This window comes from Bos javanicus, chromosome 13 (genome assembly GCF_032452875.1).
Source record: "Bos javanicus breed banteng chromosome 13, ARS-OSU_banteng_1.0, whole genome shotgun sequence".
Classification (NCBI taxonomy): domain Eukaryota; kingdom Metazoa; phylum Chordata; class Mammalia; order Artiodactyla; family Bovidae; genus Bos; species Bos javanicus.
The window spans coordinates 41,270,782-41,342,870 of NC_083880.1; the positions used below are offsets into that span (position 1 = coordinate 41,270,782).

General features: G+C 44.8%; 1 long non-coding RNA gene across 2 annotated transcripts; it reads left to right on the forward strand.

The window, feature by feature from the left end:
* Window positions 1-26,927: 26,927 nt before the first annotated feature.
* Window positions 26,928-48,305, forward strand: LOC133259198 (uncharacterized). 2 transcript variants are annotated; one of them, XR_009740306.1, is made up of 3 exons: window positions 26,928-27,205; window positions 29,341-42,143; window positions 44,514-48,305. It is a non-coding gene; the product is annotated as an uncharacterized LOC133259198 (long non-coding RNA). The 2 variants fall into 2 exon arrangements; XR_009740307.1 differs by having other exon boundaries at window positions 42,061-42,143.
* Window positions 48,306-72,089: the final 23,784 nt, after the last annotated feature.

Here is a 72,089-nt window from a genome sequence, read left to right on the forward strand (position 1 = left end):
AGTTAAGTAAAAAGAGGCAAAGAGAAGAAACATTTGTGGCTAATACAATCATCCCAGCTTTTGGTCAGGATCTGGAATATTAGTATGTGGCAATAATATGACCAAAAATCCTCTGCTAATTCATCATGGTTTATACTTAAGATTCCCTAAAATCACTGGGTCCAAAGTCAGGCCACGTTTTCCCAGAATTTCCAGTACTGAAGACCTTTATAAGATTTCACCATTCTGAATTTCCCAGACCACAGAAGCATTTCAATTCTTCCTCTCAACCCTCAACTGCAAGTTGAACCTCAGGGCAGGCTCCCAGCTCAGCCATGTGGACATGCAACATCTGTCCTTTGTTGAGAGAGGGAAAAAGTGAAGAGTTTTGGAAAGATAAAAACTGGCTCCAGAAATAAGGGCCTCCCCTGAGAGACCTAGCTGTAAAAAAGACAGGGAAGAGGAGAAGGAAATGGCAACCCATTCCAGTATTCATGCCTGGAAAATCTCATGGACTGAGGAGCCTGGTAGGCTACAATCCATGGGGTCGCAAAGAGTCGGACACGACTGAGCGAGTTCTGTGTTTTTGAAGCTCAAAGGGATATGGGCCACTCAAAACAATATAAACCAGGGCAGAATTTCTTAAAGAAGTAACAGATTAGTTAGTTACAACATCAAGATAAATGGAATTGAACGAGAGATGCTACCAAGAGAGTTGGGCAGTACTGCTTAAATAATGCTCAAGAGTTTCTATTCTTAAATTGTTTCCTCTTGAGAGAAGATGAGCAGCACTGGGCCCATTCACCTCTGCCTTTTTTTGTTCCCCACTTTGGTTATGTGTTGTTACTTTCAGAATTTCACTTTTTTCACCTTGTCATAATAGCTGCCACAGTGTGTTTTTATAAACATGGGGTTCTAGAGCACTGGCTTCCTGGTGCAGAGGAAAGAAAGAAATGCGTGTTATACAAAATAAGTATGTTCATATGTTTAATAAAATAGTTCTATTATTTAAAAAAAAAAAAAAAAGACAGGGAGGAGTCTAGGTGGAAAGAAAAGGTCCAGTGGGTATAGGTGGGAAGGAAGGAGAGCAGGTGTAGACGGATGGGGCAATGAATTGCAGGATGACTAATCAGCCACTGGACAAAGACTTACCTCCAAGGCAAGTGCTACTAATATTTACCTTCAGTTCAGTTCAGTCACTCAGTCGTGTCCAACTCTTTGCAACCCCATGAATTGTAGCATGCCAGGCCTCCTCGTCCATCACCAACTCCTGGAATTCACTCAAACTCATGTCCATCAAGTCGGTGATGCCGTCCAGCCATCTCATCCTCTGTCATCCCCTTCTCCTCCTGCCCCCAATCCCTCCCAGCATCAGAGTCTTTTCCAATGAGTCAACTCTTTGCATGAGGTGGCCAAAGTACTGGAGTTTCAGCTTTAGCATCATTCCTTCCAAAGAACACCCAGGGCTGATCTCCTTCAGAATGGATTGGTTGGATCTCCTTGCAGTCCAAGGGACTCTCAAGAGTCTTCTCCAACACCACAGTTCAAAAGCATCAATTCTTCAGCACTCAGCTTTCTTCACAGTCCAACTCTCACATCCATACATGACCACTGGAAAAACCATAGTCTTGACTAGACAGACATTTGTTGACAAAGTAATGCCTCTGCTTTTGAATATGCTATCTAGGTTGGTCATAATGAAAAAACTGTCACAGGGTATCAGGGACACACGATCATTTGGCAGGTGGCAGGGACAGAGGTAAAGAAAGGGCTCTTGTGACACCTTATATCCAGAACGACTATCCACACTACTGTTTTCAGTGCCATTCTGAGTATATTAGCTGATTCTCTCAGATGATAACAGAGAGGAGGGGCTTAGACTACAGACAGGGAAGCACACAGATATTATTTATTTGAAGATGACATCCGAATTTTTTGTTATTGACCATCTGGTGATGTCCATGTGTAGAGTCTTCTCTTGTGTTTTTGGAAAGGGGTGTTTCCTATGACCAGTGTGTTCTCTTGGCAAAACTGTGTGAGCCTTTGCTCTGCTTTGGTTTGTACTCCAAGGCCAAATTTGCCTGTTACTCCAGGTATCTCCTGACTTCCTGCTTTTGCATTCCAGTCCCCCATGATGGATGTCTATTTTGAGTGTTAGTTCTAGAAGGTCTTGTAGGTCTTCATAGAACCATTCAACGTCAGCTTCTTCAGCATTACTGGTCATGGCATAGAGTTGGATTATTGTGATATTGAATTGTTTGTCTTGGAAATGAACAGAGATCATTCTGTTATTTTTGAGACTGCACCCAAGTACTGCATTTTGAACTCTTTTGTTGACTATGAGGGCTACTCCATTTCTTCTAAGGGATTCTTGCCCACAGTAGTAGATATAATAGTCATCTGAATTAAATTCACCCATTCTGGTCCATTTTAGTTCACTGATTCCTAAAATGTCGACGTTCACTCTTGCCATCTCCTGCTTGACCACTTTCAATTTACCTTGATTCATGGACCTAACATTCCAGGTTTCTATGCAATATTGCTCTTTACAGCATCAGACTTTACTTCTGTCACCAGTTACATCCACATCTGGGTGTTGTTTTCTCTTTGACATCATCTCTTCATTCTTTCTGGACTTATTTCTCCACCGATCACCAGTAGCATATTGAGCATCTACCAACCTGGGGAGTTCATCTTTTAGTGTCATATCTTTTTGCCTTTTTATACTGTTCATGGGGTTCTCAAGGCAAGAATACTGAAGTGGTTTGCCGTTCCCTTCTCCACTGGACCACGTTTTGTCAGAACTCTCCACCATGACCTGTCCATCTTGGGTGGCCCTACACGGTATGACTCAGTTTCACTGAGTGGTCCATGTGATCAGTTTGATTAGTTTTCTGTGACTGTGGTTTTTACTGTGTCTGATAAGGATAAGAGGCTTATGGAAGCTCCCTGATGGGAGAGACTGACTGTGGGGGAAATTGGTCTTGTTTTGATGGGTGGGGCCATGCTCAGTAAATCTTTAATCCAACCTTCTATTGATGGGCTGGGCTCTGTTCCCTCCCTGTTGTTTGGCCTGAAACCAAACAATGGTGGAGGTAATGAAGATAATGGCAACCTCCTTCAAAAAGTCCCACGCATACACTGCTGCACTCAGTGTCCCCAACCCTGCAGCAGGCCACTGCCAACCCACACCTCTGCTGCAGACTCCTGGACACTCACAGGCAAGTCTGGATCAGTCTCTTGTGGGGTCACTTCTCCTTTCTACTGTGATCTGGTGCACACAAGGTTTTGCTTGTGCCCTTCAAGAGTCTGTTTCCCCATGCTTGTGTAAGTTCTGTAATCAAATCCCACTTGCCTCCAAAGTAAAGTTGCCTGGGGGTTCTCAGTCCCTTTGCCAGATCCCCAGGTTGGGAAATCTCTTGTGGGTCCTAGAACTTTCTTAACAGTGTGAGAATTTCTTTGGTATAATTGCTCGGCAGTTTGTGGGTCATCTGCTTGGCAGCTCTATGATGGGGTTAATAGCAACCTCATAATGGCCATCACCAGATTTCCAGTACTCTTGCCTGGCAAACCCCATGGATGGAGGAGCCTGGTAGGTTGCAGTCCATGGGATTGCAAAGAGTCAGACACGACTGAGTGACTTCCCTTTAACTTTTCACTTTCATGCATTGGAGAAGGAAATGTCAACCCACTCCAGTGTTCTTGCCTGGAGAATCCCAGGGACAGGGGAGCCTGGTAGGCTGCCATCTATGGGGTCACACAGAGTCGGACACGACTGAAGTGGCTTAGCATCAGCAGATATTCACTGAAATCAGATGGATTATATTCTTTGTAGCCAAAGATGGAGAAGCTCTATACAGTCAGCAAAAACAAGACCAGGAGCTGACTGTGGCTCAGATCATGAACACCTAATTGCCAAATTCAGATTTAAATTGAAGAAAGTAGGGAAAGCCACTAGACCATTCAATTATGACCTAAATCAAATCCCTTACAATTATACAGTGCAAGTGACAAATAGATTCAAGGGATTAGATCTGATAGAGTGACTGAAGAACTATGGACAGAAGTTTGTGACATTGCACAGGAGGCAGTGATCAAAACTACCCCCAAGAAAAAGAAATGCAAAAAGGCAAAATGATTTTCTGAGGAGGCCTTACAAATAGCTGAGGAAAGAAGGGAAGGGAAAGGCAAAGGAGAAAAGGAAAGATATACCCATTTGAATGCAAAGCTCCAAAGAATAGCAAGGAGAGATAAGAAAGCCTTCCTTAGTGATTAATGCAAAGAAATAGAGGGAAACAATAGAATGGGAAAGACTAGAGATCTCTTCAAGAAAATTACAGATACCAAGAGAATGTTTCATGCAAAGATGGGCACAAAAAAGGGCAGAAATGATATGGACCTAACAGAAGCAGAAGATATTAAGAAGAGGTGACAAGAATACACAGAACTATACAAAAAAGATCTCCATGACCCAGATAACCATGATGGTGTGATTACTCACCTAGAGTCAGACATCCTGGAATGTGAAGTCAAGTGGTCCTTAAGAAGTATCAAATGAACAAAGCTAGTGGAGGTGATGGAATTCCAGTTGAGCTATTTCAAATCCTGAAAAATGATGCTGTGAAAGTGCTGCACTCAATATGTCAGCAAATTTGGAAAACTTAGCAATGGCCACAAGACTGGAAAAGGTCAGTTTCATTCCAATCCCAAAGAAAGGCAGTGCCAAAGAATGTTTAAACTACCACACAACTGCACTCATCTCACACGGTAGCAAAGTAACACTCAAAATTCTCCAAGCCAGGCTTCAACAATATGTGAACCATGAACTTTCAGATGTTCAAGCTGGTTTTAGAAAAGGCAGAGGAACCAGAGATCAAATTGCCAACATCCATGGGATCATCAAAAAAGCAAGAGAATTCCAGAAAAAATCTACATCTGCTTTATTGATTATGCCAAAGCCTTTGACTGTGTGGATCACCACAAACTGTGTCAGACCACCTGACCTGCCTCTTAAGAAATCTGTATGCAGGTCAGGAAGCAACAGTTAGAACTGGACATGGAACAATGGACTGGTTCCAAATTGGGAAAGGAGTAGGTCAAGGCTGTATATTGTCACCCTGCTTATAAACTTATATGCAGAGTACATTATGTGAAATGCCAGGCTGGATGAAACACAAGCTGGAATCAAGATTCCCAGGAGAAATATCAATAACCTCAGATACGCAGATGATACCACCCCTATGGCAGAAAGTGAAGAGGACCTAAAGAGCTTCTTGCTGAAAGTGAAAGAGGAGAGTGAGAAAGTTGGATTAAAACTCAACATTCAAAAAACTAAGATCATGGCATCCAGTCTCATCACTTCATGCCAAATAAATGGGGAAGCAATGGAAATAGTGAGAGACTTTATTTTCTTGGGCTCCAAAATCACTGCAGGTGGTAACTGCAGCCATGAAATTAAAAGGCGCTTACTCCTTCGAAGAAAAGCTATGACCAATCTAGACAGCATATTAAAAAGCAGAGATATGACTTTGCTGACAAAGGTCCATCTAGTCAAAACTATGGTTTTTCCAGTAGTCATGTATGCGTGTGAGATTTGGACTATAAAGAAAGCTGAGTGTGGAAGAATTGATGCTTTTGAACTGTGATGTTGGAGAAGACTCTTGAGTCCCTTGGACTGCAAGGAGATCCAGCCAGTCAGTCCTAAGGGATATCAGTCCTGAATATTCATTGGAAGGATTGATGCTGAAGCTGAAACTCCAATACTTTGGCCACCTTGCCGGGAGCCGGCATATTGCATATTGAGTGCATATTGCATATTGAGTGCAGCACTTTCCACAGCATCATGTTTCAGGATCTGGAATAGCTCAACTGGAATTCTATCATTGCCGGGAGCCAGCGTGAGGAACTCCACCCGTGGCAAAGGTCATGAAGAAGGAGGCTCGACATATGCAAAGGCAGGATCGAGCCTCAGGAGTCCCCCTGGAAATTCTCGAGCATCTACCCCCAAAACCAGAGTCTGCCTACTTTCTGCTTTGTGCTCTCACCTACACCTCTGACTTTACAGGGCGCTGTCCCCCACTACCTCTCTCTGAAAAACAGAGTTAACTTACAGCTCCAGTTAATAAAGTTCCTGGGTGTGATAGTGTTTCAACCTACAAACTCCTTTGGAAATCCTCTAGCCTGCCTGAATAGGTTTTTCCGGCCACGTGTGATTGCTCAGAGCCTCCCAACTGTGAGAGGTATGAGATATTCTAAACTGTCTAAATACAGATTCCTTTGAGCAGTTAAAAGATTGATTAAAAATTGTATTGGTGAAGGGTTTTTCACTTGTTGGGCCAATGTTTGCAGCTAAGTCTCCATATCCCTTACCTGCTGTGTCCCTGGCAGTGTATTGATTAATATAATTGGTGTAAGTAGTAGTTTAATGTTTGTAACCTTGGACCCTGAGTTAATTCTTTTTCTTGTTACAGCCCACCACACCTTTGCCCTATAGGAATGCAACTTTAATGCTTTTGGAGGGTGGCGCCTGACTAATCACCTTTAGAGAAAAATAAGTTTTCTGAAGAAAGGGTCTTAAAATGTTAACAGGCCTCCGGGCCAGAAGATGATGAAAATCACCTAAACTTTTGCATATGAAAAGTTTGCAGGAAGAAAGCCTGGCTTACTGCATGACTCTACCCCTTCCCCCATTATCCTCTATGCATAACTTAAGGTATAAAAACTACTTTGGAAAATAAAGTGCGGGCCTTGTTCACCGAAACTTGGTCTCCCCATGTCGTTCTTTTTCTCACCTTCTGGCTGAATTATTCAGCCTCTTTTCTACACTGAATTTCCTCACTGAGCTATCCTTATTCTATTACTCTTTACATCCTTAATTAACATTTAATTAAGCAGTTGTTTCCTGGTCCTCCCCGACGCCGTCCCCACTTCGAATTCCCTGGATCCACCGGGGCTGGACCCTGGCACCACCTCATGCAAAGAACTGACTCACTGGAAAATACTCTGATGCTGGGAAAGATTGAAGGCAGGAAGATAAGGGAATGACAGAGGATGAGATGGTTGCATGGCATCACTGACATGGTGGATATGAGTTTGAGCAAGCTCTGGGAGTTGGTAATGGACAGGGGAGGCTGGTGTGCTGCAGGTCACGGGGTTGCAAAGAGTGGGACATGACTGAGTGACTGAACTGATCTGAATTTTTAGAAAGCCTGAAAAAGCAGTCAAAATTTTAGTACTAATACCCAAATCATGCAATGCTGTTCAAATATAAAAACAAATACACCACAATTATATCTTTCTGACTATAAGCCATGTTATTTGAAAACATGAGAAAAATGAGTCATGTGAGCAAAAATAAAAAGAAAAGCCAATTCCCCACTTGCCCCAAAAAACCCATAGAAATGACATTAGGAATAAATGTTCAAAAACATCTCATATGCACCTTTAGAATTGCTTGAATATAAATATTATAACATTTATTTATTTATAAATATTATAAATAAAATCTTAGGCTGGAAAAATATACCATGTGGTACAGAAAGTGATGGGTCATGGCACAAAGTCAGTTTTCCCCAAATGATTGCGTCAGCTTCATACTCTTCATCAAAATTTTGATGGAATTTTCTTGGAAGATCAGAGAGATTTTTCTGGAAAGATAACCATGCAAAAATAGCCAAGATTTTTACAAAAGCAGAAGACGAGAACCACTAAGCATTGCGCCTGCTACCAGCTAGAGTGGAGACTATTATAGTAGCAATGACTTGTAACTAGCCCTTGTAACTAACTCTTTTAACCAGTCCTTGGGCTTCCCTGGTAGCTCAGTGGTAAAGAATCTGCCTGCAATGTAGGAGACTTTGGTTTGATCCCTGGGTCGAGAAGATCCCCTGGAGAAGGAAATGGCAATCCACTCCAGTATTCTTGCCTGGGAAATCCCATGGACAGAGGAGCCTAAAGGGTTACAGTCCATGGGGTTGCAAAGAGTTGGAGACGACTTAGCAACTAAACATGCACACACAACTAGCCCTTGAAATGAACCCCTATAAACACCCTATGTTATCTTTCTTGAGCTGTCTTAGTTCCCTGCTTCAAAAACTTCATGTAAAAAGAACCATGATATCCCCTTGCAGTAGAAGTTAGACGGCTTTTAGTGCCTATTCACAAAGTCACACAATCAACAGCAGGTATTTGCATAGCACCATGCAGTGTTTTTTGTTTTTTTTTTTTTTAGCATCCACCTGCTTACCTGCTGTGCTCTGAGCTACAAAAAGTCAGAGGTAGCAATGGTGTGAAGTCAACAATGGGCCAATGGAACAGAAATGTGTGCCTTGGATTGACTATGTGATGGAAGAAACATCACTTATCATGGAATACAATATTCTTCAAAAATTGGTGCTGAACACTTACTTATCTGCTTTGGAAACAGAAAAAAAAAAATCTCACATTACAGGACTTACTAAAGTAAATTCTACTTGGAGTAAGGAACTGAATGGAAAAAGTAAAAATTATTATTTTTTTACAATATGGAAAAATACGTGTAAGTCCAGATGTCCTAATGTTGGAGAAGGGCTTTCTATTAATATATATGAAAGAAAACAAAAGGGAAATGAAATAGAAAGATTTAACTACCTAAAATGTCAAAAATATCAGAACTAAATCAGAACATCTTAAATTGGTTAAAATTGCTATGAAATGTCTATACTAGTATAGAAAGAGCTCATAATATTTTGTGAAGGGAGCTTAGAATATATCTTGAGCTGATAAAAAGATCCTGTTCTATAGTTTCCTAATTCTAGTTCAAAGACTTTATGCTAAGGAAAACCATCAATAATGGAGCCAAAGCTGAAAGGATCCTCCCAGAAACAAACTTTGTTCTAGCAAAAGCTACAATATAATCTAAAGAAAGGAACACATTCAATAGGAGAAGGAGTTAACTAATTCTTGTCCATCTCTATGAATAACACAGTGAAATGGGAAGATCTGAGGACAAAACTTTGAAACTATGTCTATACCTAGAAAAGAGAAAAATAATCGTCAGATTATGCATTAAACATCCAAAGGTGGTGATGAGAGACAGTGGGCTAGAGATCCTTACTTTGTTTTTTATTTTACTTGTTTTTAAATTTCTGCAATATTTTATTTTGTATAGTGAAAACAAACCATGTTTAGCATGAGAAGAGGTGAAAATACTAAACGGAAAAGCCTGGTTTAAGATTACATATCAAGCATGATTACATGATCATAATTTTCACTTATCTATCCATCAGATCAGATCAGATCAGTCGCTCAGTCATGTCCGACTCTTTGCGACCCCATGAATCACAGCACACCAGGCCTCCCTGTCCATCACCAACTCCCAGAGTTCACTCGGATTCACGTCTATCGAGTCAGTGATGCCATCCAGCCATCTCATCCTCTGTCGTTCCCTTCTCCTCTTGCCCCAAATCCCTCCCAGCATCAGAGTCTTTTCCAATGAATCAACTCTTCCCATGAGGTGGCCAAAGTACTGGAGTTTCAGCTTTAGCATCGTTCCTTCCAAAGAAATCCCAGGGCTGATCTCCTTCAGAATAGACTGGTTGGGTCTCCTTGCAGTCCAAGGGACTCTCAAGAGTCTTCTCCAACACCACAGTTCAAAAGCATCAATTCTTCAGCACTCAGCCTTCTTCATAGGCCATCTCTCACATCCATACATGACCACAGGAAAAACCATAGCTTTGACCAGACGGACCTTTGTTGGCAAAGTAATGTCTCTGCTTTTGAATATGCTATCTAGGTTGGTCATAACTTTCCTTCCAAGGAGTAAGCATCTTTTAATTTCATGGCTGCAGTCACCATCTGCAGTGATTTTGGAGCCCCCAAAAATAAAGTCTGACACTGTTTCCACTGTTTCCCCATCTATTTGCCATGAAGTGATGGGACCAGATGCCATGATCTTCATTTTCTGAATGTTGAGCTTTAAGCCAACTTTTTCACTCTCCACTTTCACTTTTATCAAGAGGCTTTTTAGCCATAAGGATGGTGTCATCTGCATATCTGAGGTTATTGATATTTCTCCCCGCAATCTTGATTCCAGCTTGTGTTTCTTCCAGTCCAGCGTACATAGAAGTAAATACATCCAAAAAAAAAAAAAAAATCATCGTAATGATCTGAGGGAATGTGTTACAGGAACTTTTCCATTTCCTTTTTACTGATTTTTATACTTTTCAAAATATAAACTATTTTATCTCCTTTTTCTAATAAGAAAAAAATAAACCATTTTTTATTTTTATATAAAGATAGATCTCAAGGAATCTGCTTTCTGCTCCCTGCAGGCAAAATTCTAAGTGTTTTTACTGCATGTGGTTGCTGTTGTTCAGTTGCTAAGCGGTGTCCGACTCTTTGTAGCCCCACAGACTGCAGCAAACCGGGCCCCTCTGTTCACCACTATCTCCTGGAGTTTGTTCAAACTGCATGTGGGGACAAACCATTTCATCAACTTGCATCTCCGGCTTAAATTCCACAGGCACCATCCCACTCCTGTTTGTGTCTTGTCTAAATTTCCAGGAGGAGGTGGGTGCAGCCTTAGGAGGAGGGGCTCCTTGTCTATGCGTCTATGTTTTGTGATGGATGTCTCCACCACATCCCGCAGGTGTGGTTGAAGGTTGATTGCTCAAGGGAAACAGAGACAGGCCGTGGCCGGCAGAGCTGTAGGAATGCTCTGGCTCAGATGGACGTCACCAGAAGAATGTTTAGAGCCAAACTCTGGAAACCGTGACCCCAGGAGAAGCTCCCGGATGGAGAATGGTACCATGTTTCCATGTCCTACAACTAGGATTTCTGTTACGTGTTGCTGGCAGCATCCAGGTCTAAAGGTGAGATGGACTTGACCATCACTGTGATGGGATTTGCTAAAAAATTTAACCCTGATGTTTGTATTTGAACACTTGCTGCTTCTAACAGCTGCAAGTTCCCTTTCTCTCAGCTGAAGCCTGCCAGCGGGAACTGACTGCCTGTGGGCTTCTGTAAACGGCAGAGTCCAGGAAAAAATGGGGGTGTCAATCTGCCCAGCACCCGTCTATCAGCAGGTCACACTCCTTCCCTACAGGATGCGTCTCCCTGCCTCCTCACTCCCTGGACTTTTCCTGACTTTGCTTTTCATACCACATTAATTCATGCCTTACGTGACTTTTTCTATCCTGCTGTGTGGCTGTCAAACCTCAGGTTCAGTAGGTGGCCATGGAATTGTGCCTCCAACACTGTAAGGAGAGTGGAGGTGGTGTCGACACCACTCAAGACAGGATCTTTCAGCGCCAGTTATAGGGGCTAATGATGCAGAGCTAGCATCACTTCCACCACTGAATGCCTGGTACCTCCTTCGCCCGAGCGGGCCAGGTGGTCAGACATCATCTGTGTTCCAGGAGGTGGTTCCTCTGCACCCAGGATTGACTGAGCCGTGTCCAGAGGCCTGACAGCCAAACCACAGCAGTCTTTCCAAACGTAATCTTCCATTGAACAAATCTCTATTCTGTCTACACAGTGGTGTTGCTGGCAGCTGTCCCTCCAGACCTCAGCTGCCACATGGTGGGGATCCCCAGCTCAGAAGTCTAGCCGAGGTTCTGTGCCTCTTGAACCCCATGGGGAAGGGGTTCATGGGGATCTGCTGGCTGGTGGAAAAAACAAATGTTCAGTTGTGTTTTCTAGAGTGAGTTGGCTGGCAATTCCAAGCTATGGATTTACATTTTAAGACCCACTTACATGACAGTTGCATCTTCTTTTATAAACGACTTGAAGAGTGGTCAGAAGAGCTGATTAGAACCTGAGGCCCAGCAGCCAGTCTGGGAGATAAAGGATTAAACAGCAAATTACATAGGCAGACTATTAACTGCAGACAGTAAAGAATCTGCTTGCAATGCAGGACACTTGGTTTGATCCCTGGGTTGGGAAGATCCCTGGAGAAAGGTATGGAAACCCACTCCAATATTCTTGCCTGAAGAATCCCATGGACAGAGGAGCCTGGCAGGTTATAGTCCACAGGGTCTCAGAGTTGGACGTGACTGAATGACAACATATTAACCCCAATATACAAAGTGTTTTAAACACTTTCATCCTTCCTAAATCCTTTCTGCATCCCTGAAAAAGTGACAGAAAGTATAAGCTGTTTGGCTTTTCTTGGAAAATGCAGGAAGATTATAGCCTAGAGTAGGCTTTGAGGCTATAATTCTAACCAAGAGAGAGGCTCTGCCAATGGATGGAGCCCTATAGTTTCCCCAAGGATCCCTCCATGGTCAGGGTCCTTGTCTGTCCTGTAACAACTCTGCTAAGTCCCTATTCTTTCTTCAGTTTTTCTCATGCCCACTCTCTTTGCCTCTGACTTGCTTCTCTGATGAAGACTGCGGATACAGAGAAGTGAAGTGTGGTAAGGATGGGCCAGGTCTTGCCAGTGGGCGCTGAAAGGTTGTTTATTTTAGCACAAGTTTTACATAGGGTTCCCTTCAGAAGCCTCTCCAACTGGGCTGTCCTTTGAGAGGGGAGTACTTACTCAGAGAGGAATAGAATTTAATATAAACATTCCTTGCCCCCCAAAATGAACCAACACAAAAGACGAAAGCCTGGTCTCAGATTGTCTATAAAACTGGCTGTTTCAATACCTAAACTCACAGAATTGCCTTCCAATTAATTTTGAGATTGGATGGAAAACATGTTCAAACTTTTGCCCTAAATCATTCAGCCAGCAACTATTTCTGTGCCCTTCATATAAGCCTGGTACTGTGTACTTAGGTTTTATTTCTCCAGAGCCAAAAAAAAAAAAAAAACTACGAAATTGCTGCCTAGATTGGTACACCACATGCAGAAGCTGTGGTTCCCTCATAGGGCATCACAGAGCCCCTTCTCCCCCTGCAGAATGCAGACCTTGTCTTTTCTTAACAGAACTTTGTCACAGTTCTGCAGGTGCTTTCTTTGACAACAGAAGGATTCTTATTTAAGGGAGAATTTCCAAAAGGACTCTATCCAGATTTGCTCTGAAGAACTGCAGGATGGTCCAAGATTTGCCTGACAATAGCTTTGAAGGAATGGCTGTACCAGAAATCCCTGAATCTCATTTATGACCTGACCTCCCTGACAGCAGAGACAAACGAAATGACACCAGCTCTCTGACGCCAAAAGGAGAGTCCAGTCAGCAAAGGCTTGGGTTTAATTCCATCTCGTCTTCCCTAATGAGGAAAAGTCATCTAGCGTAAAACTCCTTTATGTTATCACAGATCTTGGTCCCTGATTTGAAGCAGTCTATCTAGGAAACTCCAAGTTTGGGGTCAAAGTAGTGAGGAGTGTCCTGAAATGTGATGAGGTGGGAAGTGAGCGACATTTAACTTGTAAGAAAATCTACCAATTGAAACTGTAATTAGGTCACTTAAAAAATAGTGATATAACTTGAAGATTAGATGATCAGTGTTGAGCTTTTGATTTTCTCTCTCTATATATATATATACACATATGCAAATGTATACAGTTTATAATGTGAGTCATTACAGTTCATGATAATTGTAATCTCTGCCAATCTGACATGGAAAACTCTAGAACTCTTGGTGCTTGTCTGATCCACTATAGAGGGCCCTTTGAATAAGTGTGTGCACAGACCATATATAACAAGTGTCCACAAGTGAAGGAAGTTCAAAGATAGTAAAAGTGCCTTTAATAATTTTGTCTTATGTAATTATCTAGTAATAATTTTTATTTTCCTAATAATAGTCTGTCTATCTCAAAGTTTAAGCATGAGGATTTTTTTTAATGCATGCTTGTATCAATTTTTATAAGCCATAATTAAAAATAATATGTGGTATTGTATTTTACTGTTGTTTTAGTACTGTTTGTATTTCCTGAAATGTTAGCTATACCATAGGGGAGAAAAACATGAGTCAATTTTCTTGGCAAGACATCATGGTAACAGAACCACTGCAACAAAAGAGGACTTGCAGGACAGTATTTGGGTAATCAGTTTAATGCTAATCTAAATGATTCTATTTCTCTGCAAACTTCATTATTTCCACATCAAGAGTCCCTCTTTTGTACATAAGAAACAGGCAGTATGCAAGCATATACCTAACACTGGTAAAACACCACCCCCCCACCCCGCGCCAAAACAGAACACATATTACATATTCATTTATTATTTTTTAACTACTCAGAGATAGTTAAAAATACCGTAACATTCACAGCTTACAAAGAAACTAATTTTTTTACTTGTCTGAGGGAAAAAACCAAAGAAATCTTTTCCTTAAACTCTTTAAAGTTTTCTGTAGTCATTTACATTTTTGAGAAGCCATTTCCTTCTAGATTTTTAAAGCAATATAAACATTTATGTGCTACCAAAATACTCTAAGCCTAAATATATATTATATTTCTATATTTTTTTATGGTTCTGAGCTCAATTTATAGGCAATGTAATTTTGGGAAACTCATGCATACTACATGGAAAATACTTTTGAATTTTATCTTATTAATAAATGGATTTTCAGTGTAAATAGAAAAAAAAGATATAAAATATCTAGAATGAACATAGTTTTTGTAACCAAGCAACTCTGTGGATTTGACCCCTGGTGGCTCAGAGGTTAAAGCATCTGCCTCCAATGCGGGAGACCCGGGTTCGATCCCTGGTCGGGAAGATCCCCTGGAGAAGGAAATGGTAACCCACTCCAGTATTCTTGCCTGGAAAATCCCATGGACAGAGGAGCCTGGCAGGCTACAGTCCATGGGGTCACAAAGAGTCGGACACGACTGAGCGACCTCACTTCACTTCACCATGTTTTAAGTTCTGCCCTTTCCCAAATCCCAAGTCCTACCTTCAACTTCTGGCTTCAAACATGCCCAAGGAAACAAGACCCTGGAAGTCTGAGACTGAAAATGAAAAAGGCAAAGTAAAGTTCTTTAAAGCATTTAGTCATCTTGAAAACAATCACATCAGAGAAACATTCACGTATGTGTTTCTCTAGTTAAAAGGTGGTAGAAAGTGAAAGTAGAACATTGATTCTGAATTCTAACAGGCTTGATTTAAATTTTGATCTCTTGATGTCTAAGCATTTTTTCCTTCTGTGTCTCTAAAAGATGCCTGACTCAAAATCTATTCCGGTCTTGCGGATGCCAAACCCTGTAGTTTGGGAATGTGTGGGAGAGAGAGTTAAGGCTGTAGAAAGAGGTAAATACAAAATGCAGCCATTTCGTCTCCAAAGAGTGCAACAGTTAGTCCTACCACTTTAGCAATGATAGTGTTTCAAAACAGTATTTTAAAATTGAAAGGGGCCTTTTGAGTTCAGGACTGTGTGTACATCCGGGCTACCTTGCCCAGTCTTCAGTTTCTCGTGTGTAAATAGATGAGCAGACTCACCCATGGGACCTGGACCACCACAGCATCCCAGCATGGCTCAGGGACACAGGTTACAGGTGTCGACTAAAAAGATACACGACATGAGAGTTGCAAGTTATTCTATCTGGGGCAAAATGAGGACTGCAGCCTGGGAGACAGCACCTCAGAGAGCTCAGAGAGACTGCTCCAGAGAGGCAGTGGGGGAAGGTCAATATACAAGATTTCCATGAAGGAGGAGTTCAATGCAATCAGTGCTTACTTTACAAAAGGTTTTCTGATAGTCATGAGGAGCTGATGTCACCACCAGGGGATTTAGTGCTTTTCTAGATGAGGAAATACAAAGACTGGGATCATGATATCAGTTCCTGAAAATATCTAACTATCTAATGACCTGTTTCTTTATTTTCTTGGGCTCCAAAATCACTGCAGATGGTGACTGCAGCCATGAAATTAAAAGACACTTGCTCCTTGGAAGAAAAGCTATGACAAACCTAAACAGCATATTGAAAAGCAGAGCCACTTAACCAAAAAAGGTCCATCTAGTCAAAGCTATAGTTTTTCTAGTAGTCATGTATGGATGTGAGAGTTGGACCATAAAGCAAGCTGAGTGCCAAAGAATTGATGGTTTTGAACTGTGATGTTACAGAAGACTCTTGAGAGTCCCTTGGAGGAGATCCAACCAGTCAATCCTAAAGGAAATCAGTCCTGAATATTCACTGGAAGGACTGATACTGAAGCTGAAGCTCCAATACTTTGGCCACTTGATGTGAAGAACTGACTTATTGGAAAAGACCCTGATGCTGGAAAAGACTGAAGGCTGGAGGAGAAGGGGATGACAGAGGATGAGATGATTAGATGGCATCACCGACACGATGGACACGAGTTTGATCAAGCTCTAGAAGTTGGACAGGGAAGCCTGGTGTGCTGCAGTCCATCAGGTCGCAAGGAGTCAAACATGACTGAGTGACTGAATTGACTGAAAGACCTGTTCCATCCGTTTCCCTGGAGCACAGAGTGCCTCACTCTCCACCCTGAATTCGCTTCAGGGAGTATTGAAGGTCAGCAGCTGCAATGGCACAGGCAGATGGCAAATGCCCTTCTTGTTGTTGTTTAGTGGCTGGTGAATGCTCTTGGCAAGTGCCAATTAGTAGTTGACACAGGAAAACAGAGAGGGGATATGCGAGATGTCTGGGGGGAAGTTGGGGACATGTCCATTCTTTCTCTTTCTTTATTACGTTTTCTACAAGTGGGTGAAGATTCAATTCAGCCTCTCATTCATTTCAAGAGGGAGGTGTCAAAATCGCAGCAAACAGAAAGAGCCCACCTCCTCCACCTGCCTGGCATGAAGCAATAATTTCCGGGTCATTTTCTGTGTTTCATTTTGTTTTGTTTTGTCTGAAGGACTGAGTCCCCACCCCATGAAAGTACTAGTGAACTAATTGCTGAGTTATTTTTCTTGCAGCGATTTTAGTGTTTTATTAGTTTTTCTACTTCACATTACTAGTGATTTAAGTCCACTCCAGCATCTGAAATGTTGCAGTTCGATAAAATAAGTAAATTAATAAAATCTAAAGTGCTTCCAAGCTGGGCAGACGCCTTTCGGTATGCTATGCTTTTACTGCTCTTCCCAGCTGATATTTATAACTCAGCCCATATGCGGTTATAAAGATTTATTATGAGCCTGTGGAATAAGTTCTGTTAATGTGTACAGTAAACGTCCAAGTTTTGACTCTGTGAGCCTTGGAGATTTCTAATAAGATGAAGCCATCTTGACCAGGGGCCAAGCCATGCACAGTTGGAATGAAGCCTTGTATTGACGAGCGCTAAGCTGTGCACCCCAGACTGTACACACCATGTGTGTGTGTGTGTGTGTGTGTGTGTGTGTGTGTGTGTATGTTTGCCGAAAACATCTGTGAAGGTCAGGTAGGTATTTTTCTTCTTCATCACCGTCCTAAGCTGAGAAGAGTTGAAGTTGAAGGATCCATTGACCAAAATTTGAAATGGAAATTTTTAAGATGATAAATAAAAGCTGGACTGCAAAGCCAGGCCAGAGCCAGCCAGAAGTACAGTGAATGGGGCGTCTGTCCACGACCTGGCTGGCCGAGTCCAGCTGCTGGGCGGTTACTCCAGGCTCATCAGGAGAGAGAAAGTTGAAGCCACCAGCTGGCGTGGATCCTTACCACCTCCCCTTCCATGGCCCAGCCCTCTCCTTTCACCTACTTCATTCATTTTGTGACACTTCTCTTGTCCTTAATGTATGTGTATTTTTTTTTTCAAGTGAATATCTGCCTTCTGGGGAAGAGAAAGTTCTTATAAAACGATAGCATGAGATAGTCTCAAAAGGTTTGCAGTACTTTTCTTGACCTTGACTGCATTAGAATCATCTGAGAAGCCTTTAAAAATATAAAAACGTCCTCCCCAAGTGCTGTTGGAGCATGGTTTTTTTGTTCGTTTTCCTTAGAGAATCCCCAACTGCTAATATGCAGTTCAGGTCACAAACCTCTGACCCAAGTACCAGTGCTAATTCTGACTCAAAGATTAGAGAATGGTGAAAAAGTGACCTTTCATAGAAGTTTTGAAAATAAGTAACACTTGAGAGTCCCTTGGACTGCAAGGAGATCCAACCAGTCCATTCTGAAGGAGATCAGCCCTGGGATTTCTTTGGAAGGAATGATGCTAAAGCTGAAACTCCAGTACTTTGGCCACCTCATGTGAAGAGTTGACTCATTGGAAAAGACTCTGATGCTGGGAGGGATTGGGGGCGGGAGGAGAAGGGGACGACAGAGGATGAGATGGCTGGATGGCATCACTGACTTGATGGACGTGAGTTTGGGTGAACTCCGGGAGTTGGTGATGGACAGGGAGGCCTGGCATGCTGTGATTCATGGGGTCACAAAGAGTTGGACTGAGCGACTGAACTGAACTGAACTGAACATTTGTCTACTCCCCAGAACTTCACAATATCTGAAGATAGCTTGAGATGCCTGATTAATTCAACCTAAAATTTCTCTGTGTGATGATTTAATATGTGATAATATTATCATCAATATTCTAAATGGACTTTTGTCCCAAATGAGCAATTAATGTAAAATTTCAGTGAGTAAATAAACCTGGACTGATGCTAGAAAAATTCTGAGGACCTCTCTACATGTTACTTCTGATTGAACAACAGTCTTCTCAGACGGCTATCCATCTTTGAAATAAGCAGAGAGCTCTGGATTTTAGCTGGACCTGTTCATGGTTGGACAACATGATCTTCTCTGTCAATTTCCTTTCCAAAACATGCCTGAAATCTATACATTCTCCCCACCCCATTTCCACTGCTGCCACCACCTACCCAGGCAACTGTGGTCTCCAGAGCAAAGTATACAAGCATCTTCTACATCTCCCTCCAAACCTGGTCTCCACATGAGCTGTGTCACCGCCTTCCATTGATGTCCACTTAAAGCCCTTCATGCCTTTTCACGGCACTGAAAACAAAATCTGGACTCCTCACCGGGCTCCAGGCACCACTGAGTCCTCTCAAACACATGGACTGTGCTCTCTGACCTCACCCATTGTGTGTTCTCGCACTTCTTTCTCACTGGGAGACTCTCCCCAAGCTGCTGCTTCCCCTGGGTGTGCTTTCTGCCTCTTGCAGTTTTTAACACCCTCTGTCTCAGCCTGTTTTTTCACTCCTTTATAACATTTCAAGTTTGCAACCTTCCATTGCATTTTGTCTGTTTAGCTCCTGTTTCAAGCCTGTCTCCTCCATTTCAAATGGAAGTCCTAGACTTCCCAGGTGGTGCTGGTGATAAAGAACCCACCTGCCAATGTAGGACACATAAGAGACGTGGGTTCAATCCCTGGGTCGGGAAGATCCCCTGGAGGAGGGCAAGGCAACCCACTCCAGTATTCTGGCCTAGAGAATCCCATGGACAGAGAAGCCTGGCAGGCTACTATCCATAGTGTCACAAAGAGTCAGATACAGCTGAAGTGACTTAGCACCCACGCACCCACGTATGCTCCAAGCCTGTCTCCTCCATTAGAATGGAAGTCCCCTGAGGACAGGGACAAAGATGTTCCCTGTTTCATCTACAGTTTCTTGAACATGCCTTGTGTGTATTGACTGCTCAAGAGAGATTTGTTAAATGAGAGGAGAAATAAAAGAAATAATCTTTCTTCTTTCTTGTCCTTTACCTTAAAACCTGTCTCTGTGTTGCTCCATAGTGCCACTGAGATGGAATCCAGGTGACAACCTCCACTAACCTTCTTCTGGAGGGCCCATTCTTAACTTGTGGACTTTGAAAGTAGGAGAGAAACCCCAGATGGGGTTACAGCACCAGCCAGCTCACACTGATTGTATCATGCATTCTGGAACTCTGTAGTCCTCACAACAATACAGTACATTAGGAACTATGATTGTTCCCATTCTATAGATTTATAAACTGAGGCTCAGAAAGGAAAAGTATTCACCCAAGCTCACCTAACTAATAAGCGTTGGACCAAGTGTTTTGACACCAAATCTTCCAGGCTAATCCACTTTTCTATGCCCCTCAAGGGAGGGTACCATTTATTAATACACTTCACAAAAGTGGCCAGGAAGGCAAGACTAATTTTTCTTGGCAGTTGTGATACCTTGCAGGCTTATACTAAGAATGCCGGCTGTTTCAAATCTTCCCCTGCGCTTATGCAATTGTGTATTTTAAAACCAAACTGTAGGATTTTACATTCATTTCCTTTGAATAGTATCACTTTTATTTCAGTGCTCCTTTGTTCAAATCTTCCAAATATCAGTGAATGTTTAGAGTGAGAAAAACATGGACACCAGAGCAAGACAAACCTAGGTTCAAACCCCCGTCTGCAGTTCAGGGAAGTGTAATGATGGGCAAGTTATTTAACTTTTCTGAGTGCTGGTTTTCTTCCTTAGTAAAGGGAGAGTGCCTGTGTAGAGCTCTGTGTGAGGGCTGAGAGAAATCTACCTGTAAAACACGGCACCCTGCACTTAACACGTGGGGCCAGCCCCGATGCTGGCTTCCGGTCTCCTGCTCCACACATCAACCAGCTCTTCCAGCTGTGTTATCTGAGCTTCTTGAACACAGTAGACTGTTGTTCTGTAGCTTTTGAGTCATCCATCAAGTAAACTGCTCCCAGAGGCAGCGGGCTTTTAAGGGGAGCTGTCTCTTCTCCTGAACGCTTCCCTTCTTCATCCCAGGGATCAACTCTCACACACTTGTGATCAAAATGACCTTGATTTGTAGGGAATATGAGCCATGTTGCCCTACTGAAACTAGGTTTATTTGAGGGGATGTTCGTGGCTTTACACTCTATCTTAAGGTTCTTGGACATCTGAATAAACACTTTTTACTATGAAGCATAGTAAAACAAATGTATCCATCTATGTGAATAGAAAATTCAGAGCTGGGAGAAGTAAAAAAAAATCCATGAGCTTACCTTCCATACCCGGAAGTGACCTCATGCAGAGGACAATCAGCTGCTATTGACCATGATTTTGAGAAACACAGTGTCTGGTGTGTGAGGGCCCCTGTTGGACTGCCCAGTATTTCTAAACCTTAACAGAATGTGACCATTAGCAAAGGATATGACCATAAACACCTGAATATTTTGCCTGATTTTTAATTATCCACTATCACCCAGGCAACATTAGGATGGCTAAGCTTTGATGCAAGGGGGAAAAGTCTAGAAGGAAGACAATCAGTGAATCAAAGGAGAAAAGTCTGGACTTCTGAAAACAGAACAAGCCTGTGTAAGATATGACAATGCAGAAGAGGCTGCAAGAGAACCCGGCAGTGAGCGACAGGGGAGGAGGGAGTCTTAACAAAGGACAGGTTCTAGGCCAAGATGAGAGGGAGGCCAGAGGCTAAACTGGCTGAAGGACCTGTGAGAACCTTCACATGTTGTGGAGAGAATGTGAATCAGTGCATCCACTTTGGAAACCTCTGATGGTATCTACTTATACGCAGCTTCAGGACTCAACAATTCCACAACTGGTACATTTCTAGCAGATGTCTGTTCACTAAAAGACACATGCAAAATGCTCACAGTAGCACTATTTATGATAGTTCTGCAGGAGTTTGCTTTGGATGCCATAACAAAGTACCATCATCTGGGTCACTTCAACAATATTTATTTTATCATAATTCTGGAGATGAGAAGTCCAAGATCCAAGTGTTGTCAGGGTTGATTTCTTCTGAGTCCTCTCTCCTTGGCCGTCTCTTCCCTGTGTCTTCACATGTGTCTGTGTCTTAATCTCCTCTTCTTATAAAGAGGTCAATCATATTGGACTAGAGCCTATCCCAATGACCTTGCCATTGTTGTTCAGTCACTCAGTTGTGTCTGACTCTGCAACCCCATGGTCTGCAGCATACCAGGCTTCCCTGTCCTTCACTATCTCCCAGAGTTTGCTCAGACTCATGTCCATTGAGTCAGTAATGCCATCCAACCATCTTATCCTCTGTTGTCCCCTTCTCCTGCCCTCAATCTTTCTCAGCATCAGGTTCTTTTCCAGTGAGTTGGCTCTTCGTATCAGGTGGCCAAAGTATTGGAGCTTCAGCCTCAGCATCAGTCCTTTCAATGAATATTCAGGGTTGCTTTCCTTTAGAATTGACTAATTTGATCTCCTTGCTGTCCAGGGGACTCTCAAGAGTCTTCTCCAACACCACTGTTCAAACGTTCAAAATCCCAATGACTTTATTTTACCTTAATTACCTCTTTTAAGCCACTGTCTCAAAATACAGTCACATTTTGAGGTACTGCAGGTTTTTTTCAGTGTAAAGTTTACACCTCAGCAAAATAGGTAAAGGGGGGAGAAAAAAGAAACCAGAACTAAGAAGTTGCAAACCAGGGCAAAACAATCCGAAATATGTCTGCCAAGGTGGTCAAGTAAATCATTCAAAACAATTTTTGTTGTACTTGGCTCATATTCTCCGAATTGGGACCTTACAAAAGGGCAGGTGTCTATGCTGATGTAAATACCCTTTGAGAACCTTCCTAAATACAAGATACTACCTCAGGATGTTACAGAACACCAAGAATAAAGACAGAGGAACAGAATGAAAATAACACCAAAAAGACTCCTCATTTATGGATCTGACTGTGAGATGACAGTGGATTGATGCCCTCCATACTGAGAAGAAAAGTCATTCTGGGTGTGGAATCTACATTCAGAAAACTCCCAGGCAAGGAGACAGGCAAACTCAAAATAATGAGCCGTGAGAATCTCTGAAGCTTACCTTAGAAATAACTTTTCTCCAGAATGTAGTAAATGGTGTATGGAACAATGGGAAGAATGTGGACTCCAGCTGTGAGAAGGGAAGAGAAGTCCAGAGATGACAACTGGGTTGTGATCCAGGGAGACGTTCCAGGTTGGATGTGAAGGACAGAAGCTCTGATGGGGGGGAGCATCTTGGTTAAAAAATTATTTGAGAACAAAATGCCATGGATTGGGCCCTCTGACTGAGATGAGAAGGTAGAGCAACTTGAAAATATGAGGGAGACACATTATTCTCTATTCAACAAGAAAAAAGAAAAGCAATGAAATACTTCAGGGAAAATAAACAAAAGTGAAATAAAAAAGTCATACTCCAGATAGAAAGCAAAGAAAAAACTGCCATGATTAAACAACAAATGGAATGAAGAAAAAGAAAAACCATTTGGATTTGATTTTAGGATAAATTTTACTTAATGTATATATATATAGAAGGTCATACATATATATAATACATTATATAATATAATGTGTTATTCTTATATTTATGTTTTATAATATTTTAGTATATATAATGTATGTAAAAAGCATTATGCATATGTAAATAATATATATATTTTGTTTCTTATCCTTAAATTTATGTATTATATTATTTTGTATATTTACTTATACTATATTTTTAAAACAAATAGTTTAAAAAATCATCAGAGACTTTTAAAAGTCATCAATAAATGTATTTTAGAGGCTGCCACATATGAAGCACCCATTTGTGTGTGATGGTGAATAATTTAGGAGACCTTCTCCCACAGAGCCCACACTGGTGGATGTTGACAAATCCTTAGCCAACTACACTGTGGTGGGGGGTGGGGGGCGCGAGTATGAGGGGCAACGCTTACACTAGGTCTTGGGGAAGATGACAAGATGAGTGACAAGTGAGCACTGGGAACTCGGAGGGAGAGAAGGATTCTAGCCTAGCAAGCGATGGCGTGTGCCGACGTCCGAAGGCAAGAAAAAGATGGCTGAAGGGAACAGTGGATAGATCAGGGTGATTATGTTTAATGTATGAGTGGTGAGGTCAAGGGCCAGCAGGGGCTCTGGACACGTTTAGGGCATTTAATGGTGCTAGACTGTCATTCAGAAAAGTTCTGCCAATTTATTTACACTCCCATCTGCTGGGTGAGTGCCCTCCCCCACTCCTTCTTTCCTTTTCTTTTTTCTCCCTCCATTTTCCACATTGAAATTTGGAATGCATTTTACAACTCGGGTTGGCCAGGCAATAGTAATGATCTAACTGTTACTCCCTGCACAAATTTCTCAAAATCTGTAGAATGAATTTTATGAGCCTGGAGGAAAATATTGAAGACAATAGCAGAACATCCTTTTAAGATGTGCTATAGCCTCAAAGTTCTCAGTGGCCTAGAGGATGACCCTGTGTGGTGGCAAAACAAACACACAGCAACCCCGCAGGAACATCAGTGTCTCTGAGCTGAAATGAGACTGTGCCATTTGCAGAGACGTGGGTGGACCTAGACCCTGTCACACAGAGTGACGCAAGACAGAAAGAAAAACATATCATATATTAATGTACATATGGAGAATCTAGAAAAATAGGATAGATGAACCTATTTGCAAACCAGAAATAGAGACACAGATGTGGAAAACAAATGTATAGACACCAAGGGAGGAAACAGAGGTGGGACGAAATGGGAGATTGGGAGACCGGGATTGACAAATATACACTGTGCTGTACTAAGTCACTTCAGTCGTGTCCAACTCTTTGTGACCCCATGGACTGTAGCCCGCCAGGCTCTGCTGTCCATGGGGATTCTCCAGGCAAGAACACTGGAGTGGGTTGACACGCCCTCCTCCAGGGCATCTTCCCAACTCAGGGATCAAACTCACACCTCTTGTGTCTCCTGCATTGGCAGATGGGTTCTTTAGCGGTAGTGCAACTTGGGAAGTCCCCACATATCCCCTGGAAGTGGACACATCAGTTGCTCAGTTGTGTTCGACTCTTTGTGACCCCATGGACAGTAGCCTGCCAGGCTCCTCTGTCTATGGAGTTTTTCAGGCAAGAATACTGGAGTGGGTTGCCATTTCCTCCTCCAGGGGATCTTCCCAACTCAGAGATGGAACCTGGGTCTCCTGCATTGCAGGCAGATGCTTTATGTTCTGAGCCACCAGGTAAGCCCCTATGTATACACTACTATGTATAAAAAATGCATAAAATAGATAACTAGTGAGAACCTTCTATAAAGCACAGAGAACTCCACTCAATGCTCTGTGGTGACCTAAATGGGAAGGAAATCCAAAAAAAGAGGGGATATATGTATATGTGTGGCTGATTCACTTTGCTGTACAGCAGAAAACAACACAACATTGTAAATCAACTATATTCCAAGAAAAATTTTAAAGGAAAGAAAGAAAAGTGACCCAAAAGAGGCAAAATCAGAACATGAACAGATTTTAGGAAAAAATGTGAATCCATTTGTGTACTTATACTGTCCCTTTTCATCCATTAAAGGGTGATATACGATAAAAATCTACATTCATGTCTTAAAAAGCTCATTAATTATAAAATTAAATTCTGAAAGATAAGAAATAATTGTGTCAAATTTAATTGGTAACGTGTTTTATTTGATGACTTGTAAGATTTTAAAGCTTTTAATAATTGATGACATTTTATAGTCAATAAAATAAGACACATATACATTCTTGTTTGGAAAAAGTGGAATTACATTTCTTATAACATGCTTTTTTTCTTTTTATGCTGAACAAATACTTTTTGAATCGAGTCAAATGAACAGCAGGTGTTAAAACAACAGCAAAATGTTTCTGGCTAAATTCATTCACCAGAAGGTGCAGCCCTCCAGGATACTACACACTCTTATTCTTCATTTCTCTGCTGAGAGTTACTGCAAACCTGTCTCCTATGGTGCCAGTCAGCAAGTCAGGGGCAAACCAACAGAAGGGTTGCAGGGCCCAGCTGCATTATCTGTTAGCCCCTAATAGGGTGTCCTGGGGAACGAATATTCTCCCTGGCTGAGTGCTTTCGATCTGTGAAATGATGCTAGGTCTGCTTTCCCTTTGCCCACATCCCAGACTTAAGCCCCCACTACCAGCCACTCCACTGGCTTTATAGTGGTCAGAGATGCTCCATTGGGAAGGGGTTGTGGACATGAGGTTTGCACCGGGTGGGTTGGGGAGACACTGAACTCGCTGGAAGAATTCCCACAGGTGGGGGCTACTATCAGAGAATTCATTCTAATCCCTAAAGTATCTTCATTGCCCAAGGCACCTTAGGAAAATAAACGATCCTGAGGTTGCTAGTCTTGGAATGTAATTTCCTTTCTGATATTTGTTTTTGAAAGGCAAGTGGTGTCAAGAAAGCAGAGTGAGTGTGAACACTCCCCAGCTTCAATTCCATTCACCCTTTCCGTTTTCATGCCCTTGATGATGTAGAGCTCAAGACATAATTTGCAGGGGCCTCAGTTTCCCCCTTTGGACCTGGGGAAAACAATACATCATTTGCCAACTAAGCTTGAGGATCAAATGAGATCCTCCACGTAAGGCTTGTTTTCCAAGTAGAGAGGGAGGAAGCGTGGTGGTTGAGAAGCACACAGCATTATGCGTGTTTAGACTGAGAAGACCTGAACAGATCATCTAGCCCAAACCCCTTATTCTGCAAACAAAGAAAGCAAAATTTTGACGCAAACTCTCCTGAGGATGGAGAAAGAATTTGATGGTAAAGCTGGGTTGAGCATAGTCCTCTGCCTTTTGATCCAAAGCTTCCTCAGTATACTTTGCAGATATTCCCTCCAAGTCATGGAGTAACCACAAATGACCTTTGGCTACCTGAAATGTTTGTTTAATATCACAGCCTGAGGTGGCGCTAGTGGTAAAGAACCCACCCACCAATGCGAGAGACATAAGAGACATGGGCTCCATCTCTGGATCGGGAAGATCCCCTGGAGGAGGGAATGGCAACCCACTCCAGTGTTCTTGCTTGGAGAATCCCCACGGACACAGGAGCCTGGACGGCTACAGTCCATGGGGTCGAAAAGGGTCAGACATGGCTGAAGCAACTTAGCACAGCAAAGCACAGCCTGAAGGAGTGAGGCTCAATGCCCATTTTAGCCAAACACAGTTAAAAGAGAAAACTACAGCTTTCTTCTTTTAAATTAAAAATTTAAAGATAAGGCCAAGGTAAAGATGGGGATTCAAATTTAAAAAAGCCAAAGAAAGAATACCAAGGAAGTAGAAGACAAACATTTTGTCTTTCATAGGGAAAGAATTCTCCATTCTATTTTACAGCCAACCATAACTTGCAAGATGAATGATCCTTTCGGTTAATGTCATGCTTTTCAAGTTACATAAAAACCTGGTCTTGCATGAGAGGCTCTGGTGAAGCAGTTATTGTCAGCAGCTGGGCCTGATTCTGCAGGACATTGTGTCCTCAGCTTTCCTGGCTTCCTCCGAAACCGAGGCTGGTACACAGAGCACCCGGACTTGATAAGCAGTCTGGCTCTGAATTCAAACTCCCAGCACCCCGGATGCAATGGCTCTCCTCCCTGAATTTCACCCTGGACCACCCCCTGCACATGATTCTGAGGTCAGACACGGCGGAGAGGACAGCATTCCCAAGGGTTCAGCCTTGTCTCTCAAACCCCCAAACTTCTGCATGTGTAAGTAATGCATCTCCTTCCCTCCTTATTTTCTAAGTGGATTTTTATGACTTACATATCAACTTCTGGCTCTCAGGTGATAACACCAGGACAAACACAGATGTCTTAGGCTAGTTAGCTCTTTTCCTGATATGGTGAAATAAATGAGGAGGAAAAATAAGCAATGCCTTCCTGAGACAGAGATGGAGGAAGGGTTGAGAAGCAGTGATGCGCCATCCCAGTCGTGTCCTGGAGTCACAGATGTCTATACTCGTGTTAGCACTCACAGAAACATATTCTCCAAAATGGCTTATTCTTCTATATGTTAATTTCAAAAGGAAAGCTATTGTCTTCCTCATGTGTACTGAGAGACTAAGAAACAGATTTGATTTGGCAAACTTGGAAGGCTTTCTGGAGGAAGTGACATTGAACAAGACCCTAAGGCTTGGCTCCTGACTTGGAAACCAGACTGCTGCCCAGGCTGCCCTCAAGACACATTATATCTGAGACACTGAGGAGTACCTGGGCATCTCTATTTTTAACCTTCCCAGGTGCTCTGAGGTTTAACTGAGTTGGAGAAGGCTTGAGCTGGAGCAGAGGTGGGTGCAGGGACCTGGGGCTGGCATGGCCAGTGTTCTCTGGGGTATGGTGAGCAGGGGAGTGGGCAGGTGGGCAGGGGCAGTGCACTGAGCACAGGCAGAGTGGGCAGGAGGCATCCACAGTATCCAGTCCCGAGATGAGGGGAGGACTGAGAGAGGTCAACCATGTGGGGAAGCCAGTTCAAGGGTGATGTCACCCTGGGGCCAGCATGGACCCGGAGGAGTTGAAGGATGGGTCAGTCAGGACCCTGCTAGACCCTCAGAAGGAGTCGCAGGAGCAATTTGTGGTCTGTGGGCTAATTGATTTAACGTTATGCCATTCAGGATAAAACCGAGGGCCATCGGCAGGAAACTCACCTGAGTAGCAATCAACAGCCCTGCTCTGCAGGCTGGCCCAGCCAGGGGGGATACAGGGCTCGCCCGTACTGACCTCCAGCGTGGAAAGAAAAAGAACGTTCACATCCTGACTCTAAACTTCTCTCCTCGCCCCGTGAGTCAGTACATAAACTTTAATTCAGATGTTGGCAGGACTGTCAGCAGCTCGTATGTCACGAGGAGCCCAAGGAGGCTCTCTGTGCCCGCCAGCAGCTGCCTCTACCGCCTTCCCCCGAGGTTGGAACCTCCTTGATTTGTGGAAATTTAAAGACGAGGGCCTCCTCAACTGTGGGAAGCAAAACTTCAGCGCAGATCTCTGCCTCTGGTCCCATTCAGAGACCCAGCCGTCGGGCCCAGGCTTGTCATCCCCTTCCCTTCTGGGTGCATGGCTGGTCCCTGCTGACAGCCAAGCTGGGAGAAGCTGAGCTATTAGCCCTGAGCAGTGTGGACACAGGGGCTGACAACAGACAAAAGCACAGGCAGGAAACAGGTAACTTCCGTTCCTCCTGGGGCAGCAGCCTCTCCTAAACTAATTCTCCCTGTCAGCCTACCCGCAGGTTCCTACTTACAAGTGAAAGTGAAGTGAAAGTGGCTCACTCCTGTCCAACTCTTTGCGACCCCATGGACTCTAGAGTCCATGGAATTCTCCAGGCCAGAATACTGGAGTGGGCAGCCTTTCCCTTCTCCAGGGGATCTTCCTACTTACAAGGGCTTGCATAAAAATGTGGAAATAGGTATTACCATATGTAAGATAGATAGCCAGTGGGAATTTACTGTGTGACTCAGGGAACTCAAAACGGTCTCAGTAACAACCTAGAAGGGTGGTATGGGGAGAGAGGTTGGAGGGAGGTTCAAGTGGGAGGGGACATGGGTAAACTGTGGCTGATTCATGTTGATGTTTGGTGGAAACCAGTGCAATCCTGTAAAGGGATTATCCTTCAATTAAAAATAAATAAAATAAAATTTAAATGAAAAACAAACAAACAAACAAAACCCCCAGTGTTGGTAAATGCCTCACTGAAGGGCAGAGCCTGTGACCTGTGGGTGGAGTCTGTGACCTGTGGGTGGGGCCTGTGATCTGTGGGCGGGGCCTGCAATCTGTGGGTGGGGCCTGTGATCTGTGGGCGAAGCTGACCTCCAGAGCCTGAGTCCCCTTCCCTTCTCTTCCCTCACCTCTTTTAGGTGCTACCTGGTGGGGACTGTTAAATGACACAGCCGACTGCTGTGACGTTAAGACAAAACTCAACACACCTGTTCATGAGTTAGACTCACCACTGCACACAACTTCATCTCTGTCAACTAAAACCTGGCCTGATCCGCAGTGGGTGACCAGGATGGGATGCCTGAATTGCAGCTGGAAACACACACTCTGTGTCCCCTCTGGAGAAATCGCCCAACCCAAGCACCCTAAAAAGGATCTAAATATAAGATGGTCTTGTTATTGTAAAATGAAGCTGCAGAAAACCAGAAGCATGTTTAAGGTTTTGAAAAGTCTCATTATGTTCAAAACAGCCTGTGTTTGGTCCTATAGAGTTTATGAGCCTGAAAATAAAGTTACAGGGCATAATATAGAAGAGATCTAATCAATATCATATTCCAGGAAGCTTGGAAATTGAAGGGAAATCTCATGTGTGCTGCTCAGGACTGCCAAAGCCAGGACAGGGCACATGCAGAGGAAGTCAGAGCTTGTACTCAGCCCAGGTTACCTCATCCAAGTGGAACACTTCTTCCAGGAGCCTGACTTCCCAGACGTGGACAACTCCTGCCCTACTCCTTCTCATTTGTGTCCTTATTTTTTAATGGCAGGTGGGCTTCCCTGGTGGCTCAGACAGTAAAGCATCTGCCTGCAATGAGGGAAACCCAGGTTTGATCCCTGGGTCAGGAAGATCCCCTGGAAAAGGGAATGGCAACCCACTCCAGGACTCTTTTTCTACAGTCCACAGGGTCGCAAAGAGTTGAATAGGACTGAGTGACTTCACTTCAGACTCCATGAGAAATGGCTAGTTCTTTTATCATTTGGAATGGGTTAATGCATCTCTATCCTGTTTAAACATGAGTAGTTAATTAATATGGGGCTTCCCCCAGTGGCTCAGCAGTAAAGAATCAGCAATGCAGGAGATGCAGGAACCAAGGGTTCAGTTCCTAGGATGGGAAGATCCTCTGGAGGATGGCATAGCAGCCCACCCCAGGATTCTTGCCTGGAGAATCCCATGGACAGAGGAGCCTGGTGGGCTACAGTCCATAGGGTTTCAAAGAGTCGGACACGACTGAAGCAACTGAGCACAGCACAGCATAGCACAGTAAATTATTAAGAGAGATTATTTTCTGAAGACAAAGGGAGGAGAAATGTCTCCTTTCCCTTCATCATAAATGATAACTTGAACCTCTGTAGATCTGTCCACGTCCAAGCCCACCTCCATCCCAACTTTTAAAACTTGGGGCTTTGGTGAAAGCCTAGAAGCAAGGTCCAATGATCACAGTTCCTAGAAATATGACCTTGGACGAGTCATTCCTTAAACCTCACTTTTCTCAACTGATAGTGGAGACAGGTCTCCAATCACATATTATTCCCTTGGAGACCCCTGACCCAGCAACCTGATCAATGATGACCTTAGGCCTCTATTTAAAAAATTTTTTCTTAATCTGTTTTCTTTTTAGTCACTTACAGTGTACTGTATTTCTGTGTGTTGATTTGTTAAAAACAGAAGATAAACCCTGGGGATGCCACATTCCCATCTCTGGAATAAGGCCTAAATTTGACAAGAGCCAGTTTAATGGTTGAATTATTATTAGTCAACTGCTGGCCATATTTAGAGTAAAGAAAGAGGCTGGATAAATTTAGGGATGGCAGTGTGTCTGGCTGGAAATTTTCTTGGGCTTCAAAATCACTGAGGATGGTGACTGCAGCCATGAAATTAAAAGACACTTGCTCCTTAGAAGAAAAGCTCTGGCAAACCTAGACAGCATATTAAAAAGCAGAGACATCATATTGCTGGCAAATGTCCATATAGTCAAAGCTATGGTTTTTCCAATATGGTTTTCAACTCTTAGGATGTGAGAGTTGAACTGCAAAGAAGGCTGAGCACCAAAGAACAGATGCTTTCAAATTGTGGTGCTGGAGAAGACTCTTGAGAGTTCCCTAGATTGCAAGGAGATCACAACAGTCAGTCCCAAGGGAAATCAACCCTGAATATTCATTGGAAGGACTGATACTGAAGGTGAAGCTCCAGTACTTTGGCCACCTGATGCGAAGAGCCTGACTCATTGGAAAAGACCCTGATGCTGGGGAAGACTGAAGACAAGAGAAGGGGATGACAGAGGATGAGATGGTTGGAGGGCATCACCAACTCGATAGACATGAGTTTGAGCAAACTCTGGGAGATAGTGAAGGACAAGGAACCCTGGTGTGCCACAGTTCATGAGGTTGCAAAGAGACAGACAGGACTTAGTGACCAAACAACAGCAATGGTCAGAAGAGGAATAAAAGCTTGCAATGGACAAGTTTAAGTTTGGCTAGAGAGTTGGGAGGTAAGTCAGCAGAGCCAAGGGAATGGGGGGAAACTGAGGCAGGACCAAGGTCACAGTCAGTTAGGAGATGGCTGAGTTGAGTCCTACTCCATCCTTCAGGTGTCTGTCTGAAATTACAGAGAATCTACATACTGGTCTCTGCCTCTGGTTCTGGCACACAGTTCCTAAAACCCTTTTATAATTTCCCAAGTGATAAGGGCTTCTGGGAGCATGTTTTGTTTTATATTTGGCCTTTGACCTTGGTTTTTGACTCAGAGCTCCTAAATCCCTCAGAATTTCCTGTGTAATAGGAGCATCTTTTGTTTTAATGAGGAATCTCTTCATGGGCTCCTGGAGAGCTTTAGCATGGGGGCTGATTGCCAAGAAGACCAAGTCATGATTTGAAGCTTACTGCTCCACTTGTCGTCCCCTGGTGGTGGACATGTCCTACGTGAACATGTAAAGAAAACATGAGTGCCTTTCCCAGACCCTATGCAACATCAGGGTGTACTGGCCAAGTGCCCTTGAGGTATAACATCAAGGGCTGTGGGGAACCTAGAATGGTCGACTAAAAATCATTCACAATCTAAAAGTTGAGAGTTGTATTTTATTTGGTGGGAATGTTTGGGACTTCAATCCAGCAGACATCATCTCAAGTAACTCTGAGAGAACTGCCCCAAAGAGGTGAGAGGGGAACCAGAATATATAAGAGTTTTGCAACAAATGGGCAAGTAGTCTGAGATCACTGCTAATCAAAGAAAACCAGACATCTCAAGTTAAGGAATTTAGCACTTTTCTATGTATGGGAAGATGCAAGAGTCTGGACTCCCTGAAATAGTTCCTTTGATATGCACCTCACCTATCTGGGGCCCTATATTCTGTGTTTTCACATCCTTGGGGCTCAACGTGGGAAGTGGCTGCTATCTGATGGCTGCTAGATGGCAGGTATTCTTTTCCTTCCTGAGTTCCCTCAGGGCTCACAAGCTGGTGGCTCTAATTGCTGATGAACGTGATTGCCTTTATTTACTGATATGGCAGGAAACATTCCATTTATCAGGCTGTGGTGGTGGCTCAGACGGTAAAGAATCTGTCTTCAATGAAGGAGACCTGAGTTCAGTCCCTGGGTGAGGAAGATCCCCTAGAGAAGGGAATGGCAACCCACTCCAGTATTCTTGCCTGGAGAATTCCATGGACAGAGGAGCCCAGCAGGCTCATGAGGTTGCAAAGACTCAGACACGACTGAGCGACTAACATATTCCATTTATCGGTGTGAACAATTCACTGGTTATCATCTAGGTGGAGAGTGGAGTGACCACAGTCCCAGCACCTACATCTTCTTGCTTGAAGCATCTTCCTGAAGGTGTCCCCTGATTTGCTCCTTCACAGGCACCTGCAACCTGGGAATCAGGGGAGTCAACGCTCCCAGGAGCAGCAGGGTCAACCCTCGAGGCCAACGGGCTTCACTGGTCAGAGCCCCAGGCTCCCTCTTCTCCAGCACGGGATTCCCAGCTGGGCTCTGTGCTTCCTCAGAGGGTCCTGTATGCGACTGAGCTCCAGGCACCCAGGTGGTAATGCCCACTGCCACCTTGTCAGGTTTTCTCCCTGTCCTGCTTCATCTCCTCACTCCCTCCCCCACCTACTGGCATCCCCTCCACGTGGACCACCTGCCTCCATATCCCTTTAGGATCCTGCTTTTAGGGAGACTTAAATGAAGAGTGTACACAGTAGTTGATGACCTAGAATACTTGCTGTTAAGCCACGAGCATAGAATTATTGTTGCACCAAAGAAGAACTGAACAGATCTGAGGAAAATATGATTCCTCTGAGCGATGCTCATCCCCAGAGGGAAGTTCTTTCAGGGAACCACAGCGAAGGGTGGGTAGGGTTTTCACTGTGAATGCGGGAGAGGAAGACAAGAAGGTGAGAATATGTCAGGAAGGAGAAAAGATGAGGGAAAGAGGGCTTAGAAAACAGAAACTTGACACTGTGTTGAGGAGGAAGTGTCAGTCGCTCAGTTGTGTCTGACTCTTGTGGCCCCACGGACTGTGGCCCACCAGGCTCCTCTGTCCATGGGATTTCCCGGGCAAGAATACTGGAGTGGCTTGCCATTTCCTTCTCCAGGGGATCTTCCCGACTCAGGGATCGAACCTGCGTGTCCTGCATTGGAAGGTGGTTTCTTACCACTGAGCCACCAGGAAAATTTTGATGTCTAAACTGAACCAAAACAATCAAAAATCATCTTGTGATTTCCAGCCATGAAACCAAGTGTATCTGTATAACTGAGTGCAGATGAGGGAATCAGTTCATTCAGTCATCTTTTGTTGAACTTAGAGGGTGACAGACACAGCGCTGGGGTAAGGGGATCTCGGTGGGCCTGCTGAGTTTCTATCCCGCTCAGTTTATGGACTGAGCCCCTGCTGGCACTGTATTAACTGCCTCATGTTAAAAAGAAACAGAACTCTGGATTTATAGAATGTTTGAAGTGGAAGAGAATTCAGAAGTAGGAGCTTTTAGCCTCCATAGTCCACTAAAAAGGAAAAGAGAGTCAGAGCGTGAAATGGCAAAGCTGGATTTGAACGCAGGTCTCCGCTGGGCCCTGGACCCATGTTTTCCCCCAACAGCCCACGTCTCCTTTTGGGAGACGGATGGCAGATGCATCTCAGAGAGTTCAGGTCTTGTGTGCTGACTGCTGGTTTATAGAGTTCTTTTATAGAGCCATGTTTTATTACACTAATTTTTAATTTGATTCAAAAGCCCCAGTATGAAATATGAGAGTCATAAACTATCTTGAGGGGGAAATATTAGGAGGAAAATTGTGGCAATGGTAAAATTCTTTCTTGTGCTGTAGAATCCCAAACGGAGAAGGCAATGGCACCCCACTCAGTACTCTTGCCTGGAAAATCCCATGGACGGAGGAGCCTGGTAGGCTGCAGTCCATGCTAAGGGTCGGACACAACTGAGCGACTTCACTTTCACTTTTCACTTTCATGCATTGGAGAAGGAAATGACGACCCACTCCAGTGTTCTTGCCTGGAGAATCCCAGGGATGGGGTAGCCTGGTGGGCTGCTGTCTATGGGGTCGCACAGAGTTGGACACGACTGAAGTTACTTGGCAGCAGCAGCAGAATCCCAAAGGGAAAGGAAGTGGGAGGAGAGGGGGCTTTTTCTGCCTCATCACCTCCATTTTGGATGTTCTTTAAGAAGGAGAGAAACAAGCTTTTGGAGCATCTTGATGGTGGCTCTTTACCATGAATGTGTACCAAAATCTCTCATGGATTCCTATAGCCACACAATTATTATTTGATGAGTCAGAGTAGAGTCTTGGTAATAATTTTTGGAAACTTTTCCTTACAACAACATCACGAATCTTGCCAAGGGACCTATCACAAGATTGATCAGTGACCGATTTCCAGGAAATCGGAGGAAGGCATTGAATGTGGAATGAGGCGGCAGCCTGTAAAAGTCAGACCTTGGAAACTATGGGATTCCAATCCTGGGTATTTGATGGATAAATTGAAATAACAAGAAAAGAAGAGTATTGGGAAGAACGTGTATATGTGTTAGTCACTCAGTCGTGTCCAACTCTGCACTCCATGGACTGTAGCCCGCCAGGCTCATCTGTCCATGGGATTCTCCAACAAGAATACTGGAGTGGGTTTCCATTCCCTTCTCCAGGGTGTCTTCCCCACCCAGGGATCAAACTCTGGTTTCCTGCATTGTCAAACAGATTCTTTACTGTCTGAGCCACCAGGGAAGCCCCATGTGGGAGAATGGATACATGTACATGTATGGTTGAGTCCTTTCAATGTTCACCTGAAACTATCACAACATTGTTAATCAGCTATACCGAAATACAGAACAAAAAGTTAAAAAAAAAAAAAGGGGGTGGGAAAGGGACTTGTACATTAGAAGAGACTTGAACAGTGTTTCAGCAGCCACAGTCCACGGGGTCGCAGAGTCAGACATGACTGAGCGACTAACACACACACACACACAAACAGTGTTTCATGTTTGAGACAATGTGAGGAAGGAATTAGTATTGAAATAAAATGATGTGGATATTTGGAGGGAGATGTGAGCTGAGCCCAGGATGGGACATGAAGGACAGGGTCTTGCTCCTTCCCCTGAGTACCATTGACAAGGCCCCTCGTTGTCGTTATCACTGTTGTCATCTACTTTCATAAGGCTGATTTCACCTTGGAAGGAAAGCTATGACCAACCTAGACAGCATATTAAAAAGCAGAGACATTACTTTACCAACAAAGGTCTGTCTAATCAAAGCTATGGTTTTTTCAGTAGTCATGTATGGATGTGAGAGTTGGACTATAAAGGAAGTTGAGTGCTGAAGAATTGATGCTTTTGAACTGTGGTGTTGGAGAAGACTCTTGAGAGTCCCTTGGACTGCAAGGAGATCCAACCAGTCCAACTTACAGGAAATTAGTCCTAAATGTTCATTGGAAGTACTGATGCTGAAGCGGAAACTCCAATACTTTGGCCACCTGATGCAAATAACTGACTCAGGTCTGGAAAAGACCCTGATGCTGGGAAAGATTGAAGACAGGAGGAGAAGGGGACAACAGAGGATGAGATGGTTGGATGGCATCACTGATATGATGGACATGAGTTTGAGCAAGCTCCAGGAGTTGGTGATGAACAGGGAAGCCTGGTGTCCTGCAGTCCATGGGGTCACAAAGAGTCAGGCACAATTGAGCCAACTAAACTGAACTGAACTGAATGCAGGGGAATCTCAAGGTTGAGTAGCCTTGCTTCCATGTTTTCTACCAATGTCCATATGTTCCTGCTTTGCTGCAGCCTTTACCAGCTCTCCGTAACCTTCCACATTGAGGCAAACTCCCTCCTTGGTGTCTGTGGAGCTGCCTCACATCTGCTGACTCTCTGTTCTTGTCCAACCTCATGATCCAGCCCCATTTCTGAACCTTCTCCAGCCAGACCTCTTCTTTGAAATTGTGCTGGCTGCTCTGAGGTCCTTGCCTTCTTTCTCTGCCAGCTTTGTGGACAACGATATTCAAATGTTTTGAGATCCCACGAGAGCAGGGATCACGACTCCTTTCTTTGCTGACATTCTCTGGCAACTGAAGGTTCCTTGATATGAAGAGAAAAACTTCCTTGGTAACCAGTGTAAGTCAGAGTCTGTCCTGCATTTTCCACCATTGTGCACTGGCATCTCTTAGCCCACCCTCATGTCCACCGAGAGGAGGCCCACAGCCTCCCAGTCCAGGACATGGAGCTGGGGACACCAGGTCCAGGCAGGCCAATTCTCTGGGGAAACAAGGAAAGCTGGATTTTTCTCCCAGAACCTTTCCTCCACCTAGCGTTAAGGACCCCAGAGAGACCCACATGGAGACGTCTTCTTTCCTTTCCCTGTTCAATAAATAACATTCTGAGTCTTCAAGAGAGGTGGTGTGGAGAGCTACATCTTTGCAGTGGAAGCCCATCCAGGCTGGATAAGCAGGAAGAAGTGGAGTGAAAACAAAGCAGGTAAGGATGATAATGAAGATGCGTACTCTGGCTGGAGAAAAGAGTGTGGCCATGACATGGGTGAGCAGAGCATGGGGCCGGTGCACATGTGTGGCTGAGGCAGGCTTTAGTGCAGCAGAGTCTTGTCCTTGTAGGGGGAGGACTTGACCAGGACGACAAGGAGTGGATGGTGACGGAGCTCCCCCTCAGGACCAGACACCACCCCAGGTTCCCATCATTCCATTCTAAGCTGATAAACACCCTTTTCATTCATCATTGTCCTTGGATACCAAGGGATGCTCAGAAAGGTTACATTCACTTTGCCCCCACATTTCCCAGACAAATGGAGATTGAAACTGACGTTCGTTTTTGGCTTCCAAAGTCTGTAATCCTACTGTGCCTCTCAAACTGTTCAGGTATATCTACTTCTTTCCTACTGTGTGGATCTCTTGGAAATTGTGGTAGGTCAACCCTAGAATAGCTAAGCATACATCCAGATCACATCAGATGCCGCCCACCTAACCTAGATGCTATTTAGCAAGTGTTCAATGAGTTTTGAAAATTTACAGGAAACAAACAGAACAGCGTGAAGTGAGAAAAATTGATTCATTTGATTGTCCTGTGACCCAGGAAAAAAAAGATCACCTCTAAAACTGAAGGATGAAATAGCTCCATGTCCAGCCTGTGGACTGCAGTTCTCAGAAAGAGGGAGCAGAGAATCCCAGCCACCCTGCTCCTCCCCGTGGCACCCATCAGGTCTCCTGAAGCTACAAATGCCCACCAGAGAAGCAAGACAGTGATTTGGTTTTCAGTTCAGTTTAGTCACTCATTCATGTCCGACTCTTTGTGACCCCATGGACTTCACAAGGAGTGGATGGTGACGGAGCTCCCCCTCAGGACCAGACACCAGCCCAGGTTCCCATCACCAAATCCCGGAGCTTGCTCAAACTCATGTCCACCGAGTCAGTAATGCCATCCAACCATCTCATCTTCTGTCAGCCCCTTCCCCTCCTGCCTTCAATCTTTCCCAGCATCAGGGTCTTTTCAAATGAGTCAGTTCTTCTCATCAGATGGCCAAAGTATTGGAGTTTTAGCTTCAGCATCAGTCCTTCCATGAATATTCAGGACTGATTTCCTTTAGGATGGACTGGTTGGGTTTCCTTGCAGTCCAAGGGACTCTCAAGAGTCTTCTCCAATACCACAGTTCAAAAGCATCAATTCTTCAGCACTCAGTTTTCTTTATGGTCCAACTTCTTAGATTTTGTCATTTCCTTTTTATACAAGTCACCTAAACATCTTGTGAGAAATTTGGAAAATACAGGTAAACCAAGAAAAACTTCCAATGGAGTCATCATAAAAATTCTCCACTAATACCTCAGCACAAAGACTTTTGGGTCGGAAATCCTTCAGACGATTTTCCATGTGTTGGTATTCTGTGGATCTCTGCTTTTGCATGCCTTCTTTTCAGTCCAATTAACACACAGCTGCTTTAGTGTTTCTCAAAGATGGGCCCCCACCAGGTGTGCAGTGAATTACCTGAGGTGCATGTGCAAATGCGGATCTCTAGGCCTTTTGTTCTACTGAATCCAAATCTTGCAGGTTATGGAAGGAAGAATCTGTTCTTAACAAGACTTCTGGCACAGTTGTTGTCTGCACTTCATGTTGACAGCCATCACCTTTGTCACGTTATACATACTACCCTAGAGTCTGGGTTACTTAGTGCCTTGCTGGTGGACACTTGGGCAAGCTCATTTTTCTTCATGATGCTACATGTATCAAAGCATGTGTGACATTAAATAGTGTTTTCTTTGGACAAATTGCTGGAAGTGGGATTGCTGGATGATGGGGTCATTGCTATACGTAGAAGCAGCTGGAGGTACTGAGATGAGAGTGCCAAGTAACAGCTGTGGAGCCAGCTCAACCAGTGCCCTACCTTGACCTGGACCCTGCCCTGCCCACCTGGGTGGTCCTGCAGCCTCCCCACCTGCCCTGCCCAGAGATGGTCCTAGCTGGCCACTCCCACAGTTCTCCAGGTGTCTGCAAATGAATCTCCATGGGGAGGGCTTGGGAAGACGCCACGTTGGGGAGGAGAGCTGCCCCACCCCCAGGAGTGCTGGGAGTGACAGCTCACACTCCACTTGGGGCTCAAGCAGGTTGATGTTACACACCCCTCTTCCTCTCTTCCACTCAGCAACACTGAGAACTCCCTCCTGGGTGGCCAATTGCGCCAGGTGCTGGGACCACAGTCTGGGATGGGACTCAGTCCCAGCCTTGGGTTCCTTGCATTCCAGCTGGAGAGACAAAACTGAAGACGAAGGAGATAGGGTAGAAACCAGGACCTCCTGGAGGCCACAAGAAAATCACCAGGAAGATGACATTTTCTCTGTTATTTCAAGGGAAAACTTCTTTAGCTATGAAAGGAACACACAGTTATCTAAGTCACAGAGAAGCACAGAACAATCTTAGAAACCCATCACTGCCTCACACTCCTGACATAGCTACTATTAGGTTCTGGACTCTGAAATTGCATATTAAAAATTATGTACGTATGAATGTACAGAGTGAAGTCATACTTCACAGGCTTTTTTCATTAAACTGGTTCTTCCACTCAGCAATATGACTTGGGCACCTTCTCATGTCCATACACTGATGACCTCTTTTTAGAATTGTTTTCCTGGCCGTAAGGTTGTGTATGTTACAGGTGGTGCCTATGGCCCACATCCTTGTTTCTGGTCAGTATTGTATTATGGGTTTTATGGTCAGGCTCTGCTCCTGACCTGTTGGATACCCCACCTCCTGGGGCATAGGTCCCCTGTTTATAGCCCATGCTTATCAGCATCTATTTGTGTCTTAATGAAAACCTAGCATCTTAATAGATTGTTGAGTTGCTGTACATATTATTTTAGAAGCAAACCTGGAATGTAAATAGCAGGAAAGCTCAAGTTACTGATACTAGTGCTGTTGGTGAAGACACGAAAGCCAGAGAAACGCTTTCCTGAAGAATGTTCTAGACTTTGAAGTCCGTCAGTGGGCACCATGTCTCGGGGAATTGGCTACTGCTGACCTCTAATGGAAACTCCAGGTATTACACCAAAAAGAACTTGGAAACCCAGAAACTTGTGTTATTTGTGGTTGATCCAACGGAAGTTGTGAAACCCTGGGGTCTCGGAAAAGGTGCCAATTTTCTCATGATTAGAGGAAACTTAACAGAGTGGATGGCCTAGATCCAGGGAGTCACGTCTCAAACTGCAGTGCGGACTTTTGGCTGGAGCCAATGCTGACCATTTTCTTAGATCTGTAATGTTTGTAGCACCATGATACACAGCACTGGAAGTTCACGTGAGCGCACTCTCTAGTTGTATATCAGGCATCATGCTCCCCCTGTGTCGCTAATGCTCCCTCTGTTTTCTAGGTGTTCCTGGCTTCAGTCCATAACTGCCTGTGACCTCTCATTATTGCTGGACTCATTTTCATCCTGGTTGGGTAGGCCCCACCCCAGGAGAGCTTTAGCTCCTAGTCAACTGATAGCTCCTAGTCAACTGATACCTGAAGCTGGGCATCCTGGCTGCCCTTTTCCAGGCTCAAAAGCCCAAGAAACTCTCATCCTGATTGGGTGGAGGCCATCCACTTGCAAAGAAGCCAACAACAAGGAGCTCACGATGCTAAATGACTCTAAAGTCATTACCTTACTGGCTTCAGCCTAGCTGTAAAGTCCTTTGCTGACTACTTTTGTAGGAAAAGAGTGAGTCCAGAAAGCAACCAAATGTTTGTCTTTGGATTGTGTTTATCTTACACCAAGGATGATGTGGGCCATTTGTGGGGTCGGGACTCGGACACTTGTCTGGAGATGCTGGGCCAGAGGAGGTGGGCAAAGCTTGGAACTGCGGGGGTCCTCAGTGAAAGGGGGAGGGGGGCCGAGGAACCAAAGGAAGGTGGAGAAACAAGACGATGCTGTCCTGAAATGCAGCCAAGAGAAACTGTGTAGGTGGGAAAAGCAGGCCAACAATGGTACATTTTCATAAAATGTGATGACATTTTAGTGATGTGTGAATTCACTTATGTTTTCTGCTCCAAAACTTCAGAGTGAGACCACCTGAATTAGTATTCTGAGTTCCTGCATGGTTTGTTTTTTTTTTTTTTATCATCAGCAGGGGGAACACTGGGTGGGTTTCACTTTTTCAGCCCTATGTGTCTCATTTGGCCTCCAGAGGATGACATTTAATAAGCTCCACTTTCTGTGGCTGAGATGCTGAGGCTGACACGATCTCTTTCTCCAACTTCAATGAGTTACCTTAACCCCACAGCATCTTTTCCTGCCCTTGGAAAAGGAGGGCCTGGCTGTGATGTAACAAAAAATTAAGGCCAATGTTTGAAAATACATAAGATAAATCCTTCATGGTCTAGGACTGCCATATTTTTAAATGACCTATATGTGTGCTGGCATATATATTCACTGTAGAAAATTTAGGGAATACATAAAAAATAGGGAGGAATAATTGAGCCACTGGGTTCTACTACACAGCAAGAGTAACATCCAGTATTCTATTGTGTGTTCTTAGAACTCTTTAAAAATTTTATTTATATTTATTTCACCATCTCTGGTTCTTTATCCATATCTGTATCTACAGAGTTGGGAGTCAAGTCATTCACAGTGTTTTGCAAAATTGGTTTATTTTGGTTAAAAATGATAGAAATGCTTACTATGTATTCTTATGAAATGTGACTTGAAGGGATATATAATATTCCATCATGAGTCTACCACAATTGCCCTAGTGTTTAAGCTATTTGGGAGGCTTCCCTGGTGGCTCACATGGTAAATAATCTGCCTGCAGTGCAGCAGACCTGGGTTCGATCCCTGTGTTGGGAAGATCCCCTGGAGAAGGGAATGGCAACCCACTCCAATATTCTTGCCTGGAGAATCCCGTGGACAGAGGAGCCTGGTGAGCTACAGTCCATGGTGTTGCAAAGAGTTGGACATGACTCAGCGGCTAACGCTTTAAGTAGTTTTATTGCTTTATTACTGAAAATGAGGCTGTAATGGACATCTAGTAAGATTTCCTTTGTTTACTTGTACATTTTACAATTTATTAATAATTCTGATAACTGAATAAGCAAAGGCTAAAAGGGCATCCCTGGTCCTCAGTCAACAGATGAAGATGTTTGAGTTCAAAGGTGATGGATGACTTTCCTAAGGTACTTTGAATAAGACTACAAGTGCTTTACAAAAAAAAAAAAAAACATTTCAAAACTGATCAGTAAGACAGGCCTTAGGAAAGTGGGCAAGGCCTCTGTGTCTGTCTGCTCCCAGACAATGTCTTGCATCCCCGCTGGTCCTGAAGCCAAGAGGGCCTGAGGTTGTGAGGAAAGCCTGGGTGAAAGGGAGGAGCCCGATAAGGTCAGGGGCCTTTCCACAACTCAGACATCCTCCCAGCATGAAAGGAGGGTGCTGTTAGTCTTTATTTGCCAGGTAAGGATTATGAAGACCCGTGGCAAAGACAGGGTTCCGGGAGCAGAGCAGAGATGGGACCTAGTGTGTAGCATGTTGGTGGAGCCTCCTTGGAGTCAGCACCTTTGAGGGGAAGGGGAGGAGTGAAGGAGCGGGAGCAGGAGTGGAGAGCGATGGGGTGTAGAAAGGGGATGGGATGGAAGAGGGGGAGGAGAGGGGAGGAATAATACTAAAACCTAAACTTTTCCATCTCTGTGCTGAATACGGGGTTTCACTCTGAAATGACAAAATGTAAGAATCACAGGAGGGTTTTGATTTTTGTTTATTCTGGGACTTTCACAGCCACAGTGTGCATGATACATTTCTACTCCAAGTGGGGATGGTTAAATACTGAACTCCAAATCCCAGATCCTCATCCACCATGGTTATAAGGAGAGCAGCCTGTTTATCAAATGAGACTCTCTCCTTTCTAGCCTCTCTGATTGGACCAGGCAGAAGCACATGACCCAAGCTGGGCCAATGAGCCTCTTCCCTATGAAAGTCACAAAATCTGGAGGAGAACACATCCTTGAACTGGCTCAGTCTTGACTGCTGGCCTGTGTAGTCCAGAAGTTGCTAGGAACTGCTTTGTTCATTGGGAAGTGGAAAATCAAAGGCTGAACTGCACCAGAAATAAGAATGAGCAGCCCCAGAGAGGGAAGCTTGACTGAGAGACACACAGAGAATGTCCTGGGGTCTTGTGAAAGCTCTGAACTATGGTTTATTACAGTCCAGAGACCCAGGGCATCTGTGTTCACAGGTTCCAAGAGCCCCTGCCTCTTGATAACCCATCCCTTTTCCTTTTAATCTCCAAAGCCTCCACTCCCATCCCCTGCCACTAAATCTTCTGCTGTTTTGTAACCCAAAGAGCTTTGACTACAAATCACAGTATTAAATATTTGTATTTTTGAAATCCAAAAGATAAAAAGAGAGTGTAAGGTTTAATGATTACTCACAGCTGGCCTGGGATTTGAGGAGCAGAAGCTGCAAAAGTAATAGTATCAGGAGAGGTTTCCCTAGAAGCATCTCAGCTCCAGTCTAGCCACCCTGACGTCCATTCTGTGTTATGGCCCAGGGCAGCGTTTTTCACTGAAAGATGAGGCCACCACACAAGTACTTTTGGAATGAACTATCTGAAATTGTCTTCAATTTCAACAATTCCTTTTCTCCATCTCATGGGAAGGGTAATTGTGCAACTCTTATCTCAGCCCACACAGCAATTCCACGATAAGAGCATCTTTTCCCTTATTTTACAGATAAAGGAAAATAATGGAGAATTAATTTGCCTTGGATCACTCAGCTAGTTTAGGGCAAAGAAAAAAAGACTCGCACTCAGTTCTTCTGGTTTTTAAGCAGGGTGCTTTCGTCTGTGACACACAGTGCTTTTCTTGATGAGAATATCAGTCTCACTCCATTTAAAGATTATCAAAGTGTTTAATGAGTAATTTTATTATTTTGGTAGAGGATGTGTTGAGGAAAACTTATAATTGGTTTTCATTCATATTTTTATGGTGCATAAAAATTTCCACAAGACAAGAAGCAAGGTATTTTGGCTTAATGTTTTTTTCCTTCCAAAGAATCCCTAACTTATTAGCACCCCCCAAAGAGGTTTGCCTGTAGATATGATTTTTCAGTACATTTGGAATTAGGCACATCCAGATACAGGAACAAGAACTGTTTATAACAACCAAAATAATGAGGTAACACTTCTTAACAGTAGCTATCACTTAATATTTTCACTGGGCTAAAGGTTAATGTGGATTATTTCATTCACTCCTTTAAGCAATTGTATAAGGCAATCAAGGTAGCTTTTCTGATGTTACTGTAGAGCATCTAAAAATGCAGGCTATTGCCACTTTTCAAGTTGGATATTGTGCTTTTGCAGACAAAGGAAACAGGAGAAGCACCACCAGGGAATCTGTCTTGCGCCTTCCCAGTGCTGATCACGGACGACGTCACAGTGTAAGGACGACACACTGCCCTTGGCCTGAAGCTGCGTGTTACCCTGCTCTCTCGAAGTGGAGAGGCAGGACCCAGGGCTGCTTCATTAGGTCCAGTGAGAGGTGAGGGCTGGGTTACCAAACCACAGACTTATTAAAGAGTGAACAGAGGGACTTCCCTGGTCATCCAGGGATTAAGACTTTGCTTCCAAAGTGGGGTACCTGGGGTCAATCTCTTGTAGGAGAGCAGAGATCCCATGTACTGCCGGGCAGCTAAAGCCGAGCACTGCAGCTACTGGGCCCACACACGCTCATGCTGCCAAGCAGTGAAGCTCCTGCACTACGCGACTGAGACCTGACCCAGCCAAGCATATGAATCTGTTTTTTAAAACAGGCACAAAAACATTATAAGCATGGGGCTCATCAGGAAATCCTTGATTTTTGGTCCAAGGGGTAAAGGCAGCAGAGAACTTCATTAAAAAATGGCCCTTGCAGCAGCCCCCCAAAAATCAAAAGCAAAAAATAGTAGTCTTTTTATTTTTTCCAGTACAAATGAAAATGTTCACTGGGGGGGATGTGACTTTCAAACTTTATTTTGGACGCTTTCACTCCATCATAGTGTGGGCTTCTGACACGCCTGCCATACAGTGGCCACCTTATGTGTGCAAGTCAGAAACTAAGGCCACGCTGAGGCTGCAGGCCTTACCAGGGCCATCCGGCCTTCTCCCCAGGAAGGTAAACAACATCTCACTAATAAAATAACCAAACAAACAGCAAAGTATTTGGAAGCAATGTAGGCTAAAAAAAAAAAAAGAGAGAGAGAGAGTCCTGATGTATAAGCAGAGACATTACTTTACCAACAAAGGTCCGTCTAGTCAAGGCTATGGTTTTTCCTGTGGTCATGTATGGATGTGAGAGTTGGACTGTGAAGAAGGCTGAGGGCTGAAGAATTGATGCTTTTGAACTGTGGTGTTGGAGAAGACTCTTGAGAGTCCCTTGGACTGCAAGGAGATCCAACCAGTCCATTCTGAAGGAGATCAGCCCTGGGATTTGTTTGGAAGGAATGATGCTAAAGCTGAAACTCCAGTACTTTGGCCACCTCATGGGAAGAGTTGACTCATTGGAAAAGACTCTGATGCTGGGAGGGATTGGGGGAAGGAGGATAAGGGGACCACAGAGGATGAGATGGCTGGATGGCATCACTGACTCGATGGACATGAGTCTGAGTGAACTCCGGGAGTTGGTGATGGACAGGGAGGCCTGGAGTGCTGCAATTCATGGGGTCGCAAAGAGTAGGACACGACTGAGCAACTGATCTGATCTGATCTGATCTGATGTATATAAATACTATTATCGTGATTAACTTAACAGGAATTCTTAGCTAAAGAATGTATTTTTATTTCTTTTTTTTAATATTCTAATTTATTCCATTATTTGGCTGTGCCTGGTCTTAGTTCTGGCATGCGGGATCTAGTTCCCTGATCAGGAATGGAACCCGGGCCTCTCCGTTGGGAGCGTGGAGTCTTAGCCTCTGGACCACTAGGGAAGTCCCTGTACTTTGTATTTTTACGAACGTCTCAAACTGCTCTGTATGTGACTGCTTCTGAAGGATGGTAGGCTGAGTTATTTTCATCAGGGAGCTCATTGACATGTGTGCTGTTTATCAGTGTCCCCGTCTCCCTGTCAGTGGGCAGCCAGACTGAATAGTAAAACAGACTTCAGTGGTGGAAGGGACTTTTACCCCAGCTTGATAGTTAAATCCATGTGAGCATGAGTTTTTGCAGAGATGGTATATGATGCAATTCGACAAGTTTGTTGTAGGAGTCAGGATGCAGGGTGCCTGCCAGCCACCCAGCCTGCGTCAATGACAGTGTCCTCTGTGTTTTATTTAGTTTATATGAGATGCTTCCTCCTTGCTGCATCTTCATCTGAGCTTCCGGCAGAAGGGTGACAATTCTGCTGTCTTAGCCACATGGAAAAACAGGTAGCCTTTGTGCAAAGACTCTCTTTCATTCTCTCTGCCTCCTCTCCTACTACTGGTGACCACCCTGCTTGAACCGAGTTTGAGCTACTTTACTCCTGATGAATTTCCCAAACTCTGTCCACAACTGGCAGTTAAATGTCCTGCTGCCAGCTTACAAAGAATGCAAGTTGGATTGCCTCCCTCTCCACCCCCAAAGTTGCATGTTTATCCTTCTTCACCTTGATTCCCGGAAGAGTCAAACATCTGACACTCAGGTCAAGCCTGAAGGAAATGGTTGTCCCAGCTGAAAGTAGCCTGGATCTCAGTTTGCTTTTTAATGCTCTTACTCAAGATCAATGTCTAATATTTTCTTTGTGTGATGCAGTGCTTCTCAATAAAAACAAAAAGAGGTGCTTGACCTGAACTTTAAGAGGTCCAGGCAGCAGCGATGTTCAGTGGAGAGAATAGTATTCCATTACATGTGTCTGATGAAAGAAATGATTCTGACTTGAACATCCAAGCACAGCTGAGATGGTGGAGACTTATTCCCTCAGCAGAACAACACGCCAGCAGGCACTTAACTCCAGACTCTCTCTTGCTTGTATTCCGTTCTCTCAAGAAGGATGCTTTAGATTATTTAATGGAGAAAGGTAGCACTTTGAACTCCAGGAAAATCAAAATGTTACAGCTTTGAGGTTTTTATTTTTTGGTCTCATGGTACCTAGTGAATAAAACCAGCGATTTTTTTTTTTTTTAAACTAACAAGCAAAGTTTTCTCATCTTTTAAAAAAGCAACTTCAAACATTTGGTATAGATGAAAGCTGGTCAAGCATGTAAGCAAATCATTTCGGTGTCTGATGGCTATATAATAAAAGGCATTTGATTCAAAACAGTGTGTCATATTGGTCAGCAAATCCCTGCTTCCACTAAATAACCAAAATACACAAATTGAAATAAAGTGAAATTCTTTTTCCAGAGTTAATGAAAGGTTCCTGTTTGTGAATTGTAGGCTTTGAAGTCCAAACCTTCCCAATAGCACCAGGAATTCACCGGTGATTTATGACTATTTGGACAAGTGGTGACCAGAGCGTTACTCTATGGAAAGCTGACATTCCCTACCTGTCAAGGAGGCCTTCCTACAAGCCGGGCTCTGACTCCTCTGCCCGCAGCTCCTGCTCGCCTTGGCCCCGGGTGGGGTCCGAATGGGCTGTGTGCTTTGGCGCGGCCTCCGCTCTCCTCTGGGCCCTCGGCTTTTCTCTCCACCTGCCCCGACTCCACACTCCACTCTCCTTCGCACCAGCCTGCTCACTTGCCCCAGGCCCAGACAAAGCCCACTTCCCTTCTGTGCCATCTCTCTGGTCCTTTCTTTGTGACACGTAGTTGATCCAGGACACTAACCTAAGGCCAGTTTGCCTGAGTGAGTAGGGGGTACTCGTTGGGTCCAAGAGGCTCTTTCAGATCATTCCAGAAGTTCCCCAGATGGACAGTGGCCATCTGGATAAACAATTAGTGGCCAAGTTTCCCACCCCATCTTTAAGCCCTCGTTGCCTATCCTGGGAGCTGGCCAGGTCCTGGGATGGTCCAGACCAACAGACCCTGTGGGAGACCCAAGGGCCTCACAGAGACAGGTGGGTTCTAGGAAAAGAGCACCCTGCATCCTCAGATGCTGGGGTGTGCGGTCCTTGCTGGGTGGCATCCAGGGCAGACACTCAGCTTGGAGGTGAGGCTGGGTTTTGACACTATCTGAGTTGGAGTGTCTGAATGGCTCCTCTAATCCCCCCATGCCCTATAGCAGTGCGGTCATAAACAAACAAACAACAACAACAACAAAAAAACACACCAAGGATCCCAGTACATTCATCAAAGCTAATGTGTGTTTCTGAGTTGTTTTCTTTTCTTATTTTGATAACTTACTTGGAAGCCACATGATTTTCACGACCATGAATATAAACTAGTATGAACAAGACATAAAATGACCCCCTTTACCTCAAAGTTGATCTTCCTATGTTTTTAGGCTCTGGTTTTCTCTGTCGCCACACTATCTTTCATCTCCGTCAGCTGGCGTTTCTGGTACATTCCTGCACATCTCCTTTTGTGACGCAACATCCGGATGTAAAGAAAGCCCAAGATGAGAGCTGTCATCGAGGGCTTCATGGTCGAGTGGGAGATAAAAGAGTAAGCCTGAAAGGAGGAGTGAGCGAGGTGGCGTGGAGGACGGGGTTGCTGGAGAGAGCTGAGCAGCTGACCTCCTAGTTTTGTCACTTACTGATTGCGTGGCCTTGACACCAGGGACAGCTTCTGGAGCCTCTGATTTTGGTCCACACATCTGAAAAGTGACGATTTTGTGGTTCCTGCCTCGTAGGTTTCAGTGAATGTTGAATGCAAGGATGGAGCCATTCTTGGCTCTCTGAGAAACATGTGACACATGTCACCAGAGTGCCCTGGAGTCATGAGAAAAAAAGTCTGGCTCCTGGGAAAAGTTTTGCCTGGTGAGTAGAAGGTGGCCCAAGTGGGATCAGGATGGGACTGTCCCTTCTGAGAAAAAGAGAAGAAAGAATAGCACATCTTTAGCTACCTTTGTGTCCCAAAGTTACATCTTGTTTTCTGGGTCTGATGGAAACACCTCACTCATTGAAGGAGAAAATATGAACATATTCTTATTTTGGGTAAAATACTTAAGATGGAAGGCACCAGGCACAGCTTTTCTGCATACAAAAAGCTTAAAAAAAAAGACAAGAACAGAAAAAATGTTGTTTGTTTAATGTGCATGGAGGGTGAAGAAAAAAAAAAAAGATCTTCAAATAGTTCAGCGTCCTGTTGCTTGGCTGCAATTCATTTCCAAATAAAATTCTTCCCAATACCATCCTGGCTCTGCCTGCCAGCCCTCACTCACTCTTCCCAGAACCACCAGCATCTTTCCCGAGGCGGCACCAAAGAAAAATAGCACCTTTGTCTTTCTGCACAACTTCCTAACTAAAAACACGGGACCCCTTAGAACTGAGCTCTGGGTAAGGAGTCCACGCTCAAAAACGTACCCTAGAAAAATCAAGCTTGTCAAGATTTATGAATGTGATGATATGGATCATAACTCCACTGTAGAATGAAATCAGGACATTTGAATCTGAAATTTATGTCTCCACGATGTCAACTATCTGGAAAGAAAGGAGTTTCCAGAACAAAGGGATGCTCTTTCACTCATATTAGACAAGTTGGAACGGTCCTTGAGATGTTGGTGAAGAGAGAGTTGAGAGGACACATGGCCTTGCGTGGACTTTGGGCGACATACCGTGCATCTCCACTTTGCACTAGACTCTGCTTTTTACCCTATGTTGTATCTGGCTCCACTTTGAGTGTGAAAGATGAATTCTTTCAAAACTCTCACTGCTGTCCAAATGAGATGGGAAAATGCCTCAAGATCACTGCTTATTCAGCTGTTTCCACATAAGGTACCTGGAATGCTGGCCAGAGATTTTTCTTCTTTATGCCTCTCTGCTCTCACTTTTATTGCTGTTTCTTTAGATTATGTGAAGAGATAAATAGAAGGGGAGGATGTTGGGCAGGGAGTGTCTTGGAATACCCTGGTGTTTTCATGAGCTCCCAAACCCAGCTTGATTGAAAGACAGATGTTAACTCTGGGCTGGTGGGTTCATCATCAGAGCCCCCAAGGCCACGAGCATTTTCATGCATGCTATTTCCCCCAAGATCCTGTTAATCTTCTTTAGGACCAAGAGCACTCAGAGATGTTCCTAGAATGTCCGCTGTGGTTACAAACTACAACCTCTCTGCATAAAGATCTGCAGCTGCCCCCATAAAGGAACATTTTAAATTGAAGCAGCATGAGAAAAGTGGAACTATCAGGTTTGCAGTTAGCATAGAATACTGGAAAGAGTCACAGAGCTGGTAACTAAAGCCACAAGCATGGATGAGTCACTTAGAAAGAGAAACGGAAAGAGAGAAGGCGGCCCAGGACTAAGTGGCAAGGGTCTCTAACATTTAGAGCTCAAGAAGGTGGGTTATCCATGTATGAAATACAACAACTCAAAAATCTCTGAAGTGTCAGATATTGCCCTAGCTCTGTGGTGGGTCAGTAGAATAAGAACTGGAGAGAGACCCCCAAGGAATTGGACATCAGATACTGAGTGAATGGGGTGGAGAAGTGGGGGGAGTACAGGGGGATGTGAATATGGAACGACCACTGCCAACTTCATAGGTGTTGAGGTTGGTATTACCTGCTGCCCAGGGTAGAGTCTACATGGTTCACACCTTTTTACCTCCAGAAGCAAGACTCTTTTCTAACCATTTTTACAACCTTTCCTGAATGCAGAAAAGACATTCAGAGGCTTTGGAGGTCACCAAGGGAATATTTATATTCCAGAAATTATGGTAGTACCTCACAGCCTGCCATAAATACCAGTACACTAGAACATTAATTAGTACATTACCAAGATTGCAAAACAGAGTCTACTATGGTGATTTCACACTCTGTGATGTGTGTGTGTCTATTAAATGCCAGATGCCTCTGAGTCACTGCTGCTGCTAAGTCGCTTCAGTTGTGTCTGACTCTGTGCAACCCCATAGACGACAGCCCACCAGGCTCCCCCATCCCTGGGATTCTCCAGGCAAGAACACTGGAGTGGGATGCCATTTCCTTCTCCAAAGTGGGATGCCATTTCCTTCTCCTCATGGTTACTCTTTGCAACCCCATGGACTATACAGTCCATGGTATTCTCCAGGCCAGAATACTGGAGTAGGTAGCCTTTCCCTTCTCCAACTGATCTTCCCAACCCAGGGATCAAACTCAGGTCTCCCACATTGCAGGCGGATTCTTTATCAGCTGAGCCACAAAGGAAGCCCCTCTGAGTCACAGTGGCTTTTATTCTATTTGTTGATCAGTTGCTAAGTCATGTCCAACTCTTTGAGACCCCATGGACTGCAGCAAGCCAGGCCCCTCTGTCCTTCACTATCTCCCAGAGTTTGCTAAAATGCATGTCCATTGAATCAGTGATGCTATCTAATCATCTCATCCTCTGCCTTCAATCTTCAATCCCAGGATCAGGATCTTTTCTAATGGGTCAGCTCTTCAAATCAGGTGGGCAAAGTATTGGAGCTTCAGCATCAATCCTTCCAATGAATATTCAGGACTGATTTCCTTTAGGATTGACTGGCTTGATCTCCTTTCTGTCCAAGGGACATTCAAGAGTCTTCTCCTGCACCACAGCTCAAAAGCATCAATTCTTCGGTGCTCAGCCTTCTTTAATAAGGTCCAACTCTCACATCCATACATGACTACTAGAAAAACCACAGCTTTGACTGTACAGACTGTTGTCTGCAAGGTGATGTCTCTGCTTTTTAATATGTTATCTAGGTTTGTCATAGCTTTTCTTCCAAGGAACAAGCATCTTTTAATTTTGCAGCTGTAGTCACCATTCACATTGATTTTGAAGCCCAAGAAATAAAGTCTGTCACTGGTTCCCATTGTTTTCCCATCTATTTGCCAGGAAGTGGTGGGACTGGATGCCATGGTATTAGTTTTTTGAATGTTGAGTTTTAAGCCAGCTTTTTTACTCTCCTCTTTCACCTTCTTCAAGAGGCTGTTTGGTTCCTCTTCTCTTTCTGCCATAAGGGTGGTGTCATCTGCGTATCTGAGGTTATTGATGTTTCTCCCAGCAATCTTGATTCCAGCTTGTGCTTCATCCAGCCTGGCATTTAGCATGATGTACTCTGCATAGAAGTTAAACAAGCAGGATGACCATATACAGCCTTGATGTACTCCTTTCTCAATTTTGAACCAGTCCGTTGTTCCATGTCCAGTTCTGTTTCCTCTTGACATGCATACAGGTTTCTCAGGAGACAGGAAGATGGTCTGGTATTCCCATCTCTAAGAATTTTCCACAGTTTGTTATGATCCACACAGTCAAAGGCTTTAGCGTAGTCAAAGAAGGAGAAGTAGATATTTTTCTGGAATTCCCTTGCTTTTTCTATGTTGGCAGTTTGGCCTTTGGTTCCTCTGCCTTTTCTAAATCCAGCTTGTACATCTGGAAGCTCTCAGTTCACATACTGTTGAAGTCTAGCTTGAAGAATTTTGAGCATTACCCTGCTAGCATGTGAAATGAATGCAATTGTGCTGTAGCTTGAATTTTCTTTGGCATTGCCCTTCTTTGGGATTGGAATGAAAACTGACTTTTCCCAGTCCTGTGGCCACTGCTGACATATTGAGTGCAGCACTTCAACAGCATCATCTTTTAGGATTTTAAATAGCTCACCTGGAACTCTGTCACCTCCACCAGTTTTGTTTGTAGTAATGCTTCCAAAAGCCCATGTCACTTCCTTCTCCAGAATGAGTGAAAAATCAGGTGAGTGAAAAATTAGAAGGGAGGAAAAGCAGGAGAAAAGAGTCATGAGAGTAGAAGAAATTTTGCTTTCTATCAGAGTGTGTCACCTTTTCCTGGTGGGGGAGACTCAAAGGAAAAAAAGAATAAATACTGATAAAGAATGGGTTGTGGTCTTAAGGAGGAAGGCCAGCTGAGTTCAAAGTATTCTCTTTGACAGGGAAAGACATCTTTACTCCTTGACTATGGCAGAGAATGAAGGAATCAATGGTGACAGAATCTGAACTGGAAATAAGCGAAGTCCAAAAAGGTCTTAATAAAAACTCCAAGCTTCCTAGAAGTAATGAGATCATCCTCTGTGAGAAAAGGCTTAGAAATGGGGACTCAGGGAGAGGGGAAAATAGGATCCATGGCAGACTTTAATGGATCTTGTTAATGATCTGACAAAATACTGAGCATTTATAAATCTTATTGTTAAAACCTCCATTTGTCTGAGCAGCATTCAGCTGGAATCAGCTCACATGGTGAAGACTTGCAGGCACATCTAGATCAAGATCAAGAATCAAATGCACGTTGTCAAAGCACGTGCATCTTGGCAAATGTTCACACGTGACTTCAGAGGAGCCGGGTAACCTGGTTGTCCCTTTGCTCGCAACAAGAAGCTCAATGGAGTGGAGTGGAAAGACTGTGGGCTTTGAGTCATCCAGGCGGGACTAGCATCTAGCTCAGCCATCCACACCTGGAGGACATTGGCCAGAGGGCTGAGTATATGCCCATCTCCTGTGATGCCAGGTGTGGACACGACAGTCCTCACCACGTAGGCTTGTGGAGAGGACTCATGGGAGTAGGAGGCGGAAAGCATTTAGTGCAGAACAAGCACCCACCACATCACTGCTCTGTCTCTGCTTTTTCAGGTTTTGCTGTAGAGCGGTCGATGGAGCACCTGCGGATACTCTGGGTCCAGATTTCACTGTGGTCCACAGTAGTCCTGTGAAGATGAAGCCTTTGCTGACAGTCCATGCTGTGCACATTTCAGAAATGAGCACTGCAAGCTGCTCTGCCTAGAACCTAACTTATTCACCATAGCTGATTTCTCTATCATCTCTTTATCATCTATCATCTCCTTATCATCTGTCTATCCCTTTGGCTGTCTGTTTATCTATATATCATCATCTGTCAACTCTCTCTCCTGATCTACTATCTGTGCGTGTGTGTGTTTTAGGAGGTTTAAAGTTTGTTTGTTTGTTTGTTGGATTTGGTTATTGCTATGCTTCACCTTTTCACTTCCACTTAAAAAAAAATTCATTTCCTCCAAATTTTCAGTGGTTGTGTGAGCAAATTATTAAAAACATGAAGAACAGGCATCTGCACTGTACCTTCAGTACGTCAGCCCAGACACTCTGAGATCAGTCGCCGATACAGATCCATCACTCCAGGCCATCCAGTTGTATCTCTGCCTCCCATCAGACAGGCAACCCTCTCCTGAGTCTGTGATTCTAGGAGCTTCTCTCATTCATGTTGCAACCACCAGGTCTTGGCTAATGAGTATGTGTATTTGGAGTGATGCTTGAGGCTTGTTAATAAGTTGCTACCTGTGGAAATGTGTTCTCATTTGGAGAAATTGAGGAAGTCAAGAGGGGTGTGTTGGCTAACCTATCCTGGAGACCCTGCATGGACAGAGTATTCAGTGTCCTGGGGGACCCTACTCAAGCGTGGATCTTTCCCTGCTTCTACAGACAGTGGGAAATCCAGAGGTTTCCCTCGCCTGAAGAGGGCCACCCTGTGAGCCAAAGCCTGTGTATGGGATCATGTGGACTTCAATGCAAGGTTGAGGACAAGGCGCCTGCAAAGACCAATCAGGGGCTTCACTGGGCTCGCAGGGCCTCAGCTGCTTCTGTGCTGCTTTGGTAATGACTACTTCACTGGAAAGGTCTACCTGAGTGTCAGAATTTTATCTGCAACTGGCTTTCCTCATGTCCTAGGAGCCAGGTTGTGGGGGAGAAGTCCAGACTCCTGTCATTTCCCACCAAAAAAAGCCCTAAGAATTTTGTATGATATAATCACCTAAGGTCAGCTGGTACTATGAATAAAAGGAAATAATCATCACAGCAATAATCACTATTGGTCCTTATCAGGGAAAAGTCTCCCTGAAATCCAGGTAGAGGGATTTCACCAGTAGAATCAGCCCTCTGGCCAAGATGCTGGAAAAGTTCCGTATAGACATCTACATCCATCAGTGATTCCACATGGTTCTGGTTCTGGCTGATGTTGGTGCTCACCGAATGTGCCTTCGCCTTGCCTTTTCTGATCAGCTTTCAGTCTGGGTGAGACCTGTTAGTGAAATGAGCTCTCTGGTTTGTTTTCATGTCTGACGGTCTCTATGCAAATCTCTGCCAGAGAGACGCTGGTTTGAGTCCTTGGAGGAAAAGGCCACGACTGTCTGGCCCATCCCCAAATTCTCAATACACGGTATGGTCTGGCCCATAGGAGGGGCTCAGTAAATCCCAGTTAGATGGGTGACAGAGGCAGGGAAGGAGTGAGCTTTGTCCCTCCTTCCCATCCTTGAGTAACCTGCTGTCTGTCTGTCCCATGGGAGGGTGCGTGGTAGGACAAACAGCAAGTGGTGCTGAGGGGTCAGTTACTGCTGATGAGTCTTCCCATCTCCAGTTGAGTCTCCACAAGAGTCTTGGACAGAATTTCCCTCAGAATTTCCCTCAATCGCAGATTTAAGGACTGAAAAGAAAATTGGACGTTTCTGGCAATTATAATGCAGTTGCTTTAAAGGGAAGAATTAAACTTATACCGATGAAGGGCTGCTTAAAAGAAAAACAAATACATGAAAATCCTTTATTCTACTCAGTTTTGGAAGTCAAGCTCTTGAGTATACAAAGCAAAGGACCTTGCTCTGTGGTAAAGGGGGTCACATTCAAACAAAATGGAAAAGAATGCTGCAAGAACCTCTTCGACTAACTGGGGACATGCCCTTAATAACAAACTCACATCTCAGTCTCCATCCCTTCCTGTTGGTGGCTGCTGCCTGCCTAGAATCGCTTTGGATCGAATGTGCCTTCTATGGAGAGAAAAGGGGAGATTTCATCTCAGTAAAGTCTCTGGTGTTATAAATGAGGAAACCAAGGCCCAGAGATGTCACATGATAGAGTTGTGCAGCCAGCATGCAGTGGACCCGAGATCCATAACGACCTCCAGCAGCAGCTATGAGATGCCTGTTGTGTGCATCACTGGGGCATTGAGGTAGGACAGGGGTAAGAACAGTTCCTTCCTCCTGGGAGCTCATTTCCCAACCACACCCACAAAAACTCTGAGAACACACAGCACATTTAATATTCTGGTTTTTTTTTTCCTGATAGAGGACCTTGCAATTAGTTAAAGGAATTTCAATGTGCAGGTTGTTACCAACTGTCTCTCCCGTATGGGATCCTGGTGCCCTAAGGAAATCCTTTACCATCTAGAGACTCACGTGCTACCCCTGGTGCCTGCAGCTACGGTGAGCAGGTGGGGCTGAGTGCCTGACTTGGGACCCCCAGCCCCTCTTGACCATGGACAGTCTCAGGCTTGGCAGCCGTGATCTCCTAAGCGTTAACCACGGGCTCCAGGGCTGGCGGTAGATTTCCGAGAGTCACCGCTCGCTCGCAGGGCCAATGCCAGCACGACATCTGGTGTGCACCTGAACAAATCCCAGACGTTTCCTTTGAGATGTTGAACAAATCTGTGCCTTGACTCCTGGCTCTGAAACCCACTGTGGTGAGCACTCCGGCAGGCAGGGCAGTGTCTCCTTCACACGAGGACCACGCCAAGAGGAGCAGCGTGACGCCGCCTCCACCCAGGCTGCGCCCCAAGCCGTCATCTAGGCTCCTTCTGCCAGTAATTCCATTTGGCTCACTCATGTTTTGAAGCCAACTTTTCCATCTGCAGATGAGTCGTCTCTTTTTCTCTCCTTTTCTCCCTCTTCGAGACTCAGTTTCCCCTCCAGAACCCCACCCCTCCCACCCTTCCTTGTGCGTTCCTGTCCACCAAGTCTCATCCCTTAGGGTGGCTTGAATTAAAAGCAGACCTTCGGGAACTTCCCTGGTGGTCCAGAAGTTAAGACTCTGAGTTCCCGATGCGGGGGGCCTGGGTTCCATCCCTAGTCAGGGAACTAGGTCCCACGTGCTGCAGCTGAGTTCACATGTGTGCATGCTAAGTGGCTTCAGTCATGTCTGACTATGCACCCCTATGGACTGTAGCCTGCCAGGCTCCTCTGTCCATGGGATTCTCCAGGCAAGAATACTGGAGTAGGTTGCCATGCCCTCCTCCAGGGGATCTTCCCAACCCAGGGATTTTTTTTTTTTTTCCAACCCAGGGATTGAGCCCATGTCTCTTACGTCTTCTGCATTGGCAGGAGGATTCTTTACCACTAGCACCACCAGGGAAGCCCAAGAGTTCGAATACTGCAACTAAAGATCCCACATGGTGCAACTAAGACTTGGCACAGCCAAATAAACACAAATAAATAAATATTTTAAAAAAAGATCTACTCTAAATAAAAGCAGTCCCCAGAGGGGCACTGACTTCCCTCACACTCTTCTTCACTCCAACCTTGTGCTGAAGGGGTCTTGTCAAGCATCAGTGGTCCATAATCCTGGCATCTAGTTACTTCCCCTGAGTGAGAGTTAAATTGCAGAATACTGATTATGAGCAGGCTCGATAAGGTTATTCAGACCCATAGCCCCATGGCACAGATGAAACAAATGATGCCCCAGAGGATCCCATTGTCCCCCAGGTCTGCAAGCATCCTCAGGTCTTCCCTTTGCGGGTCCTCCCTCCTCTGTGTTCCGGAACCCCTTCTTGTAGCCACAGACTTTGATGAACTCAGTTCACCAGCTTCATGAGGGCTATCGGGACTCCATCTGGAGAAAATGTCTTCCTCCCACCCACCCTCGCCTCGCCCCTGTGCCCTGGGATGTGCTGTTTCTCGTTGCCTTCCCCTGTTCTGGGCAGCACTTGTGCTTAGCATCCTGTGCTGTAGGACATGGATGCTGTCTTAGTGTGCACCCTGCCCCCAAGAAGGAAAACCCAGAGACCAGGATTCCAACCCTGGATTTGGGAGGTGACCCTGGGGGCCACTGGCGAGAGGTAGAGAGGAGAGGAAAACCCTTGAAGGGTGAGTTGTGGCCCCAGGTGTGGGGGATGGGTTCAGGGTGAGAACAGCCTCCAAGAGCAGACGCATCAGAGAGCAAGGAAGCACACGTGTTCACTGGCCACTGCCAGTCCCTCCTTCTGGGGGGTTCCTCGAGGAACACCAACTCTCTGGCATCTCCAGCTTCCCTCAAACTCTAGGCAAGTTCTCAGTCAGAGACATCTGGAACCATGTGCCAGGGTGCCTGGCATGGACTGAGGGGCCGGCAGTGTCATCTAGGGTGCTTACTTGTCTGTGTCCCTCGAGGAGCAGAACTGGATTGGGTGTACCTCCATGTCCCTGAGATAGGGCATGCTGCTTGTTTTAATTGAACTAAAACCTGAACGAAACCAGTTAGTAAACCTTCCTCCTCAACTAAGAGAGAGGTGGCAACCCAGAAGAACATGAGAAAGGCCTAGAGTTTGATGTAAAGTATCAAGAAGTCCCAGTTTTCTGCAAGGTGAAAGGTCTAGACCATTGGGTCAGGTGTAGATTGAATAAGATATAATGTACACATATATGTTTACATACACATGTGTGTGCATGCACATATACACACACACATGTCTCACATTTATGTGTATATAAATACCTGCACACAAACAAAAATAACCTCTCATCCCATGTGGTCCACTCTCTGCCCGAAGTCAACTCCAGAGAACCTCAGTCCAGTCACCCTCAGGGACCCAGAGGAGTCCAAGTTGCAGCTTATACTACCATCTCACCAGGGATGGGGATCAAAGTTGTTACCCATGGCCACATGCCTCAGAATCTTTAGGAACTTCCTCGCAGTGCCCTGGACACTTGCCCAGCACATTTCATCCCTACCCTTCCCTCTGTGACATCCCCCCATCCTTTCTCCTCTTCTGTCTCTGCTCTCCATCCAGAGGTTGACTTAAGAGATAGTCCATGGGACTTCTCTAGCTGTTCAGTGGTTAAGACTTCACCTTCCAAAGCAGAGGGTTCAGGTTCAATCCCTGGTCTGGGAGATAAGATCCTACATGCCAAGAAACCAAAACATAAGACAGAAGCAATATTTCAACAAATTCAACAAAGACTTTAAAAATGGTCCACATGAAAACAATCTTAAAAAAGAGAGAGAGACTGTCTATGTTTGTGTGTTGAATCAGCCACACTGGCCACCTTAGCTGTAACAGAAGCCTATCTCCTTTTACCATAGAAACATGGCTTCCACTCCCACGTATTTTCTGAAAGATGCCCAACCAGTAATGAAGGGATGATGCCAATTAGCTTTGTTTTCTTTCTATGACTCTAAAGATAATAACTCTCTCCTTTCATGTTTTATTCAAAACTGGCCCACACATTCACAAGGATCCATCTCCTTTTAATGTGTGTTCATTCAGATGCCCAGCAACAACAGCAGAAAAGATAAGTTTTTTGACGTGTGTTCTTTTTAAATGCTTAAGATCGGAGAAGCCAAAGGCAAAATATGCTCAGAAATAAATGAAAACACGTGAAGCCAAAAATGTGCATTCTGGCCTCTGAGTCTGATCTTGCTTCCTGAATGCCCTGTCCACCTTCCTCTCCAAAGTGTCCCTCAGGTCAAGTCTTCCAAGGATCACCGTCTGGTCATCTTAACCCCTCGTGACTCCCTTCTTGTCTGATCACCTAGTAATTACCTTGTGTGTCTGCATGTGTGCTCAGTCACTCAGTCGTGTCCAACTCTGTGCGACCCTGTGGACTGTAGCCCGCCAGGCTCCTCTTACATAGAATTTCCTAGCAAGAATACCAGACTGGGTTGCCATTTCTTCCTCCAGGGGATCTTCCCAACCCAGGGATCGAACCCGCATCTCCTAAGTCTCTTGCTTTGACAGGCACATTCTTTACCACTGCGACACGTGGGAAGCCAATTATCTGGCGTTTGGTGGTGTTGTTTAGTCACCCCGTCATGTCCAACTTTTTGTGACCCAGAGATGGAACCCAGGTCTCCCACCTTGCAGGCAGATTCTTTACCATTTGAGCCACCGGGGAAGCTATACTGTGCTGTACTTAGTTGCTGAGTCATGCCCATCTCTACGACCCCATGGACTATAGTCCACCAGGCTCCTCTGTCCATGGGATTTCCCAGGCAAGAAGACTGGACTGGGTAGCCATTTCCTTCTTCAATTGTCCTGCACGTCTGTTATCTCATAATATTACTTCGAGGAGACACACAGGCTGGGGCAGCTTTGTAGGATCTTGTTCAGAACCTGCGCAGCACCTTGTATGACTTTCAGCTCCCATTTCTTCCTCTTGCCTGACCTGATGTCACAGGGTTGTGTGGATGAGTACGTGAAATGCTGTCTCGGAGGCCGACCCAGTAGACTTTAACACTTATTTTTCCTTCCTGAGTCTTTGCCGTCCTCATGTCACCCATTATCATTTCTGTTCCCACAGTGTGTGTGTCATGGATTCCAACATTATTTCCAGCTACTCAGGAGTAGAGTGTCCAAGCACAGGGTGATCCAAGGATGGCCTGAGAAGAGTGGGGAGGTGAGGCTAAGAACGAGTTTCCAAGCGAGTTATTACTGTGGGTCATTACAGCTTAATGCTACGAAACTCTGGATAAAGGTATAAAACATGCCTCTCAAAGTCAGCCAGCCTGAGGTGCTAAGAGGCTGGGGAATCAGCCTCCCCACAAATCAGTCATAAGTTAAGCGCTGTCCCGGGCCACCGCTGTGCTCTCAGACAGAGTCACCTTTCAAGGTTTCAGGGAATGACCCAATGAAGAGATGTAGCCATTGGCTGCTTGAAATTCTGCACTAAGGCAGCCCGCCTGAAGGAAATGGCTGGGCCCCGACAGAATCTGCTACAGGTGTTGTTGGCTGAGAAATGAAGCATGTAATAATGACTGACACCAAAACAACATTTTTGAGTGTAAATATTGACCTTTTCTCAATGTGGTGCATGGAGTTAGCTGTGGAGTTACCGACAAGAGGGGGTAAAGTCTCGATCCCGCACCAAAGATCTTACTTAGATCTGACTACAGGACATCTCTTCACATCTAGTTAGCTTGATTCTTTACAGCATAGAAGAACAAAAGTGCATTTGTGGGTTTTCCCTGGTGGCCCAGTGGTGGAGACTTTGCTTTCCGCTGACGTGGGTGTGGGTTTGATCCCTGGTCGGGGAGCTAAGATTCCACGTGTTGCAGGGCAAAGGAATGAAACATCAAGCAGAGGCAGTATTGTACAAAATTCAGTAAAGATTTAAAAACAATAGCCCACATCAAAAAACCTTAAACATGCACTGGCTTGTGTGTTTCTTTATGTGTGCATGTAGTACAGTAACAAGCCCATTATAAAATCTCCATGCAGAAGTTTAACCAAGAAGCCATAAGAGTTCCCCAAATTATTATAAGGAAATGGATAAGTACAGGCTGAGAAGGAGGACAGAGAGTGATGTGACAAGCCCTGAGCCTCGTGAAGCATCATGGTTGAAGGAAGTAGCGCTGGCCTGAGCACCAAGGGCTGCCTGGGAGTTAAATTGGTGAAAGGTATGGGGAGGGGATGTTGGACATCTTAGGAGGAAAGGTCATGGGGAGAGACCCACAGCAGGAGGAACATGGAGGGAACCAAGTGAGATCCCACGACTGTGGGAGTTTTGACTCAGAGTCCTAAAGGGGCATGCATTTGTACTGTGACCCTGGCCAAGTGGCTTAGCTTACCTGCAGCTCACTGTTTACATCTGAACAATGAAAAGAACAATGTCTACTTTATATTAAAGTAGCACTGCCCAATAGGAACCTCTGGAATGATGGAAATGTCCTGTATCTGTGCTGTCCAGGACAGTGGTCACTGGCCATCTGTGGCCACTGAGCATGTCATACCTGTCTACTGATGTGGAGAAATTGAATTTTCATTTCATTTCAGTTTAAACTTAAATGTCCACAGGTGACCCATGGCTGCCACAGTGGACAGTCTTGCTTTATTAAAAACATAGTTCTGGGGATTAAGTGAAGCAACAGTGCTCCATCCATGCCACCCTGTGGTGATATCCTGGGTTCATCAGTCAGGTCTCTGTGCTGCTGCTAAGTCGCTTCAGTCATGTCCGACTCTGTGCGACCTCATAGACGGCAGCCCACCAGACTTCCCTGCCCCTGGGATTCTCCAGGCAAGAACACTGGAGTGGGTTGCCATTTCCTCCTCCAAATAATGACCTGCTAATACCCAAAGCTCTGAAATGTAAGTGTTGAGCAGTCTCGAGGATCGTCCACACCCAAGAGCAGTGGGGTATAAAGCCTTCTCCTAAGAGCAGTCTACTCAGAGGCCTTAGCAAGACGTTGGAGCCCACGGGCTGGGTTGTTCCATCCAGGTTCCCTCTGCAGGGCGGGGCTGCGTCTCAGATCTGAGTCTTTGGAGAGGCTCCTCTTTGCCTGGGTCGGACAGTCAGCTCTGGAGTACCCCTTTTCCGAGGACGACGACGAGAAACACATCTGCCAGTTGGGTGGTGATCTGGAGCAGATGGACCTGGCATCCGCGGCAGGGTCTGGCGCGGCTCCTGGGCGTTGCAGGCGATCCGGGTTCCCCAGAGTGAGTGCACCTCCCTCCAGGCGCTCAGCTCCTGCCGCCCAGAGCCGAGGCTCTGCGTGGTTCGCCACTGCCTGGTCCTGCCCGTGCAGGATGCACACGAAGGTGTCCATGGAGAAGGCCACCTGCGCCTCGCCACAGCTGCACTGGGAGGCTGCTTTGCCATAATCAATCCAGCGTGGGGTGGCAAAATTGATGGTCTCTGTATCCAATGCTAATTTAAAATTGGCTCTTGAACAGAAATGTGTTTGATTTCAGTGTGGCTGTGACCAGCCGTCCCCACTGATAGCAATGACTTTCCTGGCTGGCTCTCTTCCAGCCCCGTGATTGACTTGGTCAGTTGAAAACAAAATTCAAATGGCAGCCACTAAATGGTATGAAATATCTTAATTTTAACCTAAACAGAGGGCAACAACAGCCTCCAAAGCTACAGAAGCCGGGGTTCAGCGGATGATCCAAAAGACAAGAAGAAAAGTCAGTTTAAAGAAAACAATCAGTGGCTGAAAGCTATTAAGTTCACTCTTCTAGTTCAAAGAGATTCGAAATGGCAATTTGTCAGGCAACTGTTGTCACTTTAGACGCCCCTGGTTGTTTGCTTTGAAGCCCTTGATTGACTGCAGGAGCCTGGGCCAGATTCTTCTAAGGACAGGATTTCCACAGTTGAACACATTTATGTCACAGTAATTATGACTCTTCCCAAATTTAATCAACAAAGGCATAAGAGTGCAAGTTTGAGAAATTATGCATGTGTTCAGCAGGGTCCAGGGAATAGCCTGGGTGAACGTGGATGAGTCCAGACAGCCAGCTGGATGGTTTTGGTCACCTAGTTGTATCAATCCCAGGCTGGAGAAGGTTGTCTGTTGGTGAGCCAACAATGAAACAGACTTCAACTTGAGAAGGATCATTTCTACGAATGAGCAACTAACAGAGAGTAATCAAGTGTGCTAACACTGTATTATCTCTCTAGCCAGCCAAGCTGGGGTCTAGAAGGATCTCTTTTGCTAGTCATTTCTGAAAATAGATGCAAAGGTGAGTGCACCCCTGGGAAGCAATGACAGGCTTCCATAGAGATATGAGTACAGGAAAACCAGCGTGGAAGAGCTGTATGTGCGTCTATGCTCTTGACTCACACTTGCCTCTGAAATCGAACAGAATGGAGAGAGTATGGAGAAGCCTTCTGAAGCATTTTGACATCAAGAAAATTATTTGCAAAGTTATTTGCTATTTTCAAGGCTGTCAATAACCTCCTCAGCAATGGAAGTGTGTCCGTGGGTGTTTGCAGAGGAGGTGTGAGGGGTGAAATTTGTCAGGGCAGGGGTCCAACCTACGTGTCCACAAGGAAGGTCAAATCAGAGGTTTGAGACTGAAAGAAACATGGCTATCTTCACAGACCAGCCCCGTTTCCAAACTCTTACATACCCCCTGACCTAGGCAACAGCAGTGTCCCAGGTAGAAACATGGAGGGTGATACAGATTAAAGATGGGAGCTGAGGGGCCCTGTGGAGAGCGCCAATGAGGTAGACCCTTGCCCAGCAGCTGTGTGCCAGATGTCCCCACAATGCAGCCTTGGGGACACATCCATGGCAAGTAACTCCAGCAGAGAAAAAAAAAAGTGATTTCTGCATACGGCTTGTGGGGCCAGGGGCAGGAGTGAGGTCGGAAAAGCAAGTCAACAAAGGCGGGAAGGACAGATGGGAAAAAGGTGAAGCCAGGAAAGATCTGGAAAGCTGGGAAGGGAGCTTGTCACAGTCGTGTACCCCCAAGTACAGGAAGCCAGGCGACAACATGTGTGGAGCAAAAGCTCATATCCATACCTGGCAGGAGGTTCCAAGGTCAAAGCCCCAGGACTCTTGGCATTCAGTCCACAATGTGACTGTGCAGACCGCACAAGGAGCCTGATGGGAAGGCAATAATTTTAATCATCTGGAACTTTCAGAACTCACTCATTCATTCATCCATACCTTTAACTACATGATCTTGCCTGGTGGCACTAGTGGTAAAGAACCCGCCTCCAGTGTAGGAGACTCAAGAGACAAGGGTTCGATCCCTGGATCAGGCTCCTGGAGAAGGGAGTGGCTATCCACTCCAGTATTCTTGCCTGGAGAATCCCATGGACAGAGGAGCCTGGCAGGCTACATACCACAGGGTGGTGAAGAGTTGGCCACACCTGAAGTGATTTGACACACGTGCTATTGTGGATCATCCCCGTGATGGAGAGCTGGAGGGCATATGTGACCCGGGAGTCAGGTGGCCTGTTTGGAATCCTAGCTCTGCAGAGCATCGCTTTACAGTCTCATGTAAACAGCTCATTTCCTCTGTGCCTTGATTTCTCTTCTGTAAAATGGGGATAAAAATTGTGCATCTTTTATAGGGCAGTCAAGATGATTAAATGAGTGGATACATGAAAAATGCTCAGAGAAGCGCCTAGCACAGTAAGTGAACTGCAAGATTTAACTATTTTTATGATGTGAACATCAAAAAAAAAAAAAAAGCCACCAGGACACTTACTGGTATGTATAAGTGGAGGGAGATTAAATAGACTTTAAGGATAGTTTATTTTTACCCTGCTTGAATCCCTTCAACCTCACCCTCTAAGTGGTCTTTCAGATTTTAGTACCTGAGCAACAGAGTTTACTGCAACCTGGGGAAACCTTTATGTTTCTTGGGAAAATCTTTTGTATATTGCGTGGTAACCTGTGCCTGCAGTTTGTCCTTTCTTGCTCAGGTTCTGTCCCTGGCAGCCACACCAAACCAACCCGGTCTGCTCCAGTGCAGTGTTTCAAGGACAAGAAGCCTGGCGAGGTCCTGAGTTTTCCCTTTTCCAAGTGTCATACCCACAGACTTCCTCAATACTTACCAAGACACAGCTTCAGCATCTTCCCTTTCATTGTCAGTTCTGATTATACATGGCACCCAAGGCTGAGCTAATTCCGCAGGTGATCTGACCAGGACAGTGTGGAACAGATCTATGACTTTCTTCCTTCAAGACCCAATGGTCAATTTAAGGCCACCAAATAGTGAAGCCAAATGTGTGGCTGCTGCGTCTCTTGATTCCTTTTAAAGATCTTATGGCAACAGTACCATCAAGAGGTCTCCATAAATGTCATTTCGGGATCATTTCTTTACAACTTACTTACTTACCAGCATTGACATTTGAGTCCCACATCTAAAAAAAAGTCATTTGTCCTAGACAATTTTTTGAAGAAATTTAGTGATTTTGAACCTTATTTATATTATACAATGTCATCAATAACCTAGTGTATTGTTAGATAACCCAAAAGACACACTGAGAATTTTCATCAAAGTTACTCACAAAATGTGTGCATCAGTAGGACAGAGCTCAGAGTCATGTGTCGCAGGGCTGGGGTCCTCCCTCTGGGCTGATGCTGTTCCATCATGGAAATATTGGGGGTGCAGCCTTGCAACTAGTTACTGACCTCCAAAATTGTCAGAAGAGTCTCTCTACATTTCCCCTTATTTTCCAAAGTGCATCATGAAACTCCCTACCAATATCTGACAGTAGTCCGGCAGCTCACAAGGGCCCCTTGGCCACTTGCCAGGTGACAGTGGCACCTTTTCAGTGGACCAAGGGGATTGTTGGGCCATCACCATGTGTGCAGAGTCCAGAAGGATCAGGTCCTTTCACTGCACAAGGTAACTTACACAAACACCACAAGAGGTCCGTTTTCTGTCCTGTGGAGGTGGAGTTCTCCAACTCAGGGCAAAAGAAATCCTGAGGGCTTGTGTGTTAACACAGATTGCAAGGTTCCAGCCCCAGAGTTTCTGACTCAGCAGGCCTGGGGCAGAGCCTGGGAATTAGTATTTTTCACACATTCCCAGGTGGTGCTGTTGCTTCATGTCTGGAGGTCACACTTGGAGAACCACTGTCTCTTTCTGCTACTCTTTCTTTTTCTTTTGGCTGCACCACTTGGCATGTAATATCTTAGCTCCCCAACCAGAGATCAAACTTGTGTCCCCTTCAGTGGAGGCACAGAGCCCTAACCATTGGACAGCCATCAAAGTCCCTCTGCCTCTCTTAAGATGGAAAGAACTAAGGACGAGACGAGAAGTTGATCTTCAGTTCTGCTCACATCTTTGAGACTCTTCAAACAGGAAAATCTCTGTACCAGAGGACTGAGTGTCTATGGAGGCTATCTTTAGCTTTTGTTGAAAAAGTTTTTAATTACCGTCTATTTCTTATCAGAATTGTATTTCTTTTTCCTTTCACTGCATCATAAATAGAGCCTCTTGATTAAATCAGATTTTGGCAAGAAAAGAAGATTCTTCTCTGATCTTTGGCCAAACGTTTCCCTAAAACTTCATGCCCACCATATAGTTTAATCCAGAATTCCTTAAAAAAAAAAAAAAAGAAAGAAGGTTTACTGTGAAATTGCTATTTCTCAGTGAACTCATGCTAGCTTCTTGTGATCAGATTCCCTTTGCAAGGGAAGCAGAATGTGTAATCTATTCCAGAATTCTGTCTGCAACAGGCATTTTGGTGTCTGCTCCCCTCGCTGAGGTTCACACTGAAACAAAATAAAATTCAAATAATTCTCTTTCCTCCAGGTCATCCGTCCTCTTGATACCATCATTTCTGAGTCATGGGTTGTGCTTTTGGTCATTCAAAGGTTGTGCCTGCTCTCATGTGCTCAGAACCTTTACTTGTCCAGCAGACATCACGGTCCTCCACCTATTCAGGACTGCAGATGCACCCACCCATCCTGCAAAAATTTTCTTTCTGCTCCCAGCCAAGGTTCCAGGAGCAGGAAGCAGCCCATTGCCAAAGGAATCTCCAGGAGTCCTGACCTGCTTCTCTGTATCTTCAGAAGTCTCAGTGTTGAGAGAAAACAGCTGCAAAGGGCCAGATGGCCTTTAACTAGTGTCCATGGTCTGAGGAGACTTGCTGTACAGACTCCCGACTGTGGTGTATCTGACATCAGCAGTCTCTGGGCAACACACAGGGGTCCCTCCAACTGGTTGCATCGGACAAGATCTCAATGTAAAAAGATGCTCTATGAGGGCGGATGCTGCTTCCCCACAGTCGTTCCCCTCATCCCCATGAGCTTCTCACTCAAGATCTCTCTCAGCCTCAATACACAGGAATCTGTCCCTTTTCCGGGGCATCTTTTCCCCAGAAACGTGCAGATTGGCTCCCTCATTTCTTTTGGATCTTTACCCAAATGTCACCTTCTTTCCTAAATGTTTCCCCTAAAATAACAACTTCCCCCACCTCCTCCAATCCCCCTTTCTGCTTTACTTCTCTCCTTAGCAAGTGTCACCATTGGAAATGCTATCAATTCTACCGGCTTCACTTTGTTTATTGTCTGTCCTGTTACAAATGCAGAGGTTTTTGTCTGTTTGTTCAGCTGTTGTATCCTGAGTTGGTAGAACGGGGCTTGGGACATAAGGTGTCCTTATCGGTGAATACTGAATGAGAGAATAAATGAATGAGTGAGTGAGTGAATGAATGAGTGAATGAATGAGGTGGAAGAGGGAAGCCATGAAAAAGAACATGGGAATGGAGACCCATATGCTATTTTACCTGCAAGCATATACCCCTGGGTGCATCTATTTTGAGCTAACAGTTCACACGGTCAGGGATTTGAAACTGGTTATCCTAAAACTTCCATGCCTATGGACTTCCCCCCGAGACACTGGGGACCTCCTGAGGCACCTCTACAGCATTTTGAGGGCATTTGATCTCAGTCTCAATGGGCCCTCCACTTACTACATTTCCTAAGTCTCCAGCTACTGAGATGGGACAACAGAGCAGGGCCTTCAATCTGTGTAAACTAGAGTCAGACCTCTTCTATCTGATACAAAGGGCTCTCACACATTCTGGATGGGGTTGGAGAACCTTCAGATTGCATATTTAGTCAGTTCCTACTGTCAGACTCCCAGTAAGAATGTGATCCTAGGAGCCCTGCTCATAGTCAAGTAACCACTATGTGACAAGTTCTGGCATACAAAGACCATCCCATTTAATCCTCATAGTAAATCGCTTGGATCATGTAACCTTCATTTTAAAGATTAAGAAATAGAGGCTTGGTGAAGTTACATATCTTTCCTGATTATGTGCAGTTAGCAGGTTGAGGGGAAGGATGGCACTCAGGTGAGTTTGACCTCAGAGCCCTCTGTCCTCTGTGTAGGCCCAAGTCGAGTTCCCCAGGGAACTTTGGAGGATATTATGGAAATGAAAGTGAAATGCCTGGTGGCTCAGTGGTAAAGAACGCCCCTGTCAATTCAGGAGACCTGGGTTCGATCCCTGGGTCGGGAAGATGCCCTGGAGAAGGAAATGACTACCCACTTCAGGATTCTTGCCTGGGAAATCCCATGGACAGAAGAACCTGGTGGTCTATAGTCCATAAGGTCACAAAGAGTGAGACACGACTTAGTGACTAAACAATGGAAATGACAGTTCTGTTGTGACTGACTCCAGAATTTCTCACAGGCACTGGGTTCAGAAAGATGAGCCCAACCCATGTGCTCTAAGCCTAGAAACCCATCCTTAGGGGGCCCATCTGTGGGCCTGTGGCAGAAACCCCTGGGGTCCAGGGAGACCTCTCTCCCTCCCTGCCCCTTACTGTCTTACATCTTTCATGCCGAGCGTGGCCCAGGGGGCCCAGAGGCACATCTGTGTTTCTACACAGTCTCCCCTTCATGTGCGCAAATAAAATAAGGGATGGCCAAGTAGACACCTGTATATACAGTCACCTTCTCGGCCAGACAGATATTTATTTGCTGTTGTATAAATGAGGGAAATTTGCACTCAGCCCTGAACACTTGGCTACCCAGGCCATCCTCCCGTCTCCCCAGCGGCTTCTTCCCTGAGAACGGCCGCGGTCCGTGACACCTCATCCCGCTCTACTTGAAGACCAGGCGCCGGCTGGGGAAGATCTGTTTCACACCTGTACCCAGGGCCTTGGAAGATGCTCGGGCTGTCAGAGAAATCCCAGGCGCCACGGCCGAGTCCAGTCTTCCGTGACGGGGAGGAAGTGCCTTATAAGGCAGGTGTTCTGGTCCCATCACACACTGTTTTATGGGATGGTCCCTTAAACCAGAGCCTGTGCCATTGGGCTTGCTTTAAAAGGGTGGGCCCACCTCCCTAGGCTGAGTGGAGGAGATGTGAAAATAAGACAGGGACATAAACCATGAATGTCAAGTTCTACCCCCGTCTTCAGCCCCCACACTTGATGAAACACCAGCAGGGAAATGTCTGGATTCTCCTTCAGCTAACGGCGAAACACGTGACGTGTAGGCTGTAGTGACAAAGTCAGGAGAATGTCTTAAGGGTGTTATTTATTTTTTTTAATTTTTTTGATGTGGACCGTTTTTTACTGAATCTGTTACGACAATGCTTCTGTTTTCTGTTTTGGTGTTTGGACCCGAGGCTTGTGGGATCTTAGTTTCCTGACCAGGGATGAAACTTGCAACCTTTTGCATAGGAAAGAGAAGACTTAACCCCTGAACCGCCAGGGTAGTCCTAAGGGTGTTCTTATAGGAAGCAGGGGATGGCAAACTGAGTTTCAGAATTGTGAGGAAGGGCATTATTTTTCTTGATGAATTGTATTTTAAAATGAAAATATTTTAATCAATTCCTATTTAATTGCAGAGTTTCTAGACCAAGTGATGGCATTTTTAAAAATATGTTTTTTTAAAACAGCTTCCTGTGTTAAGACCCTGCTTTCACATGACGTGTCATCAGGAGCCCCTGGAGTGACTGAGGGGCTGGACTGACAAGAAAGTCCCATCATTTGATTTCGTGATTTGCAGTTCCCTTGCATGCCTGTGTGCTCAGTCGCTTCAGTCGTGACTCTTTGCAGTTCCCTTATGCCTAACCCAGTTTGGTTGAATATCTTTCGTGTGTTTAACCAATCGAGTTTTGTCCTACAAAGTTCCTCTTCAGATGTCTTCCTGTTTATCTGCTGTGTTTTGCTGTGGTTGTCAGCATTTTGGGCATAATTTATACATTCTGTCTCCTACCCCTTTGTCTGTCATCTTTGCTGCAAGAATCTTTGCCCCCACAGGCTTTTCATTCTTTTTACCTCTATTTTTTACTAACATTTACTTTTTAGTTAAAATATGACTGAATTTGCTTATCTCTTTTCTTAAAGTTGGTGTTTTGGGGGAATTATTTAAGAACTCCTACCCCCAAGGTCATAAGAACTTCCCTGGTGGCTCAGATGGTAAAACGTCTGTCTACAGTAAGGGAGATCCAGGTTCAATCCCTGGGTTGGGAAGATACCCTGGAGAAGGAAATGGCAACCCACTCCAGTACTATTGCCTGGAAAATCCTGTGGATGGAGGAGCCTGATAGACTATAGTCCATGGGGATGCAAAGAGTCGGACACAACTGAGCGACTTCACTCACCCCCAAGGTCATAGAGATATTTCCTTATATTATCTGCTGAAAATACTGAGGTTCTGCTTTTTACATTTAAGTCTTTAACCCACCTTTTTGTTTGTTTGTTTGTTTTGCCTGTGGCCTGAAGTAATTTTCACTTCACCTTTCTGTGGATGACCAGTCTCCTGGGCATCATTTGTTGAAAGCCCTTTCCAAACCACTAACCTGGGGGGGTACCTATGTTTGATCCCTGGGTAAGGAAGAGCCCTTGGAAAAGGGCATGGCAACTCACTCCAGTGTTCTTGCCTGGAGAATCCCATGGGACCGAGGAGCCTGGTGGGCTGCAGTCCAAGAGGTCGCAGAGAGTCAAACACTACTGAGCAATGAACACACACACACACACACACACACACACACACACACACAAGCTGGGAGAAACAGCTCTGCCACCAGGGTTGCTGATACATGCATGGATACGTAAGTCTATTCAGTACTTTTTTTTTCTTGTCTATCCCTGCACCTATACAACATTTCTTAGTGACTAAACCTTTAATTAGAAGGCTTCCCTGTTAGCTCAGAAGATAAAGAATCTTCCTGCCATGCAGGAGACCCAGATTTGATCACTGGGTCTGAAAGATCTCCTGGAGGGGGGCATGGCAACCCACTCCAGTATTCTTGCCTGAAGAATCCCATGGATAGAGGCACCTGGTGGGCTACAGTCCATGGGGTCACAAAGAATTGGACATGACTGAGCAACTGAGCAGCATGCAAATTATGGTCTCCTCATTTGAAAACTTGGATTAATGATACCCAACTTATGAAAGTGTGCTAAAAATGAACTTAGAAAATGCATATTCATGTTTTCAAATGTTTCTTAGCCACAGGAACTCCTGTGCAAATGTCCTTTAGTAAAGGACAAATGGGCTTCACATGTCCTTTGAGGCTCAGTGCATTCATTTGTGGTGGGTGGATGGTCAGTCGCCACGCTATCCCTTCTCTCTTCTGGTCCTCCCAGAGCACCTGGCAATTGGCCATGTCAAAGAATCAGGGTCATGGGTAGTCCTCAGAGCACAATCCAGGACAGAAAATTGTACAAGTCAATGAGACTAAGTACTTTAAGGGAAAAAAGATAACATTACTGGTCAAGAATAAAAGAATAGAGCAAGAACATAAATGAAGCAGG